The sequence below is a fragment of the Phyllobates terribilis genome, unplaced genomic scaffold (assembly GCF_046119375.1).
Source record: "Phyllobates terribilis strain yellow unplaced genomic scaffold, ASM4611937v1 Scaffold_4__5_contigs__length_816908805, whole genome shotgun sequence".
Lineage (NCBI taxonomy): Eukaryota > Metazoa > Chordata > Amphibia > Anura > Dendrobatidae > Phyllobates > Phyllobates terribilis.
The window spans coordinates 641,086,894-641,147,841 of record NW_027362764.1 but is presented as its reverse complement, the minus strand read 5'-3'; the positions used below and the strand labels follow the sequence as shown (position 1 = coordinate 641,147,841).

Here is a 60,948-nt window from a genome sequence, read left to right as displayed (position 1 = left end):
AAGGTCAGGAAAATCCTACTAGAATAAATAAACTGTATGTGGAGTTAATCAGAATCACTGTGAATGATGGCAGCTGTATACTAACTACTATTTAACATGAATTTAAACATGATCGGATAATTCTGAACACAACCACATCCCCAATTACAAGAGGGTATTCGCAAGTATGCAACCACATTATTTTAGATTTTGTCATTTTCATTTTCCCCCTCAAAATGATTTCAGTGTGCTTCTCAATGGATTTGTACAGATTGTGGGTGAAATCAAAGGTGAAAAAAGTTATAAAGTGATTCATCTTGGTATGGTGTCTTTACATAGTAAAAATCTGGCATTTTAACAGGAGAGTGTAGACTTTTTACATCCACTGTAAATACGGTTGAAAGAAAGACAAGTTTTAAAATCCATATTTTAAAGAAACATTTATTGTAATGTATATGGACGGTACAAGGAACAGATACAGCTTTAATGGAAAATTGTTGCTATGTTGTTGCTATATTGTACCGTAGCTGCAATTAGTTAATGAGTTCATTATCCACACTAAAAAGACAGTGGATGAGTTTAGTCATTTTATACCAACTTTAGCTTGTGCTTTTTCAATTTGAATCCAGAATACCCATATATATACCCAACTGATATATCCGGTATGGAACATTATAGGTTAAATATTCACAGCTTTAAAATGTCAGTGAAAATATCAATACTCCAAAGTAGAACTCTCTCTGCATGGTATTAAAAGGGTTCTGTGTGCTTTTAGAAATAAAAGCTTCTGGACACCTCAGCATTGTATCTGCAGTACACTTAAAGGGAACCTGCCATGTAAAAACATGCTATTAAAGTGCAGATATGGGGTTCATCTGCAGTTTAATAGCATTCTGAAGCTGTCTAGTGCCTGCACTGAGAGCCCCACTGCCGGGAGGAAATGATCTTTATTTCTCCCTACAGCCTCGGACTTTCAAACATAGGGGTGCGGCCAGTACGGTTTCAGTCACCGCTCAGTGCATAATAAGTGGCGGAAGTAACCGTGCCCCCAGCACTGACTGACAGCTGGCTCAGCATTAGAACTGGATGTCAGTCAGTGCTGGGGTGAGGTTACAGCCACCGCTCACTGTATACTGAGCAGTGACTGAAGCCCCAATGGTGACACCCCCATGACTGAAAGCTGGGAGGAATAAAGATCATTTCCTTCCGGCAGCAGGGCTCTTAGTGCGGGTGCTTCAGCTATTAAACTGCAGAATAACCCCATATCTGAAGGTTAATATTTTTTACAAGACAGGTTCCCTTTAATATACCTATTGTAACCTGTCTTTCACACTAATTCACATCTATGAGATCAGATCTCAAGGACCAAAACACAGGAGGACATATGAATATATAATTCTATATCAGGGTTGCCAACTGTCTGGAAATTCCTGCACAGCCCATAACAATTAAAGAAAATCAATTGATCCGACAGGATTTTTTTGAAGCTGGAAAAGCTTGAACAGGTTATTGTCCTTGTAATCATCATCACAGTTTTACTTTCTTCACATCAATATTCCGATCTGTATCACTTATAATCTTTATGATTAGTTATGGTTTTCCATTGTGTCTAAAAAGTCATTCACAAAAAGACAAAAACTGAAGCTGGCAACCCTGCTCTATATACGGTACATACTGTATACTGCGTCTTCAGCATTGTCTTAGTACCTTTCCCGATGTCAAAGACTATTCTTATTTTTATATTCTTATTGTAAGAGACATCATTTATTAATACCCAGAGAGCCTCCTCCATCCACCATGTGAACTCAAAATCAATAAAGTTTCATTGATGCTTCGAACAACTTTGACAGGTCTTCTTCAGAGTGAAGTTTTGGGGACAACTTTGTAACTCGTTCCTAAAATGTAGAAAAAAAATGTACTGAAAATTCTCACAAAGTAATAATGATCCTATAATTATATGACTGTATTTTGTGTTCACAAAGTTTAAGTGAGTCTCCACATTTTATAAAGCTAATCCATCAACAAGTAACTGCTTCTGATGGATCCAATAAGAGTTTTCGTTTTATCCTAATATCTAGCTATTAGGTGAACATCTACTTTTTTGTGTTTACCCTGTTGCCCCCACAGCACATTAATAGACTATGTAATGTCTGCTTTCTGCCAGCTATGCCCCTTCATTGGCTATATATTACTGTAACCATACAAGTATGCAAGCATATAAACATGCCATCCATTAGGCTAAACATGAAGTATTTGGGATCTAGTTAAAGTAATAGATATGAAACTGGGCACCTAACATGTGCCATCAATAATAATGGTGTCTACGTATGTGGTTTAGAGATCTTTTTGGGTCACCTTTTCACCCCGATGTGAGATTATTTATCTTTTCAATGTCAACTTTTGGGCCATGTGGTCACAGCTGTACTTTCAGCTTGTAGTGACGTGCTTTATGTCACCTTGTGGTTTTGTGAGCCGTTTCCTTCTGAGGTTTATACTCTTTAAAAATATATTTGTATTTTTAATTTGCATTTTTTAAAATTCTGGAGTAAAAAGTTCTATAGATAGTCTATGCACCTGGCATTGCGGCAGACACATGCACTGTACAACTGGACACGGAGCTAATTTGACTTTTGCTCAATTACTTAAAGCACCACTTCAGTGTTTTTTTTTTATTTCACAGTTGTAGTGGTGCTTAAGATCCAAGTCCCCTATCTGATACTCTCCTTCCGGCATTTTCATCTGTTTTCGCCGCCGCTCTAGGCAGTATCCTGCAGTTTGTGACTTGCCGGCTGCTCCAGTGTTTCATGGAGCGCGCTGGAGGTCACTAATCAAGGTAAGTCTATGAGAGGCTTGTTCTGGATCTCAGCGACTTGTATTGAGAGCTTGTGGTGCAGCTTTGGACCTCCAGCCACTCAAGAAGCTGCACTCACAAGATGGCGTAGCAGGACCGGACCGGCGCCCATGGCTGTGGAGTCGGTAAGCCTAACCACCGACTCAGACTCAATTTTCCTGACTTCCGACTCCAACTCCAACTCCACAGCACTGCCTCACTACTGAGCATGTACATTTCATAACTTTCCCAAATTTTTATGAAAACATTTACAGCACAAACTGCAAGAGGAGACCTAAGTACAGGGATAGCGAGATCATGAAGTAAGGCGACTGTTAAGATAGAGTGACCTTCCGGAAAAAGGTCCTTGGAAAGGACAACTAGTCACGAACCCCTGAGCTTGCAACGTCGAAGGTAATGGGCATAAACAGGACTGAGTTTCTTGGGACCAGCTGCATATCCAGGGTGCCAGTGGTGGAAGAAATAGGATGCGGAACCGGTTACTGAGTAGAGACTTGCTGATCAGGACTGTGGCGTTGAAGCTGGGTTGTGGTGAAGTAGTAGACTACATAAGAAGGATGCTGTGTGAAGGAGACTGAAGTATGCTTTAGAAGAAACGGCCATAAGTCTTTGTACCCGCAATCCCTTGTATATAACCGTTACCAAATTATCGTTCAGTAAAGACTCTATGTTTGAATGACAGTCTTCTTTATTGACCTGTGGAACTTATGGTCCTGGCCGGCCAACACCACCAGCTATAGGTGGCCTGTTCGGGCGTAAGGCCCTTATAGCACAAGTCCACACACCCATCCAGGACCCACACTTTCATGTAGCGTACTGGGGCGTAAAGGGAGACTAGTGCCTCGCCAGTGGCTACCGCCCCACGCCACGCTACACATACACATGGGTCTTTGGGAACAATTACTACATGTGTTATATGATCTCTATAGATTTGTGGCACTTGCTCTTTGCACTATTGTAACTTGTTTCTGATGCAAACATGCTTTTCCTGTGTTTGTTACTGGATATTGATGTCTCTCCATTTTCTTCTACCTCCTTACTGGACAACAATATTCTGCATGTATGGTTATTTTAAACTCATTTCAATAAAAGCACTTTTTATTCTCTTTTGTGATTTGTGGCTACTCCATCAGTGGTAGGTTCACAAGTTTTGAGAGATTTCATTAAATAATTGCCTGGATAAGCTAAAGCAGATTTATTAGCCTATGAATCGTCGAATGGAGTCTACTTTCCATACTTTACTGTCTGGAAATGCTAAAAAATACAGGTGAGCGTGGGCTACAGGGAAGGATACAACATGTACTGTATTTATGACAAGTGAGAGTCACTGCTCGGGGGGATAAAAGGTAGTATGGCAGCTTCTAGCTAAATAGTGACAGATGTGAAGTATTTTCTAACTTCTCATAAGAAATGCAAATGATCATATATCTACAGCAAACAGGACAAGACGCTGACAGCTGCTTCCTTCTGAAAGAAGCACAGTGCTCATCATGTGCGCTCCTTCTACCCGTACATTGATTGAGATGTATGTGCAATGAGGATGGGCCACTATATGTTAGAGCCCCCTTCCCTCATTATCCTTCACTCCAGCATACACTTTGTGAGACCACCCAAGTTTACTTTATAGATAGAGTCCACTATTCAGTATTACACTATTTACCTGCTTTATTAAGGCTGTGTTCACACTTCATTGTTGATTTAGAATAGAAAACAAAAAAAAAAACAGACACATTGAATATCATCATTGACACCCCATTGTGATTTCTACCATCTTGATAAGGCAAAATAAGCACCAAATCTGCCATAATCTGCAATGCAGCCTTCAAATAAAGCCTCTGGATATACATGTGAACAAAGCCTTAAGCTGGCCATAAATATTAGATAGTTATCATTCGGTTGTCAGCCATTTCTTCTGACTGCCCACTACACAGGAAGGCTCAGCTCGGCTGACTCTCAGAGAACCGCAGTTAGACGCCTTTCTGTCCCCTTCCAGACTCCTCCATCCCTCACCAGACTCTTCTGGCAGAGGCTTATCTTTGCGACTAATAAAAGGACCAGATTCTTCTCATCCCCGACCACATCTGTCAGGAGAGAATAGGGAGGTCCCCATACCCATTAGATGATGGCTGACTCCAATGTATATGAGGGCCTTTAGGTTTAATACTTTGTTATGGTTTTGGATAATTTTTATTAGTGGCCCTGACAAAGTGAGGAACATCCAGAAAATGGGACTATCCATAAGACAAGTCCTAAATAATATGTTCATCATTGCCCTCTTGCATTGACTCTGGATCCATACATACAAAGGTTTGACGGCTCAGGAGTTCCTGAGGGTCCTGCGGCCCGGTGCCTGAAACTATGGTAACAAGAAAGACATTACATTAAGGTTTACAGTACAGTACTACATTTGGAAACCGCACCTGAGGCAAAGTTCCTTTCACTAATGCAGGAATATCGGCCGTACTGTAGCCCACAGCCGCCAGGCCATCATCTACGTTCAGGTCAAAGAGAAACCTCCGTAGTGTGTCTGCCAAGATAAGCCCAGCATCTTTGATCTTGGCCGTCCGGATGTCAGCCCCTAAATCAAAATAGACAGCTTTAATTGTGGGTTGTAGACGTGTGCAGGAGGCCATGGATCATACAGCTTAATCAGTTCATAATATTTATTATGTTACATGTACAGATACAGCTGTGAGCGACATATTCTCACAGAATGAGGCAGAAAATACAGGCAGTGTCTTATGATGGACATCATTCTTCATGACCAGACCTACATGTGTCACACAGACTGGAGTACTGCATCCACATAGTAAAAATACAACATTTTATTAATGTCATTTATAGTAGTAACAATCAAAACAAAAAAATATTAAAAAGAAGTTTGCCAAAAAAGATCCATGGGTAAATATAGCCAGATCATATACAATAATTAACAGTTTATATGTTACATATAATAAGGAAGTCATCGTAATTGTATAATCACACAATCAAAAGGAAGAGAGGGAGAGTTTTTTCTTGAAAGCGTGCGCAGTGGTACACGAACCGGAAGTATTACTATCAATTCTGGCATTCAGGGAGTACTCACCTTGAGAAAGCAGACACGAAACGCGCGTTGGGGACTCTCTCTTGATTTTGCAAAGGCTCTTTATTATCATGGGTAAGCTGTCCATATGATTTACTTTTATGTTTTTTGCTCCCATTGTTTATTCATTTGGGGACTTTCCCTGGGCTCTGCATTAATATCATACATTTTGAGCATGTTGTCCACATGATTTATTGTTTGCCATTTGCTAACAGTTCATGGCCTCTTTTGCTACTGATGCATATTGATCTTTTCCTCAGTCATTGTCACTTCTTTTACATATCACTAGGCACATTGCCTTTTTTAACTGTGTATGATTATACACGGTCTGTGACCTCCTTATTATATGTGACACATGAACTGTTATTTGTTGTATGTGATCTGGCTATATTTATGTTACAAAGCCTTGGACTTTCTTGGATCTTTTTTTTTTTTTTTTTTTCAAACCTCTTTTAATATTTTTTTTTGTTTTCATTGTTATTACTATATATTATATTAATAAAATGGTGCATTTTTACTATATGAATGCAGTACTCCAGCCTGTGTGACACATGTAGGTCTTATTTTGTTGGAGTGCATTCCATACTATCCTTTACGAGTTAAGGGGGATCATGAGTTTTTTTTACAACATGCACCTAACCAGAATAATATATTTATGCCCTGTGAATATAATTATACTTTCTTAATGACCAGGTAGCTTTACCAATGCGTCTTAAGTGAAAAATCAGAATAAGAAAGATGTCCCTGCAGACTATCGCAGGTGACCTGCGCCATCATTATCAAATAGCTGCACTAAACACTTGTGACTAAAGTTGTCAACAACCCAGAAAAAAACAGCAAGAATTAAAGGGGTTATCTGGGACTATTCGACAGAGCAGTGCGGAAGAGGAAGAACTGCACTGTTGACGGTAAGCAGCTGATTCACCGCCAGGAGCAGCCACTGATCACTCTGTGCCGGCATCAGGTAGAGCGGACAGACATTAGCAACTACATAGCCTGCTGTTACCCGTATTAGGATCTGTCATTTTTTGCCATTTTTCTGTGTTTTGCAAAAATAAATACATAAATAAATTAAAAAACTATAGCAATGAACTCGTTTTTGGTTAAAATAAATGTTACCACCATACTTGTGACACTTAAGATACTCAGAAGAGTTTTGCCTTTCAAAAGATGTTTCGCAGTATCTATGCTTTCTTTGTAGGGTCTGGCCATGTACCACATTAAACATAGTAACATTTATCATCAGTCATGCAATATTTTAATTTTTTTCCCCATAAACTGCTATAATAACTATCAAGTCCCAATGACATTTCATTTTTAATGTCTGATTCTCTTCTGTGCCAAATTTCAAAGGAAGATAGTGATTATACAGTGACACCTATTGGTCATGTGAGAAAATGATTGCAAAAATACAAATCTGTCAACAGACCACAATTCTCACGTTCATACACCAAATAGGAAATGGAGCAAATGACACAAACCTTGACACACCCGGCGATGTTGTGACATTGTCTATCAGCGGACACTGATGGGCTGCAGCCAAAGCTGTTCCATTTGATGGAAGCATGAAGTCTGTAGCCCATTAGTGTCCCCTGAAAAGCTGCAGTGCTCATGTAATAAACAGTGTCACAAGATGGCCAGGGGACACAGCATTTGGAACGGAGGAGCGGCGCTGGTCCAAGAGGTAAATTTGCTGTTTTTTTTGTTTTTTTTTAAGGGGCATTAAAAAGGGGTTATAGTGGACAACCCCTTTAAAGTATTGACGCTAGGGAAGAAAATTAATGAAATACTAAGCTCACAAATTCTGGCTTAGTTTCAATTATCAGGCTGAAATAAACAGACAAAAAAAATGGATAAAAAAAAAAATACATTATATATATATATATATATATATATATATACATATACATATATATTGCATCCTGAATCTAGTGAATTTAGGTCACTCCAGTGTTTTGGCATTCCATTTGTCTGCTCTATTTTCTTAGTAACAGACAAATGCAATTAATGTAAAAAATAGACCAATTGCATAACTAAAAAATAAACTATGAAAGGGCCCCTCAAGATACACAATGCCTTAGTTTTTATAATAGGAAAAGTGTGCCGTGCAGAACATTTTTTTCCGTTTTAAAATTGGAAACATTAAAGAACCCATAAGGATCAATGAGGCTCCTCTGCTGCAATTTTCAGCAGTTATGCAACAGATCCATTTTTCACATTAATTGCATTTGTCTCCTAAAAATGAAACAAAATGTCCAAAAACAAATGTGAATGGGATGCATAACATTGTGCTTTACACGTGATAAAACACGATTATTTGCACTGTATACATCTCTTATCTCATATAAAGGCTTAAAATGCTAAGTTATCATTTGGATCCTTCGCATTTTTAATACATAAAATGATTTTAATTATGTGCATTTTCTGGTATATTAAATAACTAAGATTAACTTGCAGATCTAAGCCACAGCAGTAACCATTCGGGATTACGTGAGACAACTTGTAGGCATACGGTATGATGTTTAATACATTACCAATATAAAGGTGAATTGTTTGCAGCTTTAATGTATAAAAATGTATAAAAATTATTAGCGGCTCTATCACAGTTGCCACTATAAGGTGGATATGAAAGATCTCTTAGTTCTTGTACACACTGCATACAATCTATCACACAGTCAGCCATTTACTGGCCACAAATTTGCAATGAACAATTTGTCAAAATGAGAAATTGTAAAGGTAAATTAAAATACAATCAATATTTTCTTTAGTGGAAAAGTGAGAAGTTCTTACCAAGTATCTCCGCTGCCTCCAGGTGGCGCTCTGGGCACATGGATCCAGTAAAAGAAAATACTGCTGGTGACGTGAGCACTACTGAAAGTCCATGAGGCTGCGGAAGACAAATCAATAATTAAACAAAAATAAAGATTTTTGGTACTCACAATAAAATGTGTTTCTCTTTAGTCTTTATTGGGGTACACGGAGAACCATGGGATAGTCTGCTGTCACCTGGAGGTTGTTTCCATATTAGATAAAGAAAAACTTTCTCAATTGTACACTTGCTTAATAAATATCAAAGTTAGTCCAAGTTTTTAATTTTGTGTATTTGAGTTTGAAATCCCTGCCCTAGGACATCCATCTGAAACAAAAAAGGAAGGCACCACTTCTGTTTTCTAAAACACGGCCCTATCTTGTAATGTTCCTAAATTGTATCTTCGGGCACAGTGTCTTAAAGGGACTGGCACTGTTTGTTAAAGATGTATAAGACGCATACCACTCTAGAAATCCCAGCAGTTGGTTCCCTGCTAATCAGGTAGTCATTTCAAGATACCAGTATCTCTTGTTAAAAAATACTTAAAGCGTAACCAACGTTTTAATTTTTATTTCATAAATCAATTGTGCACATGAAAATAAGCAACTTTGTAATATATCATATCACAGAAATCTGCTTCCTTCTGTCAGGACTGATCAGTCATTATTAAAAATCTCAAGTCTGAGGTAAAATCTGTATTCAGTGAAGAGAGACTTTCCCATTACTGAGATAGGAGATGGCAGCTGCTACTGATGAGATTCTATGTAGATAGGAGGGAGGAGCTAGAGACAGAGCTCCTCCTCCTGTCTACATAGAATTGTATCCGTAGCAGCTGCCATCTCCTATCTCAGTAACGGGAAAGTCTCTCTTCACTGAATACAGATTTTACCTCGGAATTTGGACTTTTGACTGATCAGTCCAGGAAGAGAAAGAAGCAGATTTCTCTGATCAGATATATTACAGAGTTACTTATTTTCATGAATACTATTGATTTATGAAATAAATAACGACTGTTACGCTAAGTAAAATTAGAAAAAAGGATGGGACACTGTTATGAGTGAAGGAAATACTGTTGAGGACATATTTACCACTATTGGATGATCCACATTGTAATCCTTTGCTCTGTACTTCTTCACCAGCCCTGCAATAGGGTATGACATCCCATGGCTGGAAGTATAAGATATTATTACGGATTAATATGATCCCAGTTCCAATTATTTGGTTTTATTTTACAAAAAATATATAAGTTCTATGCTATATGTCGAGATTTCCGTTGCACAGGGTAATAACTTAGCAGCCATCACTAGAAAAAGCTTAGCAGCTAATGATGGGTCAGTACAGCCTTCATTGAACACAATGAAAAATCTGTCTTCAGTAAGCTCCTGAGCTCCCCCCTATGGGTGGCTGCAGCCCGACAGAATTATGTAATTATATGGCTGTATCAGGGGATTTGTAGATCCAACTGGTATACAGATATTTACCAGTACAGAATTTAGGACCTATTTGGATAAAAAAACTACACTTTAAATGGTTAATCTAGGACTTAAGATAGGTCATCAATATTTGATCAGTGGGGGTGGTGTGACACCTTGCACCTCGCTGATCAGCTTTTCCCATTCCCAGCGGAAGTGATCAGTTGTGAAGTGGCACAACACAACTCCATTAACTGTATAATGGCCGCTGATGGGTACTGCTGATCGGCCACATATTCTAATTCATAGGGAGCGGAGATGTAGTACCCGTCTGCGGCCACTATACAGTTGACAGAGCTGTACTGTGCAGCTCCGCAACTGAGCACTTCTGGTCTCCACTGGAACAACAGATTGGGAAGGGGGGTGTTGGGTGTCACAACCCCACGGATCAGATATTGATGACCTCAAAGTGTAGTCCATCAATGTAAAAGTCCTGGACAACCCCTTTAAGCCTTGAAGGTATATTGCCATTGCTCCTGGGGTAAAAATTAATGTGCAGACAAACTTTTTTAGCGAAATAATGGTATTTTTTTCTATCTGTATTCAGCAATCTACATAGTTGCAAAATAACGGCAATGTTTTCTGCGAGATCTTACATGTTCTGCTTTTCACACAGTGTTACCCATATTAAACATACAGGATTATTTTCACAGCTTTGAGAAACAAGGAAAAAAAACAAAAAAACATTTTGATGCTTTTGCTTCTAAACTCCTTTTTATGACATGTATAGCACATTGTAATAAAGAACCGTGCAGCTTTGGAGAACAGACATCTTCTGATCTCGGTTTCTGCGGAGATGCAACTGAAAGGCTGTATCAAAATTAATTAGAGTTACAAAAACTTGTGAGTGTTTCTCGGCATCGCGCTCACAAATGCTGGACCTGCACTAATCGGACATGCTTTATGGCTACGTAATGTGAAAACTCCTGTAGGAAAGGCTATAGAGAAACTTCCTGGATATCACATATAATACAATGATGATACGAGGGATGTACAGAAAATGAGTGTGCACCAAAACTCACCAGAGATGTACCCCGGCATTTCCAAAGCCTATTCCAGCAAATGAACTTGCCAAATGCATTGAGAAACGAGCTTCTCGGTCATCTGGGTTTCTAACAGCTCTATTGACGGTAAAATTAAAATTATGTAGCTAGAACCTCACTGTACAGTAATAGTAATGTATTTTCAGTTACTAGAATATATTATATCAATGGTTTCTTGCCTTAGCTATCTCTTAAAAAACTATTCCCATCTTAAGAAGTTATCAGATCTGGAGAACGGGGATCTGAAATGCCCCGCCTGAATGCAGCAGAGGACGGACATGAGAACCACAGCTCCATTCATTCTCTATGGGCCTGCCGGAAAAAGACATGCATTTTACTCTGCCTCATCCAGCAGTCCCCTAGAGAATAGATGGAGCAGAGGTTTCCATGCCGTCCACTGCTGCATTCAGACGTGACGTTCCAGAGTCCTGTTTTCTGAATCGGTGGGGTCTCAGCAGTCAAACACCCATCAATCAGCAAATTATCAGCTATCCTTTGGGTAGGTGATAAATTGTGAAGTTGGGAATAACCCTTTAAGTGAGGAGAGGAGTTAAAAAAGCCGACCCACCGTTTCAAGTACTTAGCGACAATCCTCAATGCATGTACGGCCCACACATCGCTAACAGGGTTACTGCCTTGGTAGGCTGGGCGGTTGATTGGATTGGTAGGACAAGGGCTACGCATATTATATGGGATAGCAGTATAGGATTCCAGCGAATGGCTGTAAAAAAAAATAAATTAGATATTTGACTGGTTATTATATCACAGTATAATAGTAATTACAATAGTGCTATAAACATACCCACCATAATACATCAAACCCACTGTTGGCAACCACTCTTTCTGGCATGTGTAATGTGTGCTCCGGGTCAATCAGTCCTAGAGTTGGCTTTATGGCTCTTGATGCTATACCTAAAAAATATATATCATAAAAACTTTACACTGCACATATATGAGGCTGTATACAGATTACATCTACAATGGTTAAGTACAAGGTTAAGAAATACAACTACATTCTTGCAATATCGACATTGGATCACATTGATTAGAACATCAGAATCCCTATCCAGGAATGTCCTTCTGGTCTCTGTTCACATTACTTATGTGATCAAATTCTGTATGGATGCCTAACCACTGCAGCCAATCACTAGCAGTATGTACAGCACGTGACTGGTGGGACCAGTGATTGGGTGCAGAAGTAACTATGGAATGTCATTGCTACGATATTGAAGGGGTTTTCCCATCTCATAAAGTGATGGTATAGTGCTTGGGTATGCCAGCAATTTAGGAACGGTGGGGTCTGAAATCTGGGACCACCGTCATCTTCACCTTTTCGGTCCCCCAGCACCATCTTGTAACCACAACTTCTGCTGGGTTGGAAGTAAGAAGTAACAATCACAAGCTCTCAATGTAAGTCTATGACAGCCAGAGCGAGCTTCTAATACACTTGTATTGAGTTGTAACTTCCGGCTCTCTGCATGAAACACTGGAGCTGCCGGCAGGTCACAACCTGCTGGAGACCGACCGGAGCAGTGGCGATAGAAAGGGAAGATGGCGGCAGGTAAGTATCAGATTAAGTGCATGGACCTTAGATTTAAAGCACCACTCCAGCGGTCAATTAAAAAAAAAAGGGAACCACAGGCCAGGGCTGGATCGGCTGGGGAATTGGGGTGAGAAGAAGCTTGTTGTATTTTGCAATATGCAGCTTCCAAGATTTGTTAACCCTTTTAAACAGATTGAAAAAATACTCTTAATAAATACAGGAACAAAGTCATGTGCATCAGTTTACTTTTATTCTTTTAAAGTATCGTAGCATGATCACAATATCACATTCTGAAAAAGGTTTATGTATTCACACATGGGCGTACCCACCGTGGGGCAGGAAGGGGGGGCCACGCACGCTACACACCAGGGCCGGCGTCAGCACCCGGGCAAATGCCGGGGCCCTGAGCAGGCGGGGGGGCCCCTCACCGTCAGCGTCCGCTCCCTCCCGCTTGCTCAGGGCCCCGACACCCAGCACAATACTCCCCATGCCTCCGCAGCAGCTCCTGCATCCTCAGCGGCTGCTGCACTGTGACGTCTCAGGTCAGAGGGCGCGGTGACGTCTATACACCGCGCTCTCTCCTGAGTAGTCACAACGCAGAGCAGGATGAGGCCGGCGACGCTGGAGTCCGGAGCAGCGGCAGCAGGTGAGACGTGAGGTGAGTATTTGATTTTTTTTTTTTTTAATTGTATGGAGGCCTGTGGCAGTATAAGGGAGGGGGGTGAGGTGGGGGTGAGGTGGGGGTGTGTGACATCCTGCATGGGGCATTATAAGGGGGGGGGGGTGACATCCTGCATGGGGCATTATAAGGGGGGGGGTGACATCCTGCATGGGGCATTATTATAAGGGGGGGGTGACATCCTGCATGGGGCATTATAAGGGAGGGGGTGTGTGTGACATCCTGCATGGGGCATTATAAGGAAGGGGGGGGTGTGTGTGTCATCCTGCATGGGGCATTATAAGGGGGGGTGACATCCTACATGGGGCATTATATGGGGGGAAACAGCCTACATGGGGCATTATGTGGGGGGAACAGCCTGCGTGGGGCATTATGTGGGGAGAACAGCCTGCGTGGGGCATTATGTGGGGGGAACAGCCTGGATGAGGCATTATGTGTGGGGAACAGCCTGCATGGAGCGTTATATGGGGGCCAGTATTCTGCATGGAGCGTTATATGGGGGCCAGTATTCTGCATGGAGCGTTATATGGGGGCCAGTATCCTGCATGGAGCGTTATATGGGGGCCAGTATCCTGCATGGAGTGTTATATGGGGGCCAGTATCCTGCATGGAGCGTTATATGGGGGCCAGTATCCTGCATGGAGCGTTATATGGGGGCCAGTATCCTGCATGGAGCGTTATATGGGGGCCAGTATCCTGCATGGAGCGTTATATGGGGGCCAGTATCCTGCATGGAGCGTTATATGGGGGCCAGTATCCTGCATGGAGTGTTATATGGGGGCCAGTATTCTGTATGGTGCGTTATATGGGGGCCAGTATCCTGCATGGAGTGTTATATGGGGGCCAGTATCCTGCATGGAGCGTTATATGGGGGCCAGTATTCTGTATGGAGCACTATATGGGGGCCAGTATCCTGTATAGAGCGTTATATGGGGGCCAGTATTCTGTATGGAGCGTTATATGGGGGCCAGTATTCTGTATGGAGCGTTATATGGGGGCCAGTATCCTGCATGGAGTGTTATATGGGGGCCAGTATCCTGCATGGAGCATTATATGGGGGCCAGTATCCTGCATGGAGCGTTATATGGGGGCCAGTATTCTGTATGGAGCGTTATATGGGAGCGAGTATTCTGTATGGAGCGTTATATGGGGGCCAGTATTCTGTATGGAGCGTTATATAGGGGCCAGTATACTGTATGGAGCGTTATATAGGGGCCAGTATACTGTATGGAGCGTTATATGGGGGCCAGTATCCTGTATGGAGCATTATATGGGGACCAGTATCCTGTATGGGGCATTTTATGGGGGCCAGTATACGGTGTGGAGCGATTCGCCGGTTTCTGAGCTATTGTGGAATTTACAATAGATATCACTCATGTAATGTAAGAAGTGAAATCTTTGCATTGTACTATATATATTTCTCTTCGGTATCTGTGACCATGGCTTGCCCCCCCCCCCCCCCCCCTAGTTTTGATCCTGGGTACGCCTATGTATTCACAAATTTTTTTACAGAATTATGGTATCTAAGTCCTAAACCTTCTGTGTCAGAAAAGCTCGTAAACTATTTCACCATATTTGTTTCATCATTGTCCCGAATCCTTAACCTGCAAATATTACGAAATTATTAACTATAAGGTGAATAGAGGGCTAGTCCTATCTGAACAACTCCTTTCAGTATTACTGTCAGAAGGGAATGTATCATCAGAAAATGTCCTACAGTTTACATCAGGTTATTGAGTTACATGTATTTTTTTATTATAGTAGTGTTCTTTTTTTATTTTTCATTCCGAGATCTGAATAAAAAAAAATAGATATCTTGCAATTTTCAAACTGGCCACATGAGATATTGAAGACTTATACTTCCTTTCTTACAGGAAATCCATATGTACATTAATAGTAATACACTGTATCAGACCTTATCATTTACATTTATAGTAGTGTTCAAAATAATAGCAGTTTGTTCAAAAACATGAGTTAAGCACTAAATCTTTCTACTAGTTTTTATTTCCATGCATTGGGAACACTGCACACTGTTTTCTAATTCAAAACATGAAGAGAAATGTATAGAATTTTAACTACTTTACAGAAAATAATAAAAATGAACACTGGGCTGTTCTAAAATATAGCAGTGTCTGCATTTGTCTTTCCAAACTCACAATATGTACTCTTTTTTTGAGGATTTTGAATTCCTGTGAATTACTAACCTAATATATAGCTGTATACACACATTTTTTAAGAATTGCTTCACATCTATGTTGCATAGAGTCGACCAACTTCTGGCACCTGTCAACTGTTATTCGAGCCCAGGATGCTTTGACTATATCCCACAATGTTTTTGCATTTGTTGGCTTTGCCTCAGAAACAGCATTTTTGATGTCACCCCACGAGTGTTCTATCGGATTAAGGTCTGGGGATAGGGCTGGCCACTCCATAACCTCAATTTTGTTGGACTGGAACCAAGATTTCCACCCATCGGAAGAAGCTTCATGCGAAACGTGCGTCAGGAGTGTTTCCATTGGCGGCCATACAGCTTTATTCTTTCGTGCTATTCCCTATTTAGGCTTTTAGTCTTGTCTTCCCTTATTTGGATTATACATGGGCCTTATTTTTGGCCTTTTAGCCATCAACTGTATACCATTGTATCAAATTGTGATTAATTTTCATATTTGCAATTGGATTTTTCCAATATGTATAAGTAGGACCATTTATTATAGGTAGTACCACCATTTATTTTACTTGTTTCTATGAACATTATTAAGTGTTTATAGGATTATTGTGTATTTTATATGGGGTAGGACTTGTTTCCAGCATATTATATCATATTTTGTGATACATACTGTATATCATGGTTTATGATGTATGTTTTCCCCCAGGAATCATTTTATTGATCATCTAGGGAAGAACTTTTCCTATGTGGCTTTCCCTTTGTCTGATATCTTTTTATATATTTTTACTTGTCCTTGTCGATTATGTCAATAAAGATATTCTTGTTTATAATTTGGCTTATACTCCTGTGTTTCTATATGAATATTGTGCTCGTAAGGGAGAGCCTTTAATACTAACGATCAGTTTGGTAACAGCATTGTAAAACTATTTATCTGTAGATTAATCTAATCTATACAGATAAATAGTGTTTTCCATGGTGACAGGTTCCCTTGCAGACAAGTTGTATAGTGGAGTCGCTGACTCAGAAGGGCTTAAGTAGACGTGATGCGAATACGTTAAACCATCGCCAAGTTATAGGGCATCATGTAATACTACCTTTTTCTCTACAGTGGCAGTAGTGTGTAAATAGTAATTAAATGTTTTTTGTTTTTTTTTCATATTTATTGATCAGCATTTCGAAAGTTATGAATTTTTGTAATATTCCACATTACTTTATTTTGCTGCTTTCTTTGCTAAACACTATTCTGTAATGTCATTTCAGTGGCAAGTTCAAGCTCCTTACACCTGCTGCTCTGCAAGATCTGTAGACTGCATTCAAATCTGTGTTAGGGACCTTCTCTTTCTCAAAAGTGGATAAAGAGCAGAGAAGATTTTGGCATTAAAACTACACAGCAGCATACTGCAGTGCTTCGGAGAAGAAGAGGTAAAATAAGGTAGAGAAAATCACAAAAATTCATAACTTTCCGAAGTAAGTTCAGTTAATCTAAAAAATGAATGGTCTGATTGCACAACGTCTTTAAAGTTCATGTGACAGAAAGAAGTCTACAAATCATAAGAGACAGATCAAGAAAAAGAAAATGTATAGAATATATAACTCTAATTTCTCTTACCAGTTTTTGCTTTAAGTTCTTCATAGTCAAAGATCGCAATCCCTGTAGTCTCACTCCCAGTTCCAGAGGTTGTTGGTACTATTAATTAACATAGTAATATAGTGAGTAAGTTTAAGAAAATAGTCCTTCCTGTTCATCCTACCATCCTACAGTGTTGATCCAGAGGAAGCAAAACTCAAGACCAAATCCAAATTGTCCTTATCTTAGGGGGAATCATTTCCTTCTAGAGATGACCAAAAAGATTTGCAGTAACCTGGTCCAGTATTCACTTTGGTATTCACTTTTTTGGACTTGCTGAGGCACTAAAATCCAGAGGATGGGGGATGCTCAGGAAAAATCTTGGAGATAATTTGGGGGAGAAAAGTGAGAGAGTGGAGGAGACAAGGAGATCTTGTGAGGAGCAGAGATTACGTGTGAGGCAATATCCTGTGATTGGTTTGGAGATATATTGAGGAGACAGATTATGGTTGGCCCTGTAAGTCATTGTTAGTATTTTAAACTGGTTTTGCTGGGAAATTGGAAAATAGTGAAAAGATTTACAGAGGTAAAGGAGTAGCGAGCGTAGAGGTGGCGGAGTTTAAGCACCCCTCCAGCATTTTTTTTATTTCACCCTTGGAGTCACTAATTAAATTTCTCTGCCACTAGCAATATACCTACCAGCCACAGTCTTCAGCTCTTCCCGTTGCCGCTCCAGTCCCGTATCCGCTCACAAGCTCTCAATGCAAGTCTATGAGAGCCGACATTCTGACCTCGTTCTTGTTCTCATAGACTTGCGTTGAGTTGCGACTTCCAGCTCGTCCAACAAACAATGGAGCGATCCAGCAGGCCACATCCTGCAGAAGACTGACCAAAGCGACGCCGATAACACATGAAGACGGCAACTGGTAAGTATAATACTAGAGGTAGAGAATTTACATAAATGACACCACTCCGGTGGTGAAATAAAAAAAATGCTGGTGCTTTAATGATGGACTGGAGGAGTGCAAGAGTGTTTGTTGGGAGGCCACATAGGAGGATATTGCAGTTGTTGTGGTGGGAAATGACGAGGGCATGAACTAACATTTATAACAGGTCTGTATGTGCTGTATAGAAGTGTACATACATTTTCACTAAATCAGCCCATGTACTTTAAAATAATGATGTTGGATCTTACATGTACAAGTGTCTCCTTATGACAGGTGTGCAGATTTATGTGGAGCTGGAGAGCTAGCTCAACCAACAACTATATTGTGTAAGATTTAGGGGTCTGTACCTGGAATGTCCTCCAATCTCAAGTTTGCCATAGCCTAAAAATAACTAAAAATCCCCCCTAAATTATTATTTTTTACCTGCAATAAGAGGCTTAAGAGTCGCAGTCACTGGCTTTCCTCTTCCAATTGGGGCATTGACATAGTCCAGAAATTCAGCATCAGGACTGGATGCATAGAGGTTAGCAGCCTTACAGGTGTCCATTACAGAGCCACCTCCAACAGCGACATAGGCATCAAATGACCCACTTTTCGCAAACTGTATTGCATCCATGAAGCTGCGCATAAGTAAGGACATCAATTTTTACTTTTTTATTATCATTTCAAAGATATCTGCTTGCTATAAAAAGCTCCATCATTAGTTACTCTACTTACTGCACTCAATAGATATTCTGTCCAATGTACTACACGTAAAGTCCTTAAACACATTAGACCATCAGATGTACCTGTGTTACTCCAGACTGTCCCTCAAGACATTTTCATGGAGAGGAGGAATAGGCAGTTAAAAATTAAAGAAACACTCCTCACATCAAAGTTTTTATCTTTTTAATATATTGCAGTCATCATATTATACAGCACTGTGTACTTACAATTGCTAATTTTGCCTTTCTGCCCAGTAAATTCTTTTCTCTGCTCTATGTAGAAACAGGAAATCTCTTGTCCCATCATTTATCATTCCCCTCTTCAACTCCTGACCCAGCTGCTTCCTCTTCCCCCTGCCAGGGACTTTTGCAGTGACTTATAACTCATACAGGGAAAATTGACCTCCTGTTTCAACACAGAGCTTAGACGGATTCAGTTAGTCAATTTTTAATCATGTAATGCCATAGACCTAATGGAAAAGAGAAGAATTAGCTGGGTAGAAAGGCAAAATGAGCAATTACACAGTGCTATATAATATGATGATTGCTATATATTAAGATGATAAACAATTTGATGGGTGTGCTTCTTTAAACCCTTCACAACATATGACATAAACTTACGTCATGGGAATCTCCGGTCACTGTGTCTTCAGAAATTGACTTTTTCAAAGTCTTTTTCTCTGAGAATTTCATAAATCTCATGGTAGCAGAGACAAATTTGTATGTCCAAAAATTTTTAGCTCAAAATACCACTTCATCATTTGCTAACTGGACCCCCATAGATGCCGTAGAAATTATGAAGTTTTGGGGCCTTGTCCTTCACATGGGGAAAGTGAAGAAGCCAGAAGTAGGGCAATATTGGAGTGTTGTTTCATACAACACTCCAGTTTTCTGCATGGCTATGACCTGGAAATGTTTTGAGGCCATTCGCAAATTTTTGCATTTCAACGATAATGCACAGTGTCCACCTCGAGATGACCCCAACTTTGACCGACTTTTTAAAATTCGGCTGGTCATTGATCACTTCAGCAACAAATTTGCTGAGGTGTACATTCCCCAAAGGGACATTTATGTAGAGGAGTCCCTAATACATTTTAAGGGGAGTCTTAAATTCCGGCAGTACCTGCCCATTAAGAGGGCCAGGTACAGAATTAAGCTGCAGAACCTGTGTGAGAGTACCTCATGGTACACCCACAGATTTAAGATTTATGAAGGGAAGTACACCCAGATTCAACCCCCTGAATGCCCCCTGTCCTGGGAGTGAGTGGGAAATTGTGTAGGAATTGGTGCACCCACTGCTGGATCAGGGTTATCACCTCTACGTAGATAACTTCTAAACCAGCATCCCTCTCTTCAAGTCCCTCTCTACCAGAGCTACCACAGCATGTGGTACTGTGAGCAAAAACCAGAGAGGACTCCCTAAAACGCTAATTGGGCAGCCGCACAGTAAGAGTGAGAGCAGAGCCCAATGTAGCGACAACATGCTGGTGGTCAAGTATAACGACCAGAGGGATGTCTTTTTCTTGACCACAATACATGGTAATGGTAACACCCCTACCGCTGTACAAGGTACCTGTACACAGGTCACAAAACCAGACTGTGTCCTGGGGTACAATAAGAACATGGGGGGAGTTCATCTCTCTGATCAAGTCCTTCAACTCTACAGTGCTATGCGGAAAGCTAAGGTGTGGTGCAAAAAGTTGGAAGTGCACATCGTACAGATGGCAGTGTACAATGCTTACGTGCTATCACTAAATGTAGGCCAGCTGGCACATTCCTTCATTTTCAGGAGCTAGTGATCAAGGCCCTAATATTTGGAAGTCAGGAAGGGGAAGGCCCAGTACTTTTGGAACTGAAGGAGCCCGTATAGTACCAGGGCAACATTTCCCTAGTGAGGTCTCCCAATCTGGAAAAAAAGAAGGTCACAAAAAAGGTGCAAAGTGTGTTACAGAAGGGGGATATGAAAGGACACCATTTTTCAGTGTGACACCAGCCCCGAAAAATCTGGCCTGTGTATAAAAGACTGTTTCAAAGTGTACCACTATACCATGAACTACTACATTTATTTCTGATTTAGTCTAGCCTAATTTATTGCACGACTTACTCTGCACAATTCGCATATGCCAATACAAGACATGGAATTCCTGTCTTGTGCCCCGCTGTACGGAGGTATCCATATTTTATAAACTGTTTTAAATGTTTTTCAATAAAGTATTATGGTTTTACTATATAGAGTGGTAACTTGATATATCTGACCAGTAAATACTAGGATGGGATATATATTGATATACAACTCAGAGGCCAACCTGATGTACTCTACTCAACTCACATATGCTAACCTGATGCACTTTACACAACTTACATATGCCACCACATTATAAAATTCACATATCAGGAAAACACTAGATCAATTCCAATATAGGGTCTACTGTTTTGGCACCTCAATGGCTTTGCAAATGCGACATGGCACCCATAAACATTTCCATCAAAGTCTGCGCTTCAAAACATCACACCTTCATTTTGGAGCTCAGCAGTGCGCCCAAACAATAGCTTTCCACCACATATGTGAAGTCGGCATACTAAGAAGAAATTGCACAACAAATTTTGGGATCCATTTTCTTCTGTTCCCTTGTGAAAATAAAAATTTGGGTTGAAAACATTTTCGTGGGAAAAAGGTGATTTTTTTATTTTCACGGCTCATCGTCATAAAATTCTGTGAAGCACCTGCAGGTTCAAGGTGCTCACCACACATCTAGATAAATTCCTTGATGGGTCTAGTTTCCAAAATGGGGTCACTTGTGGGGGGTTTCCACTGCTTAGGCGTATCAGGGGCTTTAGAAACGCAACATGACGTCCGTTAATGATTCCAGCAAATTTTGCATTCAAAGAGTCAAATGGCGCTCCTTCCCTTCGAGCCCTGCCGTGCGCCCAAACAGTAGTTTCCCACTACATATGGGGTATTGGCGTACTCGGGAGAAATTGCTCAACAAATTGTGGGGTCCATTTTCTCCTAGTACCTCTGTGAAAATGAAAAATTTGGATCCAAAATAACATTTTTTGTGGGAAAAAAAATATGTTTTAATTTTCACGGCTCAACGTTCTAAAATTCTGTGAAGCACCTGGGAGGTCAAGGTGATCACCACGCCTCTAGATAAATTCCTTGGGGGCTGTAGTTTCCAAAATGTAGTCACTTGTAGATAGTTTCTACTGTTTTGGCATCTGCAAATGCGACATGGTACCCGCACACAATTCCATCAAAGTCTGCGCTCCAAAACATCACTACTTCCTTTTGGAGCTTGGCAGTGTGCCTAAACAGTAGTTTTGCCCCACAAGTGGGGTATCATCTTACTCAGGAGAAATTTTGGGATCAATTTTCTCCTGTTACCCTAGTGAAAATGCAAAATTTGGGGCTGAAGAAACATTTTTTGTCGGAAAAAGTTAATGTTAATTTTTTTCTTTCCACGTTGCTTTAATTCCTGGGAATCACCTAAAGGGTTAATAAACTTCTTCAATGTGGTTTTGAACACTTTGAAGGGTGCAGTTTTTAAAATTATGTCACTTTTGGGTATTTTCTGTCACATAGGCCCCTCAAAGTCACTTCAAATGTGATGTGGTCCCTATAAAAATTGGTTTTGTAAATTTTGGTGGAAAAATGAGAAATCGATGGTCAACTTTTAACCCTTCTACCTTCCTAACAAAAAAAAATTATGTTTAAAAAATTATGCTGATCTAAAGTAGACATGTGGGAAATGTTATTTATTAACTATTTTGTGTGACATAACTCAGGTATACGAGCATAAAAATTAAAAGTCGAATAATTGCGACATTTTCTAAATTTTCGAAAAATTAATGATATTTTCACAATTAAATGCAAAAATAGCGCCCCAAATTTACCACTAAAATAAAGTGCAATGTATCACGAAAAAAAATAACTCAGGATCACTGGGATATGTTGAAGCGTTCCACGGTTATTGCTACATAAAGTGACACTGGTCAGATTTGTAAAATTTGGCCTGGTCAGGAAGGTGAAAACAACCTGGGTGATGAAGGGGTTAAAAGCCCGATCCTATTGTTTTCAGAGAAGAAAACCGGCGGCATTGTCTTTCCTCTCCCCATTGAAAACACATGAACGCTTGGGCCCAGCTGAGCATTCATGTGTATGGGGCAGTCAGAAAAGATAGTGGCCAGGCTTACCAGTCATATATTTACATTGCTGTGCATAGTCTATTAATTGCAATACCTTCCATTCATATTAGGCTTTGAACACGGGATATCAGGTCATACATTACTATTTATCCAATATGTTATCTGTAATATTGAATACATATTACAACTTATTTATTTTTTCCATACTCCAAACAAGCAGTTAGCAAAGCCCTGTAGTCTTTACCTTGTATCTGTCGGCTCCACCCGGACCTTGTCATACATGCAGAATTTGATGTCATTCTTTGCTAGTGAATTCATCACAGCTTGAACAGGTGTGAGACGTGCAAGGTTCTTGTCTGTCATCACACATACATTTTTTGCACCCATATTCTGCAAATCCTTTGTAAAACAGAATACAACAAATTAAGTAATAGGATTATGCCCAAAAAAGTACCTGAGAATATCTAAACATATATTAACATTGGTTTTTGCATGGAATTTTCATAATAAATACGTGGTCAGTTTTCTAATTATCCATTCACCAGAACTGAATTAAAAGCAGCCTCTTCACGCCTAAAACTAGAGAATACAGTAATAGCAGTCAAAGCCATTGATTTCCGAGGGAGGGGGCTGTCTGCTTCACTGACTACAGAATGATGTCTTTGTCAACTTTACGTTTTTTCATATAACGCTTGAATGAAACAATGAATTCACATAATTACACACAGAATAGGTTTATGGACTAAGCCTCTTCATAGATAAAGAAATACAATGAGCCTATGATCTTTTCTAGTAAGAAAAAAGAAAACACCAGAAATTTTGGTAAATAATCTAGTGGTTATGTTCCGAGAAAATGGATCATCTTAATAAACCTGCAGCATGTCGGGAGTTATAAAGCGCTTCTGAACTTTTCTGAACTAGGACACAATTGCCCTATTATATTTAGCGTTGACTGCTGTATCTTCTTACCATTCCCACTTCTTTTGTAACACCTTCTCCATATCTGATGTTAGAAACAGCCATCTGAAAGACGGAAATAAATCCATGAGATGTAATTGTGCCTAAGCGACAGGCCCATTGTCAAATGTGAATAACAGACACGAAAATGCCATGTTAATTATTACCTCCTATCTAAAAGTAAGCTGCATTTATCCATGTGAAACACTGATTGCGACCACACACCAACACACCACGGGTAACTGTTTCCCCGAAAATAACACCTACCCCAAAAATAAGCCCTAGCATGACTTATCTACGTCCAATTCAAAAACTCATACTACATACAGACTGAAAGTAACCTGCAGGCCAATCTTTCTGCAGAACAAGCCCACATTATTAAGCACTCACAGATTAAGCCTTTACATAGATTACAGAAATGAAATCCATAAAGGACACGTACCTCAAATGCATAGTCTGTTGTTATTGGAGATGATGGAGCTGAAAGTAAAATATGTTAAATGCATCAATGTATGGTAATGTTATACATTTATCCACATATTATACATCCTAAACAGTGGCAAGCAGAATTAAAGGGAAGGTGTCATCAGAAAATGGCCTATTGTTTAAATCAGGTTTTTGTGTTACATGAATTTTTTTTGCCAATGTTTTTTTTTCTCTCCAAATTGTGACCTACACTGCTCAAAAAAATAAAGGGAACACTCAAATAACACATCCTAGATCTGAATGAATGAAATATTCTCATTGAATACTTTGTTCTGTACAAAGTTGAATGTGCTGACAACAAAATCACACAAAAATCATCAATGGAAATCAAATTTATTAACCAATGGAGGCCTGGATTTGGAGTCACCCCCAAAATTAAAGTGGAAAAACACACTACCGGCTGATCCAACTTTGATGTAATGTCCTTAAAACAAGTCAAAATGAGGCTCAGTATTGTGTGTGACCTGGGCATGCTACTGATGAGGTTGCGGATGGTCTCCTGTGGGATCTCCTCCCAGACCTGGACTAAAGCATCCGCCAACTCCTGGACAGTCTGTGGTGCAACGTGACGTTGATGGATGGAGCGAGACATGATGTCCCAGATGTGTTCAATCGGATTCAGGTCTGGGGAATGGGTGGGCCAGTCCATAGCTTCAATGCCTTCATCTTGCAGGAACTGCTGACACACTCCAGCCACATGAGGTCTGGCATTGTCCTGCATTAGGAGGAACCCAGGGCCAACCGCACCAGCATATGGTCTCACAAGAGGTCTGAGGATCTCATCTCGGTACCTAATGGCAGTCAGGCTACCTCTGGCGAGCACATGGAGGGCTGTGCGGCCCTCCAAAGAAATGCCACCCCACACCATTACTGACCCACTGCCAAACCGGTCAAGCTGAAGGATGTTGCAGGCAGCAGATCACTCTCCATGGCGTCTCCAGATTCTGTCACATCTGTCACATGTGCTCAGTGTGAACCTGCTTTCATCTGTGAAGAGCATAGGGCGTCAGTGGTGACTTTGCCAATCCTGGTGTTCTGTGGCAAAGCATCCTGCACAGTGTTGGGCTGTGAGCACATCCCCCATCTGTGGACGTCGGTCCCTCATACCACCCTCATGGAGTCGGTTTCTAACCGTTTGTGCAGACACATGCACATTTGTGGCCTGCTGAAGGTCATTTTGTAGGGCTCTGGCAGTGCTCCTCCTGTGCCTCCTTGCATAAAGGCAGAGGTAGCGGTCCTACTGTAGGGTTGTTGCCCTCCTACGGCCCCCTCCATGTCTCCTGGTAGCGCCTCCAGCCTCTGGACACTACGCTGACAGACACAGCAAACCTTCTTGCCACAGCTCGCATTGATGTGCCATCCTGGATGAGCTGCACTACCTGAGCAACTTCTGTGGGTTGTAGAGTCCGTCTCATGCTACCACGAGTGTGAAAGCACAATCGACATTCAAAAGTGACCAAAACATCAGCTAGAAAGCATTGGAACTGAGATGTGGTCTGTGGTTTCCACCTGCAGAACTACTCCTTTATTGAGGGTGTCTTGATAATTGCCAATAATTTCCATCTATTGTCTATTCCATTTGCAGCATGTGAAATTGATTGTCAATCAGTGTTGCTTCCTAAGTGGACAGTTTGATTTCACAGAAGTTCGATTTACTTAGAGTTATATTCTGTTGTTTAAGTGTTCCCTTTATTTTTTTGAGCAGTGTATATCAAAAAACACTTTGTTTCAGGAAGAGTTTTCAGCAGGCGTCTTATCATCAGAGGCATGATTACACTGACAGGTAATACCCCTATACCAGGCATGTCCAAAGTCCGGCCCGCGGGCCATTTGCGGCCCGCGGTCCGGACTAATAAGGCCCCCAGGTATCCAGCAGCATGTACCTTGCGGCCGCTGCCGCTCTCGTCGCCACCGCCGCTCTCGTCGCCACCGCCGCTCAGTACTCCGGCGCAGGGAGAAGAGCCGAAATCTCGGACATCGCGAGATTTCGGCTTTCCTTCTCCCTGCGCCGGAGTACTGAGCGGCGGCAACCGGCCAGCCAAGATCTCGCGACGTGCGAGATCTCCAGCCCCCAGGGGTTGTAAGACGTTCAGAGGTCAGATAGGCTGAAGACCTCAGCTTAGTTGTGTAAAATTATATAAATAATATATATATTAAGTTATATATAAGTCCCTGCGCCACCTTACACCTCCAGAAAGGTTAGGCCAGCAGGGCTCTCACACAAGCTTGTGGTAGCAAGCTGTCATACCCTTCATTAACCCCTGACTGCCTGTCACTGTGCTATAATTCCATTATCTGATGTGCGACTGTTGCACAGCTTGCTATTCTCTGCCTGTGTTATAAAGCATATAGCAGTATCTTATTTTTGCTGTTCCACCCTCTGCGCCTTTTAATCTCTCCCCTTCTGGCCAATTTTTATAATGGCAACTACAAATAAGAAACGAAAAGTTGACAGTGAGGGCCGCCGCTTCCAGGACAAGTGGAAAGTAGAATATTTTTTCACTGAAATAAAGAATCACTGTGTTTGTCTGATATGCCAAGAGACCGTTGCTGTTTATAAAGAATTTAATGTCAAGCGACACTATCAGACGAGACATAGCACATACGACAAGCTAACAGGGCACGACCGAAGTGAAAAGTATAAGCAACTTGAAGCTGTTTTATTGTCACAACAGCGATTTTTTACAAGAGCCCGTGAGTCAAATGAAAATGCCACAAAGGCGAGCTATGAGGTGGCAGCGTTAATTGCTAAAAATTGCAAATCTTTTGCAGAGGGTGACTTTATCAAAGAATGTGTTATGAAAATGGTAGAGAATGTCTGTCCCGAGAAGAAGCAAGAGTTTTCCAACATTTGCCTGGCTCGTAACACTGTAGCACGGAGAATTGAAGAAATTTCATCGGATATTAAGAGACAGTTAATGTCAAAAGGAGCTGATTTTGACTTCTTTTCAATAGCCTGTGATGAAAGCACGGACCTATCTGACACGGCTCAGTTGCTGATTTTTTTAAGAGGGGTGGACGATGAAATGAATGTGACTGAAGAGCTACTTGACCTCCAGAGCCTCAAGGATCAAACAAGAGGGAAAGATTTATTTGATTCTGTTAGTTCTGCCATAGATGACATGAAACTGCCTTGGAACAAAGTTACTGGGATTATTACTGATGGGGCACCTGCCATGACTGGTGAACGAAGTGGATTATCAACCCTAATCTGTAACAAGGTGAGCGAAGAAGGAGGCAAAGCTATTAAACTTCATTGCATCATTAATCAACAAGTTCTCTGTGCTAAACATCTCCAATATGATCAGGTTATGAAACCGGTACTAAAGACCATTAATTTTATCCGCTCTAAAGCCCTGTGCCACCGCCAGTTTAAACAGTTTCTACTGGATATCCAGGCTGAATATGAAGATGTTTCATATCATAACGATGTAAGATGGCTCAGTCGGGGGTCTGCACTGCAACGTTTCTACTCTCTCAGAAAGGAAATAGGAGAATTCTTGGAAACAAAGGGACAAACGATGCGAGAACTATCTGATCCAATTTGGCTGGCTGATTTGGGGTTTCTAGTCGACCTAACAAAGCATCTGAATGTACTGAACATGAATCTTCAGGGCAAAGATGCAGCGGTGAACCAACTTTATTCACACCTCAAAGCCTTTGGAACAAAGCTGCAACTTTTCCTAAGGCAGTTGTCACAAACACCGCCCAATACCATCCATTTTTCAGCGCTACAGGAAATAATTAACAGTTTTCCACAGGATGATATCCATGCGCAAATAAGCAGGTATGCAGCAGACATCACATCTCTGGCTGGGGAGTTTCAACGGCGCTTTCAAGATTTTGCAGCTATTGAAAAGGAGATCAGCATTTTCTCCTCTCCATTCTCTGTTGACCCCGACAATGCTCCTGATCAGTTGCAGCTCGAGCTCATTGAGCTACATTGTGACAGCGAGTTACGCAGTCGTCATCAACAGCTCTCTCTTGTTAACTTTTACCGCCAACTGGATAAGAGCCGGTTTCAAGAGATTCGAACATTGGCTAAGAAAACCCTGAGCTTGTTTGGCTCAACATATTTGTGTGAGAAGACATTCTCTGTTATGAACTTTAACAAGAACCGCGTGAGGACAAGACTAAGTGACTCTCACCTGCGTGACATTTTGCGCATCAAAACCACGGCCATTGAACCAGACCTAGTCTATGTGCTGCAGTCCAGATCCCAGTTTCACCCTTCACATTAGTGCAGGCTAGTTTCTTTTTTTTAATTGAGATTAATATGTTGTAAAATCTCAATTAATGTCAGTTGGATAGACAGTTATATATTTGAACACATGTATACTTGCTGTTATGTTCCTGTTCACATTTTTTGAACTTATAAGTTGACAGACAACCTTACATTACTTTGTGTAATGTACTTTAAAATGTTCCTGAGATATCTCAGTTTCCTGTTTTTATTATATTAAAGGGGTTGTCCAAGTTCAGAACCCAGACATACCCCCTTTTTCACCCAGGCAGCCCCCCTGCCATGGGCATCAAAGCATCTCATGCTCCGATGTGCTCCCTTGCCCTGTGCTATTTACAATGACACACTGCCGGTAGGAGGCTTCACCGGCTCTAATGTGCAGGCTTTAGCGCTGCTCTAGCTGGTTTACTGGTGATAAAGCCCGCCCATCAGTGCCGGTGACGTCACTGGGCTTTCTGCCAGCCCCGTGGAGAGCCGGGTATGTCACTAGAACTCCAGAAAATGCCTTTCCTCTGCGCAATTTAGTGCAGGGCAAAAGTAGGACATTGGAGCATAAACTGCTTCGATGCTCAAGTCGGGGAGGGGCTTCCTGGGTGAGAATGGGGGTATGTCTGGGTTAACCCCTTTAAGGCAGATTGATTAAACACCTGTTTAGATTTGTCATCCAAGTCACAAAATAAAAAGTATGCCGTTTTCAATAAACTTTGCAAAAAAAGTTTATTTGCATTCATTTTAATGGTCCAAAGAATGTCAAGCAAAATGATCGGCCCTCGCACATGTTCACTTCATCAAATTTGGCACTCTTAGAAAAAAGTTTGGACACCCCTGCCCTATACAAAGCTGATAACACAGGATCCTCCAGTCACAGCAGGAGATGTCACAGCTCATGTCCTCCTCCTCCCTTCGCACACTCTCATTAGATGCCAAAATACAAAAGATAGGGTTGGAGTAAGTCTATTGCTACTAATGTACATGTTACCTTCTTGAAACAAGAGAAAGTTAGAGTCTAGAATAGAGCCACTGGCCAGTGTGAACATTGCAACATTTCTCATTTTTACTTTTTATGCAGATTGTGATATGGAAAAAAAAAAAAAACATTGCCAAACTTTTGAAATAATACATTTATCAAAAAAGCTGATTTAAACAATAGGTCATTTTCTGGTGACACATTCCCTTGAAATAACTCCCTGACAATCTTAAAGGGATGTATGAGATTTGGTTTAGTTTTTTTTTTCATCTTGCACAACCTGTAATGTCCACTAACCAACCAGCTGCCAGACACATGGATTTGCTTGTGTTTCCTTCAGCACCATTGGGTTCAAGTTTATCTTATGGGGTTCAATTCCTACCTTGGGAGTAAGTGTGAGAATGGGCTGGACATCTGCACCTAAAATATAAAAAGATCAGACAAGGTTACTTTTTTTCAGGAAACAATGTCATCTTTTTCTAATACAGAATGAACCTTTTAAAGAAGCAGATCTGTCAAAAACCTTGTCACCAGTATGAACACCGGCTCTGGGCTAGTACACACGTCAGACCCTGCGTGGCCTCCATGCGGTGCCATACAGGCGCTATTAGAGTCCATGTGTTTGAAGATTTTTTCCCCTAAAAGCCCCCAGTACACACTTAGCCTATCTGTATGTATAAAGCCTGCTAAAGGCATATGAAGATACAGTAAAGGATTTACACCTCTACAAAACAGAGCCATAGTAAAACCACAAGCATGAGTCCTAAGGGCACTGGCGGACACAGACAGAAGAGGTCTCCTGTGCAAGAACAGTATATGGGCCCTTTACAGTCCTATAGCTCATCATAATGCAGAATTTCCCCTGCTTTGGAGGTGAAGATTGCCCCCTTACCTCATGGGCCCCTGTGCGGCTGCACAAATAATATGTCCGCCCTGCCTAAGGGTATGTGCGCACGTTGAGTATTTGCAGCAGATTTTTCTGCATAAAAAAAAGACTGCATGAATTCGATCATTTTTTTACATGTTTTCAGTGCGGTTTTTGATGCGTCTTTCCCCCCATTATTTTCAAGGGAGAAAAAACACTGCAAAAACGCTGTAAGAATTGACATGCTGCAGAGTTGAAAAAAACTCTGATGGTTCACATCCGCAAGGAAAAAATAAAAAAAGCGTGCATGAGATTTCAGAAATCTCATTCACTTTGCTGGTACTGTAAAGTGCAGCTTTTTTACCTTTCGAAAACACGGCAAAAATGCAGCGTGTGAACAAGCCCTAATATTGTGCTGTAAAGTTTCAAGTATAGCTCTTGTAAAATAAAGTAGAATAAATTCTATGGTGATATTGCCCTTTAATTTTATGACAGGTAAAATAAATGCAGAGTGTGCACATTGTTATATATGAAGAGAAAAGCTTACGAGGCTCCGTGCAGTAGTCTCAGGAGGTGAATCACTTTGTCCCGTCCAGCCGCCATTAGGTTACAGACAGACTGATCCCCGAGTAGTGCTGGATAAAACAGTCACTAAAAGTAAAAACAACAAATAAGCATTTTACCTTATTACTAGCTATCACTCCCTATGCCGCAGCAGTATTCCCATGAGAACCTGCAGGGTTTTATAACAGTACGTAAATTGCTTGCAACGACCACAGATCTTTTTTGCATTTTAAGTGCATTATGTTGTATTTTCCATGTATAAATTTACCTTATCTGGGCTGCCATCACCTTGTGCTTTTTTTTGTGCTGCAATTGTGGTAAAATGTTGTGATTATATTACGACTGCTGCAAATAAATGCTCGGTGACTGCTTTGTGTGAACACTACCGTAGTGATTTCACTCTTGCCAAATGCTTTCAACACCAACAAAACTTGAATAAGCTTAGGTTATGCTTATCCAGATCGCCAGGATCTTCTCTACATCCATTGGGTCCTAGCATCTGGGCAGGTTTGCCTGGTGGTGACACCGGTAGTGCCCAGGTTTTTCTCTACATCCATTGGGTCCTTGCATCTGGGCAGGTTTGCCTGGTGGTGACACCGGCAGTGCCCAGGATTTTCTTTGCCATACTGTAACGTATATTTAATAATGCAATATTGAAAGTAATTCTTAAAGAGTGACTATGGCTCCTTTTTGGTCCGCGACAGTTTTGATGTCCGTCATCTTTTTTCGTTCCCATAGTAAAACACTTCATACTAAAATCGAACTAATTCACATTTTTTTTGCTAATTCTGTCCAGCAATGAAAGTGATTTAACTTTCTAAATCACTTTATGAAAGGGAACCTGTCACCCCGTTTTTAGCTATTATATTGGTCCCAGTGTGCGGTTAGTGATGCAATGCGCATCACCAACATGGTTTTGTCAGAGAAAAGCTCCAAGTATTATGTATAAAAAACACTTTACATCATTAGGGGATCCCCTCACATACCTTTTCTTTCAGTCATAGGGGGTGGTGACTTTATCTTTTCAGTCACGGATCATACACAGTACTTTTGAAATTAGGCTTCCCCACAACATTGCGATTGATTGCTGTGACTAGCTGACGTCACGACAACCATGTAGCGTAGTAATTCCCGATACTGCCCCTCCGATCCGGAGAGCAGACAGGAGGGGGAACGCAGTGACGTGCATAGTGTGCGCTGACAAGTCATGTAGTCACTCTTAGGCTGTGTGCCCACGATGCGTTTAAGCGTTTCCGCAGCGGCAAAAACGCTGCAGAAATGCTTAAAAAACGCATGGTAGAAGGCCTGGCATGTTCCCCAATGATAATCCGCATGTGCTGTGCACATGCTGCGGAAATTTCCGCTGCGGATTATCATTGCGGAAAAAAACGCAGCACTACCAATTATTTTGCGGAAGCGCTGCGTTTTCGCCGCCATTGACTTGCATTGGAACGCATGGATTCCGCATCACTGTATATGTAGATGTGCATTCCATGCGTTCCAATGTGCGGATGGTACCTGGGTGTGGAGGAGAGGAGACTCTCCTCCGGACCCGGGTACCATAGAAACTGTAAAAAAAGAATAAAATAAAAAATATATGTTATATTTACCTTCTGACGGCTCCCGGTGCGCTCGTCCTCTCATGCCGGCAGATCGCGGTGGACTGAAGGACCTGCGCTGACGTCATAGTCATGTGACGGCAGGTCCTTCAGTGTACCGCGATCTGCCGGCAGCCAGGACGGAGCGAAGCAAGACTCCAGGGGCTATCAGAGGGTAAGTATAGATTTATTTTTTTATTTTTTAACATTCTTTAAGGTCACAGTATATAAATCCATGCCGTTTGCATGGATTTATATAGTGTGACCAAGTTGTCAAACACTTTCCAAGTGATGCTAAAATCGCTTGGAAAGCGCTTGTCAACCTGCATGCGGAAATGCAAGTGAAGAACGCTTCACATCCGCATGTCCCTGGCAGGAAAAACGCATGTACAAACCGCATGTACAATCCGCATGCGTTTTTTTCTGCCAGGGAGATGCAGAAACGCTCAGGCAAAATCCGGAGCATTTCTGCATCGTGGGCACATAGCCTTACGCATGTGCACATCTGACATGAAGCTGGGGCTGTATTCCCACAGTCAGTGCACATGCTCGCGGAGCAGATGGGCAGTTCGCACACGCGGGATATACTACGTGGTTGCTGTGATGTCGGGCCAATCACAGCAATTAATCACAATGTTGTGGGGAAGCCTAATTTCAAAAGTACAGTGTATGATCCGTGACTGAAAAGATAAAATCACCACCCCCTATGACTGAAAGAAATGTTATGTGAGGGGATCCCCTAATGATATAAAGTAATAATAATAATTTTTATTTCTATAGCGCCAACATATTCCACAGCACTTTACATTTTAGAGAGGACTTGTACAGGCAATAAAGACATTACAGAGTAACAATAATCATATACTGTAAATGAACAGATACCAGGAGGAGTGAGGACCCTACTCGCAAGCTTACAATATGTGAGGAAATAGGGGGGACACAAAAGGTGGATGGTAACAATTGCTTGTATTGTATGGTCAACCATCAATGTAATAAATAGGGTATTAATATAATGCTGAATGAACCAGTCACCAACCAGTATGTGAACAAGTACAGACACAGAGGGATATTAAGGGTGTGTGTGAACAGATGATACGAGGATCCTAATTTGGAAGGAATTTTGTATGGGAAAAACAGGGATAGTTAGATAAGTGAGGTAAAGTGGTTTTTATACATAATACTTGGAGCTTTTCTTTGACAAAAACATGTTGGTGATGCGCATTGCATCACTAGCCGCACACTGGGGCCAGTATAATAGCTAAAAACGAGGTGACAGGTTCCCTTTAAGCGATTTAGCATCAGACCTGTAAATACTAGCACCTAAGTGGCCTCCAAACCAGTGCTTACTATATAGGGCGGCTTCAGACAACCTTATTCCAAATTAAGCCAGTTACACCCGCAAATTGCAGATGTGACTGTCTCTGTGTGATTGTCCGCATTGTGGACAGGTGCCAGAGCTGCCTTTGATTCTATGCATTATTCTGGTACGACGGATCAAAGTAGTGAAAGCTGTGAAATCAGCCATGTGCAATGGCACACTGGCTATAATGGGTCCTTGTGCTCTCCATGTGAGGTCCGTGGTGCACACGGACTGATTGTACGGGCATCTAAACAAACCCACAGAACACCAACCTTGCAGGGGAGCGTGTTTGCTCCCCTGCAAGATATTCTGTGCAGGTATCCTTCTCTCAGTACTTTGGAGGATCTCGCTGTGTGTCCTGCATAAATACTACAACATTGTGGGTCTCCTGTATTGTGCCAACAGCAGTAACACCTTCAGTATGGTTGTATCATATATTAGTGAGACAAGGCAGTGCTGCCATGCCGGTTCTATGGGTTTCAAGAGGTGGCACAGAAGCGCTGTCTAATTTTTTTACACAAATTTTGCATAATTTTAGCGGAACACGTGACGTTTTGCTCAAACAAGTTGCAAAAAAAAGGTTATAGATAAAAATGAAGAGAATTTTTTTTTATTTTGGGCATTTCATGAACCACATTTTGAAGAGTTTGGCACAAAAAAACCCCCAAAAGAATAACACAAATCAAAAAAAAAAAAAACCTAACCCCCCCACAAAATATGAAATGGGCACAATTATCTAACGAAGTTCAAGACTTGCAACTTTGGATTTGGAGCTTTTTTTTTTTTGGCCTTATCCTTCCTTGAAGTCAGAAACACTAGTGCTGTTATTTCTGACTTTACACACAGGTATGGAAAAAACCCCTCAGACAATGTCCAAATTGAGTGTTTGAAGTTGAAGTCTATGGCTCTGTTGAGCATATGGAGAAATCCAGAAATGTCCATATTATTGTGCCTGCTGCATAGCATACAGTAGTTCCAATCGCACTGCAGTGCCCGCAGTTATGCCAACATGAGAATTGACAATGCCGCTCGCAATGATCTTGCAGTGCTCTATACACCGACAGGAACTTTTATGTGTCAATCAACAGCCATATGAAAGTCCCAGATCGCACTGCAGAAGGCAAGTCGGGCAGAATAACAGAAGTGTTGTGTTCTAGGACAGAATGAGAGATCCAGGACTTTCCTTACTAAATCCTGGACACTTGCCTGCTATGGGATCAGGTAGTCACATGTGCTCCATATGGCCCCTAAACTTTATTGCCACCTAATACTGCTCTGCTACCTCATTCAATGGCTTATCAAACTAATCCAAGTGATCGATTCTACAGCTAAAAAGTCCAGCTAGTCCAAAATAAACATACAGCTAGTAAGTACCCAGATATATGCAGAATATATAGATTTCCTCAGCCGTGTCCTATTTGAGATTGTTTGCTAATCTGCTGTTTATATTCTTTAGTTGGCCACGTCACATTGTTGTATATAACACTGTCAGAGATTAGGAGACAGACTGCGGATAGGAATACCTGCAGCAAAAGTCCTGTGGTTATAGGACAAGGACAATCCAGCTTCCTCCGCCTTTCCCAGCATTCAGTGCTGGTGTTTTCTCACAGGCAGGAATGTGATCTGTTGTATACTGCCTCCTGTAGGCCACTATGTGCACACTGTGCTGCTGGCTACTGAAGACTCTCAGATCACAGGCTGAAGACAATGGGGCACAGTAATGCAGTGTAGTCGGCAGTGCGGGTCTTTGTGCTGTGAATGGCATCACTGATGTCACCCATATTAAAATTTACACCTTTTCTGCAACAAGATCTCACTGCATGTTTCTCCTGGGATAGGTCTTTACAGAATACACTATGATCGTGTTTGATAGTGAAAATCGGTTGTGCATTTCATGTACTGTGTGTTCATGGCTAATTTAACAATGGAAAAAAAATCCCTTAAGTAGTTCCGACAAAGAAATAGGAACAGGGACATAATAAAAATTCTGGTGAAATTGGCAACAATTTTTTTTTTTACTTAAATGTATGTATTTCGCCCTAAAAATTATATTTGTAATTGGGTTTCATTACAAATTTTGAACCTGCAAAATTTTCATTTCCTGCACATTCAACTTTAATGTGTTCTGTGGCCATGAATCAGATGAAAGCTCAGAAAAAGACAGATACAATGGAGTTACATGGCTCCTATTTGGACATGTGCATATTTTACTCACTTATATAGCGCCATTAATTCCACAGTGCTTTACAGACATCATCATCACTGTCCCCATTGGGGCTCACAATCTACATTCCTTATCTGTATGTTTTTGGAGTGTGGGAGGAAACCGGAAAACCCGGAAGAAACCCACGGGGAGAACATACAAACTCCTTGCAGATGTTGTCCTTGGTGGGATTTGAACCCAGGACCCCAGCGCTGCAATGCTAACCACTGAGCCACCATGCATATGGTGTCATTTAGACACAGACGCAGCCGTCCATTTTTCCCACATGAAGCTGCTTCAGAAACACGCTGGTGGGTGGTCTTCTGAGGCGGCTTCACTGTCGTACTTGCGGTGGTTTTCCTCTCTATACTGTTAAAAAGAACCTGTCATCAGCAAAAACGCTATTAACCTGCAGATATGAGGATAATCTGCAGGGTAACAGCATTACTAACCTGCCCGGAGCTTGCAAGTAGCCGAATACAGCGAGGAGAAAATTAATTTTATTCCCCCCGGCAGGATCCAGTTTCAGTCACTGCTCTGAGAATACAGAGCTCTGGCTGTAACCACAGACCTGACTGACAGACACCGGCTCTGCATTGGGACCGGATGTCAGTCAGAGCCGGGGGCACAGTTACAGCCACTGCTCTCTATACTCAGAGTGGTGACTAAACCAGCATCGGTGCCACCCCGTGACCAAAACTGAATGATGCCAGGGAGAATAAAGTTCATTTTCTCCCTGGCAATAGTGTTTGGCTATGTGCAGGCGCCGGGCAGGTTAGTAATGCTATTAACCTGCAGAATAACTCTATATCTGCAGGGTAATAGCGTTTTTTGCTGGTGACAAGTTCTTTTTAAGGAAACTAAACAATGAATGACCATGTGACTTCTTTTTAACAACTTCAGTGTTTTGAAACTCTTAAGTGATTAAAAGAAGTGACTTAAAGGGCTTGTTAAGTCCAAATCGATAAGTCTGCAGTCACTGTGTAACTGCAGACTTATGAATCCCCCAGCGGATGCACTGTGAGATTCGCCAGTTTCTTAGCTGGGCCCGGACGGTATGTATGAGTGAGTTATACATACTCCTGGGCAGTGGCCTCGCTTCCATACACTTGTCATCCAGAGGGCATGGCCTCGCTCTATACAAGTGTATGGAAGCAAGGCCACGTCCACTGGCCGGGAGTAAGTATAACGCATACATATCCTCTGGTCCTGGCTCAGAAACCGGTGAATCCCTGCAGCCCACAGTGTGTGCTCTCGGGGGGATTCACAAGTCTGCTGTCAGAGTGACTGACTTATCGATTTAGACGGGACAACTCCTTTAAGATGGAATGTATGCACAGTAACATCATTTTGACATTGTTGTACATTATGTTTATTTGATGAGATTTTTTTTCCTGCCCAGAATCTGCCTGAAAAAGACGCTGTGTGCACATACCCTTAGATTGTTAGAAAGTGACAGGATGGATTCTCAGAGGTAGGCCACTTTCTCCTGTTAGTGCTTTCCTCACAAACCCACCAGCACTTCTGTCCATACAATGGTAAGCATGGTTCCAACTATATGCCTTAAAACAGGTTATCCAGGAGTTTTATATTGATGACCTATCCTTAGGATAAGTCATCAATATCTGATCGGTTGGGGTGCGACACCCAGCACCCTTGCCAATTAGCTGGTTCCCGATGCCAGTGGTGTCCGGATATGCTGAGTTGTGGAGCTGCACAGCGCTGTACAGAATAATGCCTGCGGCCGAGTACTGCACTTCAACCCCCTATTCAAATCAATAGGTGGCAGATGTGCAGTACCTGCCGGCAGCCACTATGCAGTTGACAGTTGGCAACTGGATGTGTTGAGCTGCATGGCAGGAACAGCTGATAGGCGGGGGGCCCGATGTCGCACCCCCACCTATCAGATATCGATGACCGATCCTAAGGATGTATTGCAGTTCAGTAACATAGGAAATTGTAAATGGTCCTGTAAATGATTAATAGCTACTACTGTAAAAAATGTATTGCATACAAACTAAACAGATAACAAGTGAAAAATAAAATTGTCCAAGTTTTCCGTATGGAAACAGAACTTTTTATTTTTATAAGCTTATGTGAATTTACCCTAATGGGTATTACCGATTTATCTAAAGCTGGTAGAACTAATAAATTTTGGCAGAATTAGTAGTCTTCCTAACTGCAGATTGTAAATCTATCATACTTTGAACAATATTATTTAGGCTAAAATCCCTGTAGAAAGCCAAAGAAAGTGGTCAGGTCTTCAGTCATACCAAACTAAGTCCAACTTGAGTGCTTTTTTGGCATTGACCACATTAAGATGTGGACCATTCTGATAAATACTGCTCTGGAGCAGAGCCGGGTACCATGCTCATGCACAAAGGAATATCCCTAATGTCTGCAATTTTTACCAGCTCCTAAATTGATACAACCTATAACAGTATTGAAGAACTTGTCTATTAAGTTCAACTTTCAAACAATGTCTCAACTTGGTAAGAAAGAAGAGGAGGGAAAAAAAACTCACTGTAAGGCTGTGTGCCCACGATGCGTTTTTTAAGCGTTTCCGCAGAGGCAAAATTGCTGCAGAAACGCTTAAAAAACGTTTTCGTCGCCATTGACTTGCATTGGAACGCATTGATTCCACATCACTGTATATGTAGATGCGCATTCCATGCGTTTCAATGTGTGGATGGTACCCGGGTGTGGAGGAGAGGAGACTCTCCTCCGGACCCGGGTACATAGAACCTGTGAAAAAAAGAATAAAATAAAAAATAAATGTTATCATTTACCTTCTGATGGCCCCCACTGCGCTCGTCCTCCCATGCCAGCAGCTCGCGATGGACTGAAGGACCTGCGCTGACGTCATAGTCATGTGACGGCAGGTCCTTCAGTGTACCGAGATGTGCCGGCATGGGAGGACGAGCGCAGCAAGACTGCGGGGGCCATCAGAAGGTAAGTATAGATTTATTTTTTTATTTTTTACCATTCTTTTACGGTCACACTATATAAATCCATGCTGTTTGCATGGATTTATATAGTGTGACCAAGTTGACAAGCACTTTCCAGGTGATGCTAAAATCTCTTGGAAAGCGCTAGTCAACCCGCATGCGGAAATGCATGTGAAGAACGCTTCACATCCGCATGTCCCTGGCAGGAAAACGCATGTACAATCAGCATTTACAATCCACATGCATTTTTTCTGCCAGGGAGACACAGAAACGCTCAGGAAAAATGCGGAGCATTTCTGCATCGTGGGCACATAGCCTAAGAGGATAACTTCTGCTTGGTACTGTGTCCCCCACTGGTCTCCGGGCATCAATATTAGGTAGGGGGCAACACGTGACCACTGAAACTGATCATCTCCCAACAGGATAATGATGCCAGATTAAATTCCTCCTCCCAGCATTAGGAAAATGTTTGAAAATGGTGCACGCTTATGATTTGTGAATATAATGACTCCCATTACCCACACCAAATTTTTATGGACACTTTTAGGTACGTGCACACGGTCAGTAAACGCTATAGATTGGAAGTAGCGCACTTGCGCTGTGTGCAAACCGCAGCGTTCTACATTACAAGCAAAGTGGATGGGATTTAAAGAAATCCCATGTCCACTATGCGTCTCCGTGCACCTGTGGATAACCCGCGGACACTGACATGTGACGCATCTTTCCAGACCGCAGCATGTCAATTTCTCTTGTGGAGATGCTAGTCTCCGCAAGAGAAATTATATCAGTGCAATGTATAAGATGCGGTGAATCCACATGGTTCAATGAACACAAGCGGATTCACCTGGGTGCAGCACTTTGGACGCAGCATAAAATATACTGCGTTCAAAGATCTGACAGTATGGATAGTGTGCACGTACCCTTAATACTGTGGTGTAAGCTTTTGTGTTAGCAGCTGTTACACATGACAAGTTCAACACAACGAGATGGCATTCTGGTGACTTTTGCTTAGTAAATCTCCTGTCTGAGCACTCAGTTTAAGGGTATGTGCACACAGCGTATTTTAGATAGATATATATGCGGCTTTTCCAAGCAGAAGCCGCCTGAACAATGGTCAGGTCACTTTTCAGCCACTTCATGGATTTCAAAGCCTAAAGCAGTTAAAAATAGTCACAATAGACGGAACAGATGCAAAACGAGCCCTTTTTGAAATTGCTGTGCATACGTTCATTATTTCTGGTGCTTTTTCTGGTCGGTTGCATTTAAAACCTACCACAAAAAGACATTTTGAGCACACAACCTAAGGGTATATACACAGTCAGTACTATTTTTTTCTGCCATATTTTGCAGAAATATACACAGATAAGGATTGTTTGCAGGGAGTCAATAGATAAACAGTATGTGTTGAATTTAATATTGGTTTGGCAGCTTTTTATCTGCAGTTAGTTTTTTTTACAGGCAGTTTGTGGAATTTTTCTCCTATACCTCTCCATGCACATATTAAAATCAGCTGTTACCCTTGTCCAGATCCAGTGCTGTGAATCACTGCAGCAGCGCTAGAGACGTCACCACTGGAGAGGGCAAGTAACAGCTGATTTTATGCATTTTAAATACAGGCATGCCAATGGAGGAAATTAAACTTAAAAGTGGGAAAACCCTTGTAGTTGCACCCAAGCATGTGACATATGTTAGATTACTAATGAACACTGAAAACAAAACCTAAAAAAAAAAAATGGAGGAATAGCATTTTTATTTCACCGTATTTGGATTTCTCCCCATTGTCCAGTACATTTTAAGGTATAATGAATGGTGTCATTCAAAACTACAACTTGGCCACCAAAATACAAGCCCTCATAAGGCTAAGTTGGCAAGGACAAAAAAAAAAATGACCCCCCCCACAAAACAAAAAGCACACAATAAGTAATTGGACACAGTGGAAAGAGGTTAAACAGAAAAAAAATGGCATATGGCTATGTGCCCACGATGCAGAAATGCTGCATATTTTTTCCGCTTCTCCCTGGCAGGAAAAACGCATGTGGATTTTACATGAGTTTTTTCCGCCAGGTGGAAGCGTTTGTCAAGCGTTTTTTGCATGCATTTCTTCATGCGTGTTATCAAGCACTTTTCCAAGCGATTTTAGCATCACTTGGAAAAGTGCTTGACAACTTGGTCACACTATGTAAATCCATGCAACCGGCATGGATTTATAGTAATGTGACAAAGTTAGTTAAAAAAAAAAAAAAAAAAAAGAATAAAAATGGTAAAAAAAAAAAAAAAAAAAAAAAAAAAGATTATACTCACCTTCCGATGTCCTCCCGGTGTTTTCTCCACCGCGTCCGGTCTCTTGCACTGCTCGCGGTGGTGTGAAGGACCTGCCGTGACGTCATTGAGTCATGTGACAGGTCACATGACTCAATGACGTCATGGCAGGTCCTTCACAACACCGCGACCCTTACAGCAGACCAGAAGAAGGGGAGAAAACACCAGGACGACATCGAAAGGTGAGTATAATCTTTATTTTTTATTTTAAATTCTTTTTTTTACAGTTTCTATGGTACCCAGGCCTGGATACCATCCACACAGTGAACGGTGTGATATCCGCTTGTGCAGCGATTACATTGCGTGTCCGCAAAATTAATGGACATGCTGCGGATTTTTGAGCGCAGCATAAATCCGCAGCATGGGCATTGACATTGCGGCTTGTCATTGGGGACGGATTACCAAGCGTTTCCGCTGCGTAAATTCTGCAGCATAAACGCTTGGAAAATGCTTCATGGGCATGCAGCCTATAACTCCAGCGTTAAGGCAAAAATCCAATGTCAACAAACGCGTCTGAAGAAAACCTAAATCAAGCAGTTGTGTACGACGCTGGCACCTTATAGAAGAGATCTAACATTTCCATCCACACCGCGATCTGCATCTGTGAGTAGAGACTAAGACACAGAAAGACATCAGATACTTTATTGCCCCAGGAGCCGGAGTTAAGCTGCGGAGAGGGGGCACATATTTATCATATAAATAATTATCAGCTCCAGAATTACAAAAATAGTTTGTAAATGCAAAACGTTGATAATAGATGTGAGTTCAGAGCAGAAGGTGCCACATCCCCAGCAACAACAGGGGCATAACAGTCCTGCAGCTGGGGGCACTAGGGTCATCTCATTCCCAACAGACACACGTAGCAACTCACAGTCCCTTCTACTTTCTTTTCCCCTTCCCTCTCCTGGCTGGGGCCTTGCCTTTGCCCTTTTTGGGGCCCCCTCTGTCTCTGCCCCCTTTGCCCTTCTTGGAGGACTTCTTCCTCTTCTTGGCAGAGGCCTCTGCGTCCTCCTGCCTCATCTGCTTGTTGACGGCTTTGGTGACATCCATCTTGGGCTTCTTATTATCCATGATCTTCAAGATCTCCAGCTGTTTGCTCCGCTCTGCCCCGAAGTCTCCCACCAGGGGCTGGAACTTCCTCTTCTTGCCCGTGTTCTTGGGCTCCTTCTCCTGGGGTAGCTTGTCCTGGAATCTGCCCAGTGAGGCGGTGGAGCGCTTGGCCACGTACAAGGCTTTGCCCAGCTGGTCCTTGGAGGGCTGGCTGGTCGGGGTGAGCCCTACGCCAGGGACTTTGCCCTTGTGTGCCCGGGCCAGATTTCTCAAGCGGTGCAGTTCGTTTTTGGCCACTCGCTCCTTCTTGGCGTTCATTCTCTTGGCAAACTGGTCCTCATCGGGGTCCGCGGTGCCCGGCACCTCAATCAGCCACTCCTTGGTGCCATCCTTGGCTCTCTTGTAGCCCCAGCGCCGCCGCCACTCCTTGTGCTCCTCATCCCACACCAGGTTGGTCTTCTTCTTCTTCTGGATCCCCTTCAGCTTAGCGAACTCCTCCCAGCGGGTGGGCGCCCGGGGCTTGGGCACCGGCTTCTCCCGGGGCAGGCGGGTGCTGGGCTCCGGTAGTGTCGCCACCACAGTCTCCTGCACCCGCTGGGTCGGCAGCGTCCACAGCTGGTTGATGAGGAGCTGCGTGTTGTCCCGGGCGAGGGCGCGCAGGAAGTCGGCTCTGCTCTGCTGGCGGAAGGCTTTACCGTCCGGAGGATTGGGGTCTATCGCCAGCAGGTTCCCCAGATCAAACTGCAGCTCCAGCTCCTTGGTCACAGTGATGAGCTTCAGCTTGTCCGCCTCATCTTTCTCCACTTGGGCCAACACGTCTTCTATGGTGGCGGCCGCCATGTCTGCAGCGCAGGAAGAAGCGAGCAGGAAACACGTGGAGACAGCATGGAAGGACACGTGACTTACCTCAGGTCAAAGGTTTCCTTCCGGCGAAGCCCATTAGCTGCGGCTGACGGAGGGCGTGATAAAGATAAGGCCGAACTGATCTAATACTGAGTGCAGCCACTAGAGGTCGCACCACACTGGACAATGTATCAAAGGCTCGGACTGCTCTGAGGTCATGCTGGTACTTGTAGTTCCAAACGCAGTCACTGGAAAGTTTTGCCTTGTCGAAGCAAAAAGTTCAAGCATATCTGGTAACTTCATTTTTGATGCATTTTTTTTATTTGCTTTTCCCCCTTATTTAATCATTTATTAGTGTATATTTGAAAAGCATTTTAATGTGTTTTTTTATAGGACAGAAAAACTTTGATTCTGCACTTAAAAAACCAACTGCTTTTAACATGCATTTTTTTTCCAGGATTGGAAGATGGGACATTGCGCTGACCTCCTGGGACAGTGGGACAGCTCCCCCCAAATCAGGACTGTACAATATAGTAAGGAGAAAAAGCCGCAGGGACGGCAAAAAGAGTTGTGCACACCCTAAATCTGAGAAAATGAGCACATTTTATTAGACATAATAGACAAAAATGGAGCAACTTCAGTCAAGGGAATTAAAAACATTTAAAATATACAGACAAATGAAGAGGTTGCAATAACCCAACAAAGTCTTCAGCAGGTACAAATGATATTATATTAGGTTATTCATCATTAAAGGGAATCTGTCACCCCCGGGAATGTATATAACCTGTTAATATGGGCATACTAGTGATAGAAATGTAAATCTATTCCTACCTGTATGCCCCATATTAGAGGTCTGGTTTGTGTGAAATGTCTTTTTATTCATTCTGGTTTCTTATGTGTTCCCGTCCCGGGGCCCGCAAGAAATCCCACCTACTGTTTTAATTATAATGTTTCCCCCCTCCCCCTACAGGGCACTGTGACGTGCAGTTGCCGTGGCCAGATCCTGCGCCTGTGCACTTCACCTTTTACGCAAGGCGCCCTTTTTCCTGCCGTCTACAGTGGTGGCAAAAGTATTGGCACCCCTGCAATTCTGTCAGATAATACTCAGTTTCTTCCTGAAAATGATTGCAATCACAAATTCTTTGGTCTTATTATCTTCATTTAATTTGCTTGCAAGGAAAAAACACAAAAGAGAATGAAGCAAAAATCAAATCATTGATCATTTCACACAAAACTCCAAAAATGGGCCAGACAAAAGTATTGGCACCCTCAGCCTAATACTTGGTTGCACAACCTTTAGCCAAAATAACTGCGAACAACCACTTCCTGTAACCATCAATGAGTTTCTTACAATGCTCTGCTGGAATTGTAGACCATTCTTCTTTGGCAAACTGCTCCAGGTCCCTGATATTTGAAGGGTGCCTTCTCCAAACTGCCATTTTGAGATCTCTCCACAGGTGTTCTATGGGATTCAGGTCTGGACTCATTGCTGGCCACCTTAGAAGTCTCCAGTGCTTTCTCTCAAACCATTTTATAGTGCTTTTTGGAAGTGTGTTTTGGGTCATTGTCCTGCTGGAAGACCCATGACCTCTGAGGGAGACCCAGCTTTCTCACACTGGGCCCTACATTATGCTGCAAAATTTGTTGGTAGTCTTCAGACTTCATAATGCCATGCACACGGTCAAGCAGTCCAGTGCCAGAGACAGCAAAGCAACCCCAAAACATCAGGGAACCTCCGCCATGTTTGACTGTAGGGACCGTGTTCTTTTCTTTGAATGCCTCTTTTTTTTCCTGTACACTCTATGTTTATGCTTTTTCCCAAAAAGCTCTACTTTTGTCTCATCTGACCAGAGAACATTCTTCCAAAACGTTTTAGGCTTTCTCAGGTAAGTTTTGGCAAACTCCAGCCTGGCTTTTTTATGTCTCGGGGTAAGAAGTGGGGTCTTCCTGGGTATCCTACCATACAGTCCCTTTTCATTCAGACGCCGACGGATAGTACGGGTTGACACTGTTGTAACCTCGGACTGCAGGGCAGCTTGAACTTGTTTGGATGTTAGTCGAGGTTCTTTATCCACCATCCGCACAATCTTGCGTTGACATCTCTCGTCAATTTTTCTTTTCCGTCCACATCTAGGGAGGTTAGCCACAGTGCCATGGGCTTTAAACTTCTTGATGACACTGCGCACGGAAGACACAGGAACATTCAGGTCTTTGGAGATGGACTTGTAGCCTTGAGATTGCTCATGCTTCCTCACAATTTGGTTTCTCAAGTCCTCAGACAGTTCTTTGGTCTTCTTTCTTTTCTCCATGCTCAATGTGGTACACACAAGGACACAGGACAGAGGTTGAGTCAACTTTAATCCATGTTAACTGGCTGCAAGTGTGATTTAGTTATTGCCAACACCTGTTAGGTGCCACAGGTAAGTTACAGGTGCTGTTAATTACATGAATTAGAGAAGCATCACATGATTTTTCAAACAGTGCCAATACTTTTGTCCACCCCCTTTTTTAGGTTTGGTGTGGAATTGTATCCAATTTGGCTTTAGGACAATTCTTTTTGTGTTTTTTCATTGAAGACAAATTAAATGAAGATAATAATACCAAAGAATTTGTGATTGCAATCATTTTCAGGAAGAAACTGAGTATTATCTGACAGAATTGCAGGGGTGCCAATACTTTTGGCCACCACTGTATGTATCATTGTAGAGCAGGGATCTTGTGCGCAGGCACCGCCGAGCCACTCTGACTTCCTGGCGCCTGTGCACAAGATCCCTGCTCTACAATGATACATAGACGGCAGGAAAAAGGGCGCCTTGCGTAAAAGGTGAAGTGCACAGGCGCAGGATCTGGCCACGGCAACTGCACGTCACAGTGCCCTGTAGGAGGAGGGGGGAAACATTATAATTAAAACAGGAGGCGGTGATTTCTTCCGGGCCCAGGGATGGGAACACATAAGAAACCAGAATGAATAAAAAGACATTTCACACAAACCAGACCTCTAATATGGGGCATACAGGTAGGAATAGATTTACATTTATATCACCTGTATGCCCATATTAGAGGTCAGATAAGTCCCACGGGGTGACAGATTCCCTTTAATGATTGTTCATACTGAATTGCTGAAAACAATCACAGAGCATGATACAGGGTATATATAGCAAGAACACCAGGCAATAGACAGTCAATACTCCAAGGTACTTAACACCAAGGTACATAACAAGGTAACAGCTCCCTTTCGTCCAAATCCCGCTGGATCTGGGATGATTGGGAACTATGTAACACTTCAGATCTATATTTATTTATTTATTTATTTTACTAACTTATAAAGCGCCATTAATTCTGCAGCGCTTTACAGACATTATGGGCACTGTCCCCATTGGGGCTCACAATCTAGATTCCCGATCAGTATGTCTTTGGAGTGTGGGAGGAAACCGGAGAATCCGGAGGAAACCCACACAAACACGGTATATAGCTATACATTTACCCCCATTATTTTATCAGTGGGGGATCTTCCATCTTCCACCAGCACAAGCTGCAATGCTAACTTATGACTTTATTCACATGTATATTGTCATTTATGTTTTTTTTGTTCCATCTTAAGGGCTGAAAACCAAAAATGCTGGATCCCTTGCATGGTGGAAAACAACCGAGCCCAACGGATTCCATCAACTGCTACTAAGTGATAACACTTTCAGGTAATATGTCACTATTTTACCAGTAAAATGATGGACAGAAATCCAATGAGTCCCATTATACTAAATGGTGGATGTGAAGTTCTGATGTAGTGCATTATAAATGAAATGACACAAGAATTTTTTCTAACAAATGTTTGTCATGTTCAAAAGAGGCACTAGAAACGACTTACTCAACCTATATTTTATCATGGAATCTGAGGAGGGGATGAATATGAGTTTTAACACCTTCTGTTATTGGATGTAACTGTTCATCCTGATGGGGCATTAGTTACAGCTTCAGAACTTATTGGTATGTACCAGGGATGGGGCTAGCACAGGAGTTGTCTCCATGCCATCTGCAGAGTACAGCAAGCTCCAATCCCAGCACTTCACCCCTCAGATGCTGTTGTCAGTAGTGTCAGTGGCATGTGAGGAGTTTTACAGAGGGAGAGTGCTTATCTGTCAGTCAATCATCAACCTTCACAAGCGTTTCTATGGCAAACGAATTCAAACAATAGCCTGAGAGTCTTCCCTATGCCACAGCCTGTCAGATCCTGCAGAGGGTATGGTCTAGTAGGCCACCTATTAGTCAATGAAAAAACTCAAAATTTGAGCTTGGTTTAAGTTGGTATACATGCAGCACAAAAACGCTTGTTCACAATTGCCATAGATCAGAAAAAAACCTACAAGAAGCAAAATGAACATAAACCCTGCTGTAAATAAATAAATAAATAAAAAACAAGGGTGCATTTAAATAACATAGGATTCTTAGTAACACTTGTTTTGATCAAAAATAGCATGAAAGCTATCCCAACATGGCAAAGTGAACCCATTCGGGATGGTCCTACTAGTATTTTTTGCATTCTGTGCAAACCAGGGTGTGGCCTCCCTTCCAAGAGCTGGATAATACATTTAAAAAGCTTCCCTTGGCTGGTGTCCACAGTTCAGGACCCGGTCCTTTGTCTGGCCTTATTCACACAAAGGTCAACTTTGACACATGGTAAGGTTTTTAATATTAGACATAGTAGGACCACCCCGAATAGGTTCACCTTGTCGTGGTGGGATAGCTTTCATGCTATTTTTGATCAAAAACAGTGTTACGAAGAACCCTATTTTATTTAAATGCACTTTTGCTATTTATTTATTTACAGCAGGGTTTATGTTCATTTTGCTTCTTGTAGGTTTTTCCGCTGTTAGTCAATGCTGAAAGACTGGATAATACATTTATGTAGTGCAGTGTATGATCTATGTCAGGGGTGCATAACCTGCATCTTAGGGGACGTATGCAGCCCGCAATACCTTTTTATGTGGCCCTCAGCCATCAGCAGTGTCTGGTCATATGATTTTCCACGTCATGGAGAAGACCAGTGGTGCTTAGCACCCCCTAATTATGAATGGTGTGCTGTGTGCTCATTTCCAGGACAGCCATAGACCTATAAATGGAACGAGCACCTATTAGATTTTTATGGCACACACTCTCAATATGCAGTAAATATGCATATACATACTCTTAATATGCAGTACATGTTTCAGAAGGTAATAGTGTGGTAATAATGCGGCCATGGGGTTGATTTGATTTGACAATGTAGCCCTCAGACCCAAAAAAGTTGTGCACCCCTGATCTGTGTGCACAAATGATTGCATATGCATATGCCAGTTCTTCTTTTGGACTAATAAGCATTGTAACAAAAAAAAAGTTTTTCAATGTAACAAAAAAATAAAAGAAACAGCAAAACCTCTTTATTAATAATTAAAAATGGTATATTTGTAAAACAAAAATCAGAACCCTTTGTAAAAAAGACATATATTCAATAGCTCCACCTCCATAATGACACGTATTATAGAAGTATATTATTTTTAATTCCACTTGGTGAACACTGTAAAAACAAAAGTGTAGAGAGACTTCTAGGCCATGCAATGCTCCTCTGGGAAATTAAATATGCAAATTGCCTCTTCATAGAGGAAGAGAACTTGAACTTTAATGCGACCTGTTGGAAGTGGCAATCGTAAAAGTTCATTTCAACCCTTTAACGAGCCTTGTCACATGATTTAGGATGAAAGCCAAACCAGAATCTCTATTTGCAGACGTGTGTTCAGCTGTTGCCCCTTCTCAGTGCAAAGCAAGAGATTTGATTTGGCTAGGTGAGAGGTCTCTGACTGGGATCTAATGTATCTCCTTGTGGTGAGTGACATGCCTGTCATGCCTCTCATGCAGCCAAATCAGATCTCTTGCTTTGCACTGAGGAGGGGGCAACACCAGGAAACACATGTCTGTAAATAGAGATTTTAGCTTGGCTTTTATCCTAGGTCATGTGACAAGACTCATTAGAGTGTAAATATTGACTTTTAGGTTTCCTACTTCCAATAGGTGGCACTAGAGTTTAAGTACTGTTTTTCCATGAAGAGACAATTTTCATATTTAATTTCCCAGAGGAGCATTGCATGGCCTATAAGTCTCCTTACACTGGCATGTCTGGCATGTCGCTCTCCACAAGGAGAGACATTACCCCTTAGACCTCAGCTCATCTAGACTCACAAAAGAAAAAGTGATGGCAAACTTGTACATATTTCAAAATGCTATCTTTGGTAACTACAGATTGTCATGAATGAAAAGCAGCATCACGCGGCTCTATACACCGAAAAATGAAAAGGTTATGGATATCAGAATATGGAAATTCCCCCCTTTTTATAAATTTGTGTGCAAACGTAGCAAACAATTAAAAATCAATATAAATTAAGTATTGCTATAATTGCACTGACTTGTAGAATACAGATAAGATGTCAATTAAACCTAAAGATGAACAGTGTTTAAGCAAAATCTGGAATTGTTTTATTTTGGTAATTTTTCCTCCCTAAAAGTGTAATAAAAAGTGATCAAAATGTCATTTATGTAGCACAGAATGATGCAAATGAAGAGCACAAGAGTCTGTAAAAGATTTCTAAAAGGGGTCATCCCTTTTAAGGCTTCTAAAATGAGTATGATGTAAATAAATATTATATAGAACAGACTTCTCCTTTTCCGTCTCATCACAGCATGATTGACAAGGTTCTCCATGTTAAGCCAAACAGGGCAGGGAGAAGCCTGGAGTAATCTGCCTCCTTGACTCATATCTCCATTCCCGACTCATCTTTAACCCTATTTAAAGGAGTTCTACAGTGAAGATTAGCTATCAACTATCTGCAGAATAAGTGATAATTTACAGATCAGTGGGGGTCAAACAGACTAAGTTGACACGTTGCCTATTTGGTGCAAAATTTTCCACAGGGTATCTGCACTTTATCTGCAGCAAAATCTGCCCTGCTTGTATGTGGATTTTGATGCTTATTTGTCTTAAATTTTCCCCTTTCCTTTATAAAGTGAAATGTGCACTGATTCCTCATAAAGCAATAACATGTTGCAGATTTTAAAATCATGCAAATTTTTTCAGCAACAGGTATGTGAGATCTGTTGCAATCTCTTTCTCTTGGTAGATTTGCTGCATGCAAATATGCACAAAACATGTAATGTATGCACTTAGCCTTGGGGCTGCTTCAGACGTCCGTGCAAATCAGCACCGATCGCAATGTATGGACTGGCTGCAAGTCTCCTGACCCGAGAGTGACTGCTTCATATATGTCTATGAGACTGTGACGCTCGGTTTGGGAGACCAACGGCCAGTCCGTGCATTGTGGTTCATGCTCGGATCTGTTTGCACAGATGTCTGAAGCAGCCCTAAGGCCACGGCCCCACTATCAGTATTTGGTCAGTATTTTTTCTCAGGAGTGGGAGCCAAAACCAGGTGAGGAACAAGGTATAATAGAAACAAGTCACCAATTCTGCATTTATCACTCACTTCTGGTTTTGGCTCCCACTCCTGAGAAAAAATACTGACCGAATACTGACCGAATACTGATAGTGGGGCCGTGGTCCAACTTTCAGAAATACAGATCTAAATTTGCACCCAAATTGGCATTATTTGGAGCGGACACTTTTCAAGTTCCCATTTTAGGTCAAATATCGTGTATGATGTCATCATTTGTAGTTTTTTTTTTGCTCCGTTTATGATGAAAACTGGCAAAATCAACTTAGTAAATGCATCAAACCATCATTCAGCTTTATTTCTATGAAACAAAAAAAATCTGGATAAAGATTGACGATTATGAGTGAGCTGATTTACTAGCTGCTCCCATTTTTTTTGTTAGTTTTTTAGGAAAAAATATGTGGATATATCTATGAATCATTTTGATAGAGGATTTTTCACTTTCTGGCTGTGTGCCCACGTAGCGTTTTTCAAGCGTTTATGCTGCGGAATTTCCGCAGCATAAACGCTTGTGAAACGCTAGGTAATCCGCACCCCATGGTCCCCAAGGGGATTCCGCATGTTCTATGCACATGCTGCGGATTTTTCCGCAGCGTTTATGCTGCGTACAAAAATCCGCAGCATGTCATTTAATTTTGCGGAAGCGCAGCGGAACTCCCGCCATTGACTTGCATTGAAACGCATAGAAACCGCGACTGTACATTTTTACAAGCGGCTTCTATGCGTCTCTATGTGCGGATGGTACCCAGTTCTGCAGGAGAGGAGACTCTCATCCAGACCTGGGTACCATTGTACCTGTAAAAAAAGAATAAAATAACAAATAAAGTTTATATTCACCTGTCCGGCGGCTTCTCTCTGAATGCTGGCATCGCTTGAGGACCTGCGGTGACGTCACAGTCATGTGACCGCAGGCCCTTCACCGCTCTGTCTCGCGAGATGCCGGCATCCAGGAGCCAGACAGGAAGCAGCGCTGCAGCCACGCCAGTGCCTCGGGGGTGAGTATAGCTTTATTTGTTTTCATTTTTACGGTTCACACTGTATAAATCCATGCTGTTTGCATGGATTTATACAGTGTGACCTAGTTGTCAAGCACTTTCCAAGTGATGCTATCGCCTGGAAAGCGCTTGTCAATCTGCATGCGGAAACGCATGTGAATCCGCATGTGGATCCGCATGTATTCTGCAGGAAAAACGCATGCACAATCTGCATGCGTTTTTTTCTGCCAGGGAGATGCAGAAATGCTGCAGAAATTTTCTGCTTCATTTCTGCATCGTGGGCATATAGCCTCTATCTAATAAATATACACTGCCCAAAAAAATAAAGGGAACACTCAAATAACACATCCTAGATCTGAATGAATGAAATATTCTCATTGAATACTTTGTTCTGTACAAAGTTGAATGTGCTGACAACAAAATCACACAAAAATCATCAATGGAAATCAAATTTATTAACCAATGGAGGCCTGGATTTGGAGTCACCCCCAAAATTAAAGTGGAAAAACACACTACAGGCTGATCCAACATTGATGTAATGTCCTTAAAACAAGTCAAAATGAGGCTCAGCATTATGTGTGGCCTCCACGTGCCTGTATGACCTCCCTACAACGCCTGGGCATGGTCCTGATGAGGTTGCGGATGGTCTCCTGTGGGATCTCCTCCCAGACCTGGACTAAAGCATCCGCCAACTCCTGGACAGTCTGTGGTGCAACGTGACGTTGGTGGATGGAGCGAGACATGATGTCCCAGATGTGCTCAATCGGACTCAGGTCTGGGGAATGGACGGGCCAGTCCATAGCTTCAATGCCTTCATCTTGCAGGAACTGCTGACACACTCCAGCCACATGAGGTCTGGCATTGTCCTGCATTAGGAGGAACCCAGGGCCAACCGCACCAGCATATGGTCTCACATGGGGTCTGAGGATCTAATCTTGATACCTAATGGCAGTCAGGCTACCTCTGGCGAGCTCATGGAGGGCTTTGCGGCCCTCCAAAGAAATGCCACCCCACACCATTACTGACCCATTGCCAAACCGGTCATGCTGAAGGATGTTGCAGACAGCAGATCGCGCTCCACGGCGTCTCCAGACTCTGTCACGTCTGTCGCATGTGCTCAGTGTGAACCTGCTTTCACCTGTGAAGAGCACAGGGCGCCAGTGGCGACTTTGCCAATCCTGGTGTTCTGTGGCAAATGCCAAGCGTCCTGCACGGTGTTGGTCTGTGAGCACAACCCCCATCTGTGGACGTCGGGCCCTCATACCACCCTCATGGAGTCGGTTTCTAACCGTTTGTGCAGACACATGCACATTTGTGGCCTGCTGGAGGTCATTTTGCAGGGCTCTGGCAGTGCTCCCCCTGTTCCTCCTTGCACAAAGGCGGAGGTAGCGGCCCTGCTGTTGGGTTGTTGCCCTCCTACGGCCCCCTCCACGTCTCCTGGTGTACTGGCCTGTCTCCTGGTAGCGCCTCAAGCCTCTCGACACTACACTGACAGACACAGCAAACCTTCTTGCCACAGCTTACATTGATGTGCCATCCTGGAGGAGATCCCACAGGAGACCATCCGCAACCTCATCAGGAGCATGCCCAGGCATTGTAGGGAGGTCATACAGGCACGTGGAGGCCACACACAATACTGAGCATCGTTTTGACTTGTTTTAAGGACATTACATCAAAGTTGGATCAGCCTGTAGTGTGTTTTTCCACTTTAGTTTTGGGGGTGACTCCAAATCCAGGCCTCCATTGGTTAATAAATTTGATTTCCATTGATGATTTTTGTATGATTTTGTTGTCAGCACATTCAACTTTGTACAGAACAAAGTATTCAATGAGAATATTTCATTCATTCAGATCTAGGATGTGTTATTTGAGTGTTCCCTTTATTTTTTTGAGCAGTGTATATTTTTAAATTGTAGTTGCTAATGGCTTGTGTTTTCATGCAGTTTTCAGAGCTATTATAGAGACATGCTACCATACATATTAATCCTGTTCACCTCCAGTACATTAACTTACATCTAAATGTGAAACTTTACAGAATTGCAGCCTGAAAGCAGAAATGGTGCGAGATGAATCAGATTCACCCCACGCCTGCTGTGAGGATAGTTGCTATGAGTATTATGCTTGGAAATTTAAATGCTCCTGCTGTAGTGTAAAGTAGCTGGGAAGAGCCCTTATAATACTTCCCCATTATTCTCATCATTTCACAATTTACATTTTAAATTCTGAAGAGCCAAGTTAGAAGAGTTTGCTTGTGTAATCCTTAGAGATATGTTATTATATGGCTACTGCTTATTTCATAGCATCATCTTCATTTTTTTAATCACCCTTTCGTTTAAGAATCTTAAGCACAGGTTTTCTCTTAAAGGGAACATGATAGCTGGATCAACACCTATAAACTAATTATATGGCTGCATCTGTCTTTTAAAGGCAACCTGACAGATGATACTTGATGTCTGATCCACAGGCTGCATGTAGAATACAATGGCTGCATGATTTCAGCCAGCTATGTTTGAAAAACATGTTTTAAAAGTTGCCAGGGACCAAGCCGCATAGGAGACTAATCGCAAATGCCGGTCCATGGCGGCTTCTCCTTGCCCGCTGCCAATGACTAACAAGTCTCTCCCTGCATGCGTGTATAGGTAGAAGGAAGTAATCCAACTCACTGTTGCATTTGAGTGCTATGATCCGGAGCACAGACAGCGCATCCGCCTGAACGCCACAACTCAGTAGAAGAAAGAATGTTGTCCAGCTTCACGAAACAGTGAGTCTTCTCACTGCAAACATCTACTCGTTTTTGGTGCTGTAGGCACTCTAAATCATGATGTCTTAATGGGCCACACTGATGCATCTAAGTAGTTTGCAATTCTGGTTCACACATCAGTGGAATAATGAAACAATCACTTATGCTTCTGGTCGTTGTCCTGCTGGAACACTATGTCGTCCTTTTCATACCCATAGTACTCGAGTGTATGAAGTAACTGGCCTTGTAGAATACTCACATATAGCTCAGCATTGAGACACCATCCATCCTGGTCAAGTATCTAACACCTTTGGCTGTGAAGCAACCCAATATCATGAGGCTTCCTCCACCGAACGTGATAGTTCCTTCAATTTCTCGGTCCGTAACCCATTTTTCCCTTGTGTCTTCCAGACCCTCTTGCAACCGTTAAAGCCTAGTCTATTGACTTTCATCTTATCGCTCCAAACCACCCATTTCCAATATTCTACTATCCAGTTTTCATACTCTTTGCAAACTCGAGCCGACGCTTCTTATGATGATATTGAAGTCGAGGCTTCTTCACCTTTTTTCGGGCCACCATTCTAGACTGGTGTAACATATGTAGCACGGTATGTGCATGGACGTCTCACTATTACGAAGTGTGAGGAGCTGCCCATTTACTAAAGACTTTTCCAACATTGAGCACCGATTTTCGTTTATCTTATTGTTGTGTTTTATTGTTCTGCTTGCTTGTCAGTATGTGCACTAATTTCACTTGTAAAGTGTCCAGCATTCCAGTAATCTCATTAATATATCAGGAGCCTCTAACCATTGTTCAAACAGCGACTAGGCCCATTGTGTAAGTATTGAAAGTAGATCCGGCGGAGCCGTCACCACATGGAGTCCCGCATGCAGACACAGTTGATGGGTTCGACCTGAGAAAAATACCTCCAGTAATGCACACTTAGCTTTGGGGGGGAGGGTGAGAGCAGTTCTGCCCATTAAGGGGGCTGATCCCAGAAAAAGCTACATGTTTAGTGACGAGTTTGTGGAATGTCATCAAAGGGATAGGATCTAGTCTGGATCATGGATGGATCGATGGCTTATGGAGGAGAGATTGGCTGCTGACTGGGCTGGATAAACATGCTACAGTTGTAGGATCTGCCGTCTGGATTTGATAAACTTTCTTAAAGGACTGTTGCTACTGCATACCTTTGCTTCTATCGTTTTATCTGTCATATGGAGGATTGTGGACTGTGACTACAGACTATACTGGCTGAAGATACAAAATCTGTGGGCCAACCAAAAGTTGGTGGACAGTGAGTATCACTTGGCACAAAGGCAGTGGAACTACTGCCCCGGGAAGGGGATCCCGTGGACTGAGACAATTGTATTTTGGACATTTACCTGTAATTGCTGTATTACCATGGATGTAAGGAATAAAATATTGTTGCATCGTTAACCTGCCTAGGGGATTATTAAAACCCACAATCTCAGATCTTCACAAGTGGTGTCTGCAGGTGTGATCACCTGCAGAAGAGATAGCAGACTCCATCTACAAGTAGCTCAAGAAGGAGGAGCTGAGAGCCCTTTGCTCTGAGAGAGAACTAGAGTGGTTGCCGGAGGACAGTGGGGCGACCCTAATGCAACGCTTGGACGATTTGGACTGTGAACAACCACATGAGGAGGTCAGGTAAGACGTAGATGAGGGACAACAGCCCAGGGCTGTCATCCAGATGGCGGAGGATCGACCGACTGAGTTGAGGCAGATGCTGGGCGCATTAGGAGAGTGGGCCATGGAGATAGATCAGGCGGTAGTGTTAAGCAGATATCTGGGTGTGCATGTAGCGGTACCACCACCCGCCCCAGTGCAGAGGACAGTGGATAACAGGAGAGAGGGGCCTGCATCTTTAAGGTACCGGAATATACCACAGTTCAATGAGGACACCTCGGATATTGATAAACATCTCCGGTTATTTGAGAACCTCTGCCTGCTGCATGAGGTGTCAGTCTGTGACTGGCCCAGATTTTTGAGTGTTGGCCTGACTGGAAAAGCAAGAGAAGCTTTTAATAACTTGTCTTCTGGGGATCAGAGATATTACTATACCATTTGCAGTGCATTACTAGAGAGGTATGCCGTCACGCTTAAACCTACCGGAGGACGTTTCGGGAGACTGACAAGCCCGCTGCACACACGCATCGGGAGTTTGCCAACACACTACGTACGGCATGCACTCGGTGGATAGAAGGACTTAGGCAGGCTTGGACTTGCCCACAGAGAACAGGAGAATCCTCCGGTGGGCCCTTATGCAGGAGTGGGCCTCCACCCTCTTACAACAGTGCTTGCCACAATATACTTGACTCACTACATACAGACAAAGGCAGCATCTTACTCATCTAACAATCTACCCAGTTCATTGTTATATAACTTTGTGATTGAGGATAATGTCACATTTCATTGAAGCTGAAAAGTGGGGCCCTTGAGCTGGTTACTGGGGGGCTCTTGGCACACAGTCTTACACTGCTTGTGTATCTTCTATTCGGCGGCTCTGTGCCCCAGTCTTCAGTTTTCTATCAGGTAGTTTGTTGTGCAGGACATATACTATTTTACTGCCCTGCCCCCATTACAGAGATTGGCCCCCATAACAGTGTAATGTAGCTTGGGACAGGAGCTGACATTATGATACCACAATGGGTGGAGATATATGTGGTCTGCTGTCTGTAAATGGCATCCCCATAATTCCTGGTTCTACTTGAGTAATATTGGGGTTAGTAATGATCACTCCCATCATTGTAACTGTGTAAAAGAAAAATGTCAAGACAAAAAACACTTTTATTTTCTTTCTTTTTATCTTTTATTGGAATAGCAATAAGCAACATTGTAATCAAAATATTACTGGCCCTTTAAGAAATTAAACTATGATCGCAATGACTCTCAGGTCAGGCCCCATAGAGACCACAGAACTAGATGTGGTCATTGAGGACCGACTGAGAGACACTGGACCCAAAGATCCAGAGGAAGGCGAAGAAACCCCCCGGAGAGTTCTGCCTCAGGGGGGGAAAAAATTCCTTCCTGACCCCAGTTGTGGCGATCGAATATTTCCCTGGATCACGTCTGTCCTGCTGCATATTGCTGTATATCTGCATGTATTATAAGCTCAGGAGAGCCGACCCTGGGAAGGAAAAGACAAATACACCCTGATAAAGAGGAGCTTACAATCTAATATACAATATACTTGCTGCTCCTGAGGGCAAGCAGAATAATGTACACCCTGTCCTAGGAGCTTACAATCTAATATACAATATACAGACTGCTCCTGAGGGCATACAGAATAATCTACGCCCTGTCCTTGGAGCTTACAATCTAATATACAATATACTGGCTGCCCTGAGGGCATGCTGAATAATGCACACCCTGTCCTAGGAGCTTACAATCTAATATACAATATACAGACTGCTCCTGAGGGCATGCAGAATAATGTACACCCTGTCCTAGGAGCTTACAATCTAATATACAATATACATGCTGCTCCTGAGGGCATGCAAAATAATCTACGCCCTGTTTTAGGAGCTTCCAATTTGATATACAGTATACAGACTGCTCCTGAGGGCATACAGAATAATGTAGACCCTGTCATAGGAGCATACAATCTAATATACAATATACGTGCTGCTCCTGAGGGCATGCAGAATAATGTACACCCTGTCCTAGGAGCATACAATCTAATATACAATATACATGCTGCTCCTGAGGGCATGCAGAATAATGTACACCCTGTCCTAGGAGCATACAATCTAATATACAATATACATGCTGCTCCTGAGGGCATACAGAATAATGTACACCCTGTCCTAGGAGCATACATTCTAATATACAATATACATGCTGCTCCTGAGGGCATGCAGAATAATCAACGCCCTGTCCTAGGAGCTTACAATCTAATATACAATATACAGGCTGCTCCTGAGGGCATACAGAATAATGTACTCCCTGTCCTAGGAGCTTACAATCTAATATACAGTATACAGGCTGCTCCTGAGGGCATGCAGAATAATATACACCCTGTCCTAAGAGCTTACAATCTAATATAAAATATACAGACTACTCCTGAGGGCATGTAGAATAATGCACACCCTGTCCTAGGAGCTTACAATCTAATATACAATATACAGGCTGCTCCTGAGGGCATGCAGAGTAATCTACACCCTGTCTTAGGAGCTTACAATCTAATATACAGTATACAGACTGCTCCTGAGGGCATACAGAATAATGTACACCCTGTCCTAGGAGCATACAATCTAATATATAATATACATGCTGCTCCTGAGGGCAAGCAGAATAATGTACAACCTGTCCTAGGAGCATACAATCTAATATACAATATATAGACTGCTCCTGAGGGCATGCAGAATAATGTACACCCTGTCCTAGGAGCTTACAATCTAATATACAATATAGATGCTGCTCCTGAGGGCATACAGAATAATGTACACCCTGTTCTATGAGCATACAATCTAATATACAATATACATGCTGCTCCTGAGGGCATGCAGAATAATCGACGCCCTGTCCTAGGAGCTTACAATCTAATATACAATATACAGGCTGCTCCTGAGGGCATACAGAATAATGTACACCCTGTCCTAGGAGCTTACAATCTAATATACAATATGCAGGCTGCCCTGAGGGCATACAGAATAATGCACACCCTGTCCTAGGAGCTTACAATCTAATATACAGGCTGCTCCTGAGGGCATGCAGAATAATGTACACCCTGTCCTAGGAGCTTACAATCTAATATACAGTATACAGGCTGCTCCTGAGAGCATGCAGAATAATCTACACCCTGTCCTAGGAGCTTACAATCTAATATACAGTATACAGGCTGCTCCTGAGGGCATGCAGAATAATGTACACCCTGTCCTAAGAGCTTACAATCTAATATAAAATATACAGACTACTCCTGAGGGCATGCAGAATAATGTACAACCTGTCCTAGGAGCTTACAATCTAATATACAATATACAGGCTGCTCCTGAGGGCATGCAGAATAATCTACACCCTGTCCTAGGAGCTTACAATCTAATATACAGTATACAGACTGCTCCTGAGGGCATACAGAGTAATGTACACCCTGTCCTAGGAGCTTACAATCTAATATACAGTATACAGACTGCTCCTGAGGGCATGCAGAATAATGTACACCCTGTCCTAGGAGCTTACAATCTAATATACAGTATACAGGCTGCTCCTGAGGGCAAGCAGAATAATCTACGCCCTGTCCTAGGAGCTTACAATCTAATATACACTATACAGGCTGCTCCTGAGGGCATACAGAATAATGCTCACTCTGTCCTAGGAGCTTACCATCTAATATACACTATACAGGCTGCTCCTGAGGGCATACAGAATAATCTACGCCCTGTCCTAGGAGCTTACAATCTAATATATAATATACAGCCTGCTCCTGAGGGCATACAGAATAATGCTCACCCTGTCCTAGGAGCTTACCATCTAATATACACTATACAGGCTGCTCCTGAGGGCATACAGAATAATGCTCACCCTGTCCTAGGAGCTTACCATCTAATATACACTATACAGGCTGCTCCTGAGGGCATGCAGAATAATGTACACCCTGTCCTAGGAGCTTACAATCTAATATACAATATACAGGCTGCTCCTGAGGGCATACAGAATAATGTACACCCTGTCCTAGGAGCTTACAATCTAATATACAATATGCAGGCTGCCCTGAGGGCATACAGAATAATGCACACCCTGTCCTAGGAGCTTACAATCTAATATACAGGCTGCTCCTGAGGGCATGCAGAATAATGTACACCCTGTCCTAGGAGCTTACAATCTAATATACAGTATACAGGCTGCTCCTGAGAGCATGCAGAATAATCTACACCCTGTCCTAGGAGCTTACAATCTAATATACAGTATACAGGCTGCTCCTGAGGGCATGCAGAATAATGTACACCCTGTCCTAAGAGCTTACAATCTAATATAAAATATACAGACTACTCCTGAGGGCATGCAGAATAATGTACAACCTGTCCTAGGAGCTTACAATCTAATATACAATATACAGGCTGCTCCTGAGGGCATGCAGAATAATCTACACCCTGTCCTAGGAGCTTACAATCTAATATACAGTATACAGACTGCTCCTGAGGGCATACAGAGTAATGTACACCCTGTCCTAGGAGCTTACAATCTAATATATAATATACAGGCTGCCCTGAGGGCATGCAGAATAATCTACACCCTGTCCTAGGAGCTTACAATCTAATATACAGTATACAGGCTGCTCCTGAGGGCATGCAGAATAATCTACGCTCTGTCCTAGCAGCTTACA

General features: G+C 42.3%; 2 protein-coding genes across 4 annotated transcripts; both read right to left on the bottom strand.

The window, feature by feature from the left end:
• Nucleotides 1–404: 404 nt before the first annotated feature.
• On the bottom strand, nucleotides 405–35,676 carry ADHFE1 (alcohol dehydrogenase iron containing 1). 3 transcript variants are annotated; one of them, XM_073679381.1, is made up of 15 exons: nucleotides 35,553–35,676; nucleotides 31,055–31,158; nucleotides 30,025–30,062; nucleotides 24,389–24,426; nucleotides 23,959–24,012; nucleotides 23,234–23,388; nucleotides 18,563–18,759; nucleotides 17,235–17,312; nucleotides 12,043–12,148; nucleotides 11,805–11,957; nucleotides 11,216–11,314; nucleotides 9,810–9,888; nucleotides 8,703–8,799; nucleotides 5,251–5,408; nucleotides 405–1,874 (listed from the first exon to the last, which is right to left on the bottom strand). In XM_073679381.1, exons 2-15 carry the CDS (start codon nucleotides 31,108–31,110, stop codon nucleotides 1,791–1,793), a joined length of 1,392 nt encoding a protein of 463 aa, XP_073535482.1. In that variant the 5' UTR covers nucleotides 31,111–31,158; nucleotides 35,553–35,676; the 3' UTR covers nucleotides 405–1,790. The 3 variants fall into 3 exon arrangements, with proteins under 3 accessions (XP_073535482.1, XP_073535484.1, XP_073535483.1); XM_073679383.1 differs by lacking the exons at nucleotides 31,055–31,158; nucleotides 35,553–35,676 and having other exon boundaries at nucleotides 29,923–30,030; XM_073679382.1 differs by lacking the exons at nucleotides 30,025–30,062; nucleotides 31,055–31,158; nucleotides 35,553–35,676 and adding an exon at nucleotides 29,940–30,003.
• Nucleotides 35,677–42,127: 6,451 nt separating this feature from the next.
• RRS1 (ribosome biogenesis regulator 1 homolog) lies at nucleotides 42,128–43,456 on the bottom strand. Its single transcript, XM_073679384.1, has one exon. The coding sequence runs from the start codon at nucleotides 43,387–43,389 to the stop codon at nucleotides 42,379–42,381; it is 1,011 nt and encodes a 336-aa protein (XP_073535485.1). The 5' UTR covers nucleotides 43,390–43,456; the 3' UTR covers nucleotides 42,128–42,378.
• Between the last annotated feature and the right edge of the window lie 17,492 nt (nucleotides 43,457–60,948).

Bases quoted from the DNA above. Each gene is read 5' to 3' on its own strand.
- ADHFE1 (XM_073679381.1), bottom strand. From the start codon at position 31,110: ATGGCGGCTGGACGGGACAAAGTGATTCACCTCCTGAGACTACTGCAC. The intron at 23,389-23,958 runs GTAAGAAGATAC...TGTTTTACAAAG, and splicing joins TTACAAAAGAAGTGGGAATG to GATTTGCAGAATATGGGTGC. The intron at 8,800-9,809 runs GTAAATATGTCC...TGTCTTCCGCAG, and splicing joins ATGTGGATCATCCAATAGTG to CCTCATGGACTTTCAGTAGT.
- RRS1 (XM_073679384.1), bottom strand. From the start codon at position 43,389: ATGGCGGCCGCCACCATAGAAGACGTGTTGGCCCAAGTGGAGAAAGAT.